This window comes from Solanum dulcamara, chromosome 9 (assembly GCF_947179165.1).
Source record: "Solanum dulcamara chromosome 9, daSolDulc1.2, whole genome shotgun sequence".
Lineage (NCBI taxonomy): Eukaryota > Viridiplantae > Streptophyta > Magnoliopsida > Solanales > Solanaceae > Solanum > Solanum dulcamara.
In genome coordinates this window covers 22,805,603-22,877,691 of record NC_077245.1, presented here as the reverse complement: position 1 = coordinate 22,877,691, position 72,089 = coordinate 22,805,603, and the positions used below count along the sequence as shown (strand labels likewise).

General features: G+C 34.9%; 2 protein-coding genes and 1 long non-coding RNA gene across 11 annotated transcripts; 2 read left to right on the top strand and 1 right to left on the bottom strand.

Moving 5' to 3' along the window:
- The first annotated feature begins 17,921 nt into the window (after positions 1-17,921).
- LOC129904087 (WAT1-related protein At4g08300-like) lies at positions 17,922-21,909 on the top strand. The gene is made up of 7 exons (XM_055979617.1): positions 17,922-18,303; positions 18,686-18,748; positions 19,930-20,046; positions 20,592-20,829; positions 20,917-21,075; positions 21,186-21,337; positions 21,504-21,909. The coding sequence occupies exons 1-7, from the start codon at positions 18,107-18,109 to the stop codon at positions 21,685-21,687; spliced, it is 1,110 nt and encodes a 369-aa protein (XP_055835592.1). The 5' UTR covers positions 17,922-18,106; the 3' UTR covers positions 21,688-21,909.
- A 23,193-nt stretch (positions 21,910-45,102) lies between these two features.
- LOC129904065 (uncharacterized) lies at positions 45,103-50,043 on the bottom strand. Of its 8 annotated transcripts, none has more exons than XR_008770363.1 (5): positions 49,583-50,035; positions 48,027-48,290; positions 47,073-47,786; positions 46,878-46,978; positions 45,103-45,355 (listed from the first exon to the last, which is right to left on the bottom strand). It is a non-coding gene; the product is annotated as an uncharacterized LOC129904065 (long non-coding RNA). The 8 variants fall into 8 exon arrangements; XR_008770359.1 differs by having other exon boundaries at positions 47,441-47,786; XR_008770362.1 differs by having other exon boundaries at positions 46,878-47,525; positions 47,611-47,786.
- A 2,431-nt stretch (positions 50,044-52,474) lies between these two features.
- On the top strand, positions 52,475-62,796 carry LOC129904039 (uncharacterized). Of its 2 annotated transcripts, XM_055979567.1 has the most exons (4): positions 52,475-52,933; positions 53,046-53,135; positions 59,049-59,133; positions 62,458-62,796. In XM_055979567.1, the coding sequence occupies exons 1-4, from the start codon at positions 52,676-52,678 to the stop codon at positions 62,469-62,471; spliced, it is 447 nt and encodes a 148-aa protein (XP_055835542.1). In that variant the 5' UTR covers positions 52,475-52,675; the 3' UTR covers positions 62,472-62,796. The 2 variants fall into 2 exon arrangements, with proteins under 2 accessions (XP_055835542.1, XP_055835543.1); XM_055979568.1 differs by lacking the exon at positions 59,049-59,133 and having other exon boundaries at positions 52,490-52,933.
- Positions 62,797-72,089: the final 9,293 nt, after the last annotated feature.

Genomic DNA, 72,089 nt, shown 5'->3' with positions numbered 1-72,089 from the left:
GTCCTCATCTAGTTTAGAACCATCGAACTTGGTTGGATTCATCCTTTGGAAATCCCGAATCCTAGAGGCTGCATTTTGCATTTGGGGAGGAGGAACACCTAGATTCCCTTGGTTAGCTACGACTTGGGCTAACAAAGTAATAACACTGCGAAACTCGGTATGGGTTACCCCGTCCTCATGATGTTGGGCATTAGGAATCGGAGGAGTTTGGTCCTCATCGTCAACCCTTGCTCTTCGAGGTGGTCTTCCACGAGTCATTATCTAGAGAACACAAAATGGGTCGTTAGTTAAAGGAAAGCTTAGGACACTCTAAGGCACGACATGAATTTGAAAGAAGTGAAAATTTTCCTAAACGTCTCATAGTCTCTTATTCATAATTGTGGCGCGCTTCACAACCATGAACAAGAACCTATTCGACGCGGTATGTTGGACTTCCAAGGATCATTCAAAACCTCGGGCTCTGATACCAAGTTTGTCACGACCCAAGCCTAGGGCCTAGACGTGACATGGCGAATGAGGAACCCGAAAGTACCTCAAACAAGCCTCTTAGCATTCTTTTAGCCTTTCATAGGTAATGATGATAAATAAACAAGCGGAAATCATAATAAATCTTCAACTTACATATGTCCAACAATACCTCTAACTATTAGATTTAACGGGGCTAAGACAAGTCCCTAGCTCACCCTCAATCATAATAGAAGAAATTCCATAGTAAAATATCTTAACATATCATAAACTAGAAAGATAAAGGAGTATTGTTCCCGAAACATGGGAACTCACCAAAAGTAGTCTTCAATGGAATATCAACTAGCCACGTGGAGGAGAATGAGGAGGAGCACTGATCCCTACATGGTGATATCATGTAGGCAAAAGAGTATGCATTAGTACTTTGAATGTACTAAGTATGTAAGGATGCATGAACATTGAGGAAACATTAAAACATTTATGTAATATGGAACATAATTTAATGTATGCATAATAAATCATATATATATCCTTTAAAACATTCACTTTGTGGGAAATTAACCATAACCGACATTTAAGACCATGCGAGCTATTACATGGAATCCAACATAACCCCCTACGTTGGCCGGGGAGACTACTTGCCGGGTAGAACTCCGTCAACTTCATTCGTTTCTTTAACTTTAACTTTAAGGGCTATTTATGGATCCATTAGCCTAAGCCTACAAGGGCTCCTATGTTGGCACATAGTTAATGAGACAAGGGGTTGCTACTAGGATTCCCTTACCGAATCCCACCTCAATGCCTCATTCGGTGCTAAGTCAATCCCACGGAATAATTTAATACTTCAAAATATTCATAGCATATAACTTGAGAATTCAAACATCATATTCGGTAGAATAGCTCATTAAAACATTTGATAATTCAAATATGCAAGAATTATCCTTATTGCATAAAGAATCCATCATTCATATCATTTCATCATTCTTTCATTTCATAAGACTCCCTTTTTGATCATAGATATTGCTTTCATAAACATTTATTTGGAGTCAAAGCTTTCAAGTCAAACTTTATTAAAAACATAATAAAACTAGGTGGGTTCAAATCACTTTAACTTGCAAATATGTATGTAAATAAATATTCATAAATACTTTGAAATCCATTCATTAAAAATCATGCTTTAAACAACCCACCATGAATTTCAAGAACCTTTAAATAGATAAATAGAGGAATTACTTGTAAACCATCAATTCATACATATAAAATTATGTTGTATCAAAATAGACCAATAATCATTAGTTTAACCATAATTCATACTATTAAGTAAAAATAAAAATTACCATAACAAAAATATTACTTGAAATCAAGAGACTTAATTGAAAGAGTTTTTGGACTATATGGATGGAAGAATTCATGGATAAACACCACATAACTTAGAGTAAAGCTTAAAGAAAATAAATATAATTTATCATATAATCAAAATAATTTAGACATGAGAGTGGAAGGAATACTCTCATTGAAACCTTACATACCTGGAAACCGAAGCTTTAGTTGGTACCGGAAGACTTAATGACCACTCTTGAGTCCTAGCTTTTCTCCTTGCCGGAACGTTTTGTGTACTACCCGGAATATATGAATTACCGGAATAGTATTTCTTCACTACTAAAACTAAAACTATATTTGAGAATGTGTAAAGAAGTGTATAGAGAGAAGATTTGCTTGAGAAAGCTTGATGAATAAAATGAGGAAATAAGGTGGGTATTTATAGGTGGGAAAGAGGACCTAACAATAAATAAAATAATTATAAATAAAAATCTGAAAATTTAGTGGAATATATTGATGTCATGGATGATGTTAAATGGAGGACAATTTATGTCATGAGTGATGTCAAATGTATCTAGATCTTTCTATGGTAGGTGAAATGAGTTATCTTTGAAGGAATACTCGTTTTGGGAGCTACGTTTGAATAAGATAAATTCCTTATTAGGATTTGGTGTCTTCATAAGAATTGTAGATATGGAAGTCTAGTTTCATATCGTTCAAGAATCAACCAATGTGGATAAACCTACAGTGAGATATGATTTTTCTTCTATAAACACTTATTTTCGTCACAGCATCCTACCTTACAAAGATTAATTTATTTGACCTACTTAACCTCCGAATATTAAAATATGGTCTTCATAAAAGTTGTAGGTAATGATCTTGTGGTTACTCAGAAATTTGAATCACTCAATTTGGATATTCCTATGAAAAGTTATGACCAAAATACAGAGGCTGTATCATGTTTAGGCAAAAATTGAAACATCGTATACAACGTTTTTAGGGGATGTTACATTATATCCCCCTTGGGAATATTCGTCCTCGAATGAGAAAAGACTTAGTTTGAGTAGAGTAGAGTGTTAACAAACAACCTATCATTAATGCAACAGTGTAATTTAAAATATTATTTAAAATATATTTCATAATTTTGCAAGCATATGACAAGAAAAGTTGAGATGTAAGGATTTCAAGTAATTGAGCAAGGACAACTTAATACCTTAGGTTTGGGTAGAGGGGAAAAGATGAGGGTATCTCTTAATCATATCCGCTTCCGCTTCCCATGTTGCACTTTCTATTTGTTGATTCCTCCAAAGGACTTTAACAGATGCAATTTCTTTGTTCCTCAATCTCTTAACTTGCCGGTCCAAAATTTCCACAGGAACTTCTTCATAGGTCAAGTTTTCTTCAATATTCACTACTCCCATAGGTACAATGGAACTAGGATCACCCACATATTTTTTCAACATAGACACGTGAAACACCGGATGAACCATGGCCATTTCCAATGGTAATTCCAACTCATATGCAACCTTACCAACACGTCTCACGATTCTATAAGGCCCTACATATCTAGGGCTCAATTTCCCTTTCTTACCAAATCGAACCACACCTTTCATGGGTGAAACCTTCAGATACACCCAATCATCCACATTAAACTCAAGATCCCTTCTCCTAGTGTCAGAATAGGACTTTTGACGACTTTGAGCCGTCTTCAACCTTTCTCTAATGATCTTCACCTTCTCTAAAGCATCAAGTACCAAATCGGGGCCCAACAAGGCCATCTCACCTACTTCGAACCAACCAACCGGTGATCTACATCGTCTCCCATACAAAGCCTCAAACGGTGCCATCTCAATACTTGAGTGGTAACTATTATTATAGGCAAACTCGATGAGAGGTAGATGATCATCCCAATTCCCTTTAAACTCCAACACACAAGCCCTTAACATATCCTCTAGTGTTTGAATCGTCCTTTCGGCTTGCCCATCCGTTTGAGGATGGAATGCTGTGCTCAACTTTACCTTAGTACCGAGGCCTTTTTGAAATGATCTCCAGAAGTGAGAAGTGAATTGGGTACCACGATCCGAAATAATGGATAATGGCACACCATGCAACCTCACCAACTCCCGAATATACAACTTGGCATAGTCTTCGGCACTATAGGAAGTTTTAACCGGTAGGAAGTGAGCTGACTTAGTCATTCTATCAACAATTACCCAAATTGAGTCATGACGCTTCCGGGTATGAGGCAAACCCACTACAAAATCCATATTCACATCTTCCCACTTCCAAGTTGGGATTTTAATGTCTTGGGCTAGGCCACCCGGCCTTTGATGTTCGGCCTTCACTTGTTGGCAATTCGTACATTCGGACACAAACCTTGCTATGTCCTTCTTCATGCCACCCCACCAATACAACTCCTTTAAGTCTCGGTACATTTTTGTTGAACCGGGATGAATGGAGTATGTAGAATTATGAGCCTCCATCATGATCAAACTCCTTAAGCCATCAACATTTGGAACACATATCCGACCTTGATAGTACAGTACCCCATCTCCCCCTTGGGAAAAGACCTCTATCTTCTTTTCCTTTACCAACTTCTTTAACTCGATAAACTTTGGGTCAAGATTTTGCTTGGATTTAACATCCACCACCAAAGAGGATTCAGACCTATTTTGAACAACCATACCCCCATCATTAGTACCACACAACTTCACCCCTAATCTAGCCAATTGGTGAACATCTTTCACCAACTCCCTCTTACTTTCATCCACATGGGCCATACTCCCCATAGACACTCTACTAAGTGCATCAGCAACCACATTAGCTTTACCCGGATGATAGTGCACACTCATGTCATAGTCCTTAAGGAGTTCTAGCCACCTCCTTTGCCTTAGGTTAAGGTCCTTTTGGGTGAACACATACTGAAAACTCTTATGATCAGTATACACATCCACATGCACCCCATAGAGGTAATGCCTCCAAATCTTTACAGCAAAAACAACGGCCGCCAATTCAAGGTCATGGGTAGGGTAGTTACGCTCATGCACCTTTAATTGCCTAGAAGCATAGGCTATGACCTTGCCGTTTTGCATTAAGACACAACCTAAACCAATCTTTGAAGCATCACAATAAACTACAAACCCCTCTAATCCTTCTGGGAGAGTTAAAATAGGAGCAGAGGTAAGTCGATCTTTTAAGGTCTGGAAACTCTTCTCACACTCATTTGTCCATATGAATTTGGATTTCTTTTGGGTCAATTTTGTCATAGGAGATGAGATGGAAGAAAAGCCTTTGACGAACCTTCTATAGTACCCGGCTAGACCTAAGAAGCTCCTAATGTCTGAAGGAGATAATGGTCTAGGCCAATTTTTGACTGCCTCTATTTTCTTAGGATCAACCTTGATTCCATCACCGGACACTACGTGACCAAGAAATGCTACCTCCTTTAACCAAAATTCACACTTACTAAATTTTGCAAATAATTGTCTATCCCTCAGTATTTGAAACACAACTCTCAAGTGAATTTTATGTTCTTCCTCACCCCGAGAGTAAATTAAAATATCATCAATGAAGACTACTACAAAGGTATCAAGGTAAGGTTTGAACACCCTATTCATCAAGTCCATAAACACCGCTGGTGCATTCGTCAACCCAAAACTCATCACCACAAACTCATAGTGACCATACCTTGTTCAGAAGGCTGTTTTGGGAATGTCACACTCCCTTACCCGTAGTTGGTGATAGCCGGACCGAAGGTCGATCTTGGAGAAATGACTTGCCCCTTGCAATTGATCAAACAAGTCATCTATTCTAGGGAGTGGGTACTTGTTCTTAATGGTCATCTTATTTAATTGCCGGTAGTCTATGCACATTCGAAGTGACCCATCCTTCTTTCTTACAAATAGAACGGGAGCACCCCATGGAGAAATACTTGGTCTTATGAACCCCTTCTCTAACAAGTCCTTTAACTGTTCCTTCAGCTCTTTTAATTCTGTCAGGGCCATACGGTAAGGAGGAATAGAGATAGGTTGGGTATCAGGGAGGAGATCGATACCAAAATCAACTTCCCTTTCGGGAGGGACACCAGGAAGGTCATCGGGAAATACATCGGGGAATTCATTGACTATAGGAACTGACTCAAGAGAAGGACTTTTGGAGTTGACATCCCTAACCCTCACAATGTGGTAAATACATCCCTTAGAAATCATTTTTCGGGCCTTAAGATAAGAAATAAACTGACCCTTCACCACCGAATCATAACCCTGCCATTCAATATCAGGCTCATTTGGAAATTGGAATTTGACTCGACGATTCCTACAATCTATGGAAGCATAAGATGCATGTAACCAATCCATCCCAAGAATGACATCGAAATCTATCATGTCAAGCTCAATGAGATCACAAGAAATAACTTTATGCAAGACAGACACAAGGCAACCCCTATAGACCTTTCTAGCAATAACTGACTCACCAACGGGGGTAGACACCAAATAGGGCTCTAATAACATTTCAGGTAAAACATCAAATCTATTAGCAAGGAATGGAGTAACAAAAGATAAATTTGCACCCGGATCTAATAGTGCATACACATCAAAAGAAAAGACCTTTAACATACCGGTAATCACATTAGGTGCATCCTCAACCTCTTGTCTCCCATGCAAGGCGTAAAAGCGGTTGGTGCGTTGGACACCTCCTTGGACTTGTTGACCATGAGCAATTTGTCCTTGAGTCCTACCACCACCATCTCTACAATCCTTAGCATGGTGGCCCAGCTTGCCACACATAAAGCATGCATTGGAGCCGGCTAAGCATTCCCCTTTGTGAGTCCTTCCACACTTCTTGCAAGTGGGGAAAGTTTGAGTAGCAACATTCTCTCTTGGAATCATTGGTTTACCACTCTTGTCCTTGTTGAACTTTGGAGGAGGAGTATTGGTGGAACCTTGTCCCACAAATCTTTGCCCACCTTGGCTTTTGCCATTGTTACCATGATCGGACCTTTGAGGGTTAAACCCTCCACCATCCACTCTAGCCTTTTTGAACCCCCTTGATCTCTCTCTAAGCTTCTCTTCTTCGATTTGTTCTGCATAAGTCATTAACCGAGAGATGTCCATCTCCTTGACCAACATGGCTATTTTGCACTCCTTGGACACCAAGCTTGAGACACCGGAAATAAACTTGCTCATTCTAGCTCTTGGGTCGGAGACCATGAAGGGAGCATACTTTGACAACTTAGTGAATTTGAGAGCATACTCCCTCACGCTCATACTTCCTTGACGGAGGTTGATAAACTCTTGGATTTTGGCCTCCCTTAGCTCCAATGGGAAGAAGCGATCTAAGAAGGCACCTTTAAACTCTTCCCATCCTATCGGCCCTATTTCTTCATCCCTCTCAACAACACATTGTTCATACCACACTCGAGCCACACCTTTGAGTTGATAGGCCACTAGCTCGGCCTTCTCATTTGGTGGCACACCCATGATGGCCACAATCCGGTACACCTCATTAATGAACTCCATATGGTCCTCATCTAGTTTAGAACCATCGAACTCGATTGGATTCATCCTTTGGAAATCCCGAATCCTAGAGGCTGCATTTTGCATTTGGGGAGGAGGAACACCTAGATTCTCTTGGTTAGCTACGACTTGGGCTAACAAAGTAATAACACTGCGAAACTCGGTATGGGTTACCCCGTCCTCACTATGTTGGGCATTAGGAATCGGAGGAGTTTGGTCCTCATCGTCAACCCTTGCTCTTCGAGGTGGTCTTCCACGAGTCATTATCTAGAGAACACAAAATGGGTCGTTAGTTAAAGGAAAGCTTAGGACACTCTAAGGCACGACATGAATTTGAAAGAAGTGAAAATTTTCCTAAACGTCTCATAGTCTCTTATTCATAATTGTGGCGCGCTTCACAACCATGAACAAGAACCTATTCGACGCGGTATGTTGGACTTCCAAGGATCATTCAAAACCTCGGGCTCTGATACCAAGTTTGTCACGACCCAAGCCTAGGGCCTAGACGTGACATGGCGAATGAGGAATCCGAAAGTACCTCAAACAAGCCTCTTAGCATTCTTTTAGCCTTTCATAGGTAATGATGATAAATAAACAAGCGGAAATCATAATAAATCTTCAACTTACATATGTCCAACAATACCTCTAACTATTAGATTTAACGGGGCTAAGACAAGTCCCTAGCTCACCCTCAATCATAATAGAAGAAATTCCATAGTAAAATATCTTAACATATCATAAACTAGAAAGATAAAGGAGTATTATTCCCGAAACATGGGAACTCACCAAAAGTAGTCTTCAATGGAATATCAACTAGCCACGTGGAGGAGAATGAGGAGGAGCACTGATCCCTACATGGTGATATCATGTAGGCAAAAGAGTATGCATTAGTACTTTGAATGTACTAAGTATGTAAGGATGCATGAACATTGAGGAAACATTAAAACATTTATGTAATATGGAACATAATTTAATGTATGCATAATAAATCATATATATATCCTTTAAAACATTCACTTTGTGGGAAATTAACCATAACCGACATTTAAGACCATGCGAGCTATTACATGGAATCCAACATAACCCCCTACGTTGGCCGGGGAGACTACTTGCCGGGTAGAACTCCGTCAACTTCATTCGTTTCTTTAACTTTAACTTTAAGGGCTAATTATGGATCCATTAGCCTAAGCCTACAAGGGCTCCTATGTTGGCACATAGTTAATGAGACAAGGGGTTGCTACTAGGATTCCCTTACCGAATCCCACCTCAATGCCTCATTCGGTGCTAAGTCAATCCCACGGAATAATTTAATACTTCAAAATATTCATAGCATATAACTTGAGAATTCAAACATCATATTCGGTAGAATAGCTCATTAAAACATTTGATAATTCAAATATGCAAGAATTATCCTTATTGCATAAAGAATCCATCATTCATATCATTTCATCATTCTTTCATTTCATAAGACTCCCTTTTTGATCATAGATATTGCTTTCATAAACATTTATTTGGAGTCAAAGCTTTCAAGTCAAACTTTATTAAAAACATAATAAAACTAGGTGGGTTCAAATCACTTTAACTTGCAAATATGTATGTAAATAAATATTCATAAATACTTTGAAATCCATTCATTAAAAATCATGCTTTAAACAACCCACCATGAATTTCAAGAACCTTTAAATAGATAAATAGAGGAATTACTTGTAAACCATCAATTCATACATATAAAATTATGTTGTATCAAAATAGACCAATAATCATTAGTTTAACCATAATTCATACTATTAAGTAAAAATAAAAATTACCATAACAAAAATATTACTTGAAATCAAGAGACTTAATTGAAAGAGTTTTTGGACTATATGGATGGAAGAATTCATGGATAAACACCACATAACTTAGAGTAAAGCTTAAAGAAAATAAATATAATTTATCATATAATCAAAATAATTTAGACATGAGAGTGGAAGGAATACTCTCATTGAAACCTTACATACCTGGAAACCGAAGCTTTAGTTGGTACCGGAAGACTTAATGACCACTCTTGAGTCCTAGCTTTTCTCCTTGCCGGAACGTTTTGTGTACTACCCGGAATATATGAATTACCGGAATAGTATTTCTTCACTACTAAGAACTAAAACTATATTTGAGAATGTGTAAAGAAGTGTATAGAGAGAAGATTTGCTTGAGAAAGCTTGATGAATAAAATGAGGAAATAAGGTGGGTATTTATAGGTGGGAAAGAGGACCTAACAATAAATAAAATAATTATAAATAAAAATCTGAAAATTTAGTGGAATATATTGATGTCATGGATGATGTTAAATGGAGGACAATTTATGTCATGAGTGATGTCAAATGTATCTAGATCTTTCTATGGTAGGTGAAATGAGTTATCTTTGACAGAATACTCATTTTGGGAGCTACGTTTGAATAAGATAAATTCCTTATTAGGATTTGGTGTCTTCATAAGAATTGTAGATATGGAAGTCTAGTTTCATATCGTTCAAGAATCAACCAATGTGGATAAACCTACAGTGAGATATGATTTTTCTTCTATAAACACTTATTTCCGTCACAGCATCCTACCTTACAAAGATTAATTTATTTGACCTACTTAATCTCCGAATCTTAAAATATGGTCTTCATAAAAGTTGTAGGTAATGATCTTGTGGTTACTTAGAAATTTAAATCACTCAATTTGGATATTCCTATGAAAAGTTATGACCAAAATACAGAGGTTGTATCATGTTTAGGCAAAAATTGAAACATCGTATACAACGTTTTTAGGGGATGTTACAACATACTTAGTGCATTTCATGTAATAACACATACTTTTTGCATACATTATATCATAATGTAGGGCTGAATGATCATCGAGTATTTCCCACTCATGGCTAGATTCAGCTTTACTCTTTTATAGTTGGTCCTCATTCTTCGAGGACAAGACTTTTATATGTTGTCATTGGTGATCTAGTAGCTTGTCTTATGCTCTCATCTAGACTAGTAGAGGCATGTTAGATATTCATGGAGTCTATGTTGTCACATCCTTGATGTTGTTATCTCCTTTCTTGAGATATTCCTACTGAGACTTTATTTACACATCACTACCGTAGCTTTATTACTTTACTTACCTTATGTATACTCATAAATAATATGCTAAGAGGTTTTCTTAGGGTTCCTTGGTATTCTAATCGCCGTGTCACACTTGGGGCCTAGCTTGGGTCGTGACAAACTTGATATCAAAGCACAAAGTTTTAAAGTGTTCGTAGGAGTCTAACATGCCGCATCAAGTAGAGCCTTGTTCACCGGTGTGAAGTGAGATACATCCATGAATAGGAGGATATGAGGTATTTTAGGAAAACATTTCACTTCTTTTATCATTCTTAAAGTCGTGTGATAGAGCTGAAATCTATAGGGATTTCTTCTAACTTATGTCCTACGTGTTTTAGAATATGTCTCATCAAGAAGAGAGTAGTCAGAATATTGATCAAGATGGTAACCTTTCTACTTCGGTTAATCCACCTTAAAGTGCTGATATCTCTAATGCAAAATTTTGTGATGCCATCTTGTGATTTGCTCGGGTGGTGACTGCTCGATTGAATCAAAAAAATAGTAACTCTAATGAGCACAAATGTTAAGAAAAGGAAATGGGTGACCAAAAGGAATGTTAGGAGAGGAAATGACTTTAACGGTCAGAGAATGTCAAAGGGGGAAACATCTGTCTTGTATTTGAGGGAGAGTGAAGAAAAAGGAAAATCTATCACAACTCGAACTAGGGCCTAGAAGTGAATCAGTGATTAGAATCTCGAGGGACCCCAATTGAGACTCTTAGCATATTATTTATGAGCATTCATAAGGTAAATGAAGTAAATAAGCAAATCATAAAAAGTGGAAGCAAACTCTCAATATAGAACATAAGGCTCAAATTGCGGAATAAGAGACAACATAGACTCCATGAACATCTAACATGCCTCTACTAGTGTAGATGGAGGCATAAGACAATCTCCTAGCTAACCCAATATTAAACACAAAATAAAGTGATAGACTCGAAAGCAAGTAAAATGTCTCATCCTTAGAACATGAGAACTCACCAACACTAATACAATAACAAGCACTAGCCATGAGCGGGAGGAGGATGAACATAATCATTGGGCCCTACATTATGATATAATGTAGGCAAAAAATATGTGTTAGTACATGAAATTCACTAAGTATGTGAGAAGATGTATGAACAATAAACATAGGGCATAATCAATATGAATCATAGAATGCAAGACAAATATCTTAAAATATGAATAAAGTCATGAAAACATTAAAACATTTATCTCATTGGTCAATGCATCAAAACCTCTTTATCATCATAAAAAATCATAATTTTACTTTAACTAGTGTGGGATAGGACCTTTAAATGACATATAAGACCATGCGAGCTAATACATGGAATTTGATGACTCTCACACCGATACAGGAAAGGTTACCTTGCCAGGGCTTACTCCATTAAGTAACTCTTTAACTTTGCTAAGTGGATCCACTAGCTTCTCCAAATTGGAATCTTTGTACCTACACAGGCAATGTAGTTTGGGACTAAAGATTGCTACTAGGATTTCCTTGGGTAGCTACAATGGAATACCGAACTGAACCCCACCTTAAAGTCCTTTTGGTGCTTATTCATTATCCCAATGGAATTTTCATGAAAACATAGTCAATAACATCATAAGAAACGATAATAATAATATCAATCCATCTTTATAAAGATAACATACGAATAGCTCATCTATCATCATCATAGTAAAATCATAAGAACAACTCACCTATCATCTGATTCATGTAATGTGGGTGTAGACCTTCAATCATTACGAATTCTTGTTCATAAAGCATCTTTAGGGTCTTAGGTCACTCTATCATTAACTTGCTTGAAACATCATATAATCATCATTCAAAAGTCTTTCATAAATCATTCATAAACCTTGAAGATCATTCAATAAATCTTTCATTGAATATAACTTGAAAATCACGATCATAACTCATAAATCATAATTAAAACTACTATATATCATGACTCATTGAAATTCCTCTTAAAATCATGCAATATGATGTGAATTATGCATATGTATGCTAATAGCACTGAAATATATCATAATTAAGAAGACCCAATATAAATTATGAAATTAGGACTTTTTGATTAAAGAAATCATAAAAAAATTAGAGAGAAAACTTGGGATTTCATGGGTGGAAGGTACCCATGAATGAAGTCCCCAAACCTTGATCCGTAGAAGCTCTACATTGAAGAGAATTGAAACTTAATCATGAATAAATCCTTAGAAATTGCTTGATGACAAAGAAGACTCTTGGGAGGAACCTTGGGAGAGAAGATTTTGTGAATTTGGGAGTTACTGAGAGAATGAAAGGGTTAGGGGATTTTGGGTAGTTAATAGGTGAGAATCTAGTCTCAAAAACCATCCATATTCATTAATAAAATATGGGGAATGACCAAAATAACCTTCATTAAAATTGAATTCATCACATGGATGGGACCTCACCATGGACCGTGATGGGCAATACAATTCATGGTCACCATCACGGAGAGGGACTTAACTTTTGAAAAAGGGTCTCTAAAAAGGAGTGCCCACCACGACACACACCACGGTCCGTTAAGGGCACTACGACCCATGGTGGTCATCCATGGTGGTAGGCTTGAACTTGAAAAATTTGGGAGAAAAGGTTGGGTTTCAGTACTTCCTCTACGGAGACTTTTATGTTCCATTAACATGAGGTGTAGTAAGGAACCAGACAGGGCCTGTAAGTAGTGTTACCATGGGGACCGACCACGGCTCATAGTGTACACTACAGCTCATGGTGACCTTAGTAGTCATTACCTCAAAAACCAAATAGGAAGGGCATGGACCACGGTGGACCTTCATGGCCTGTTAAGGGCCTTATGAAGACCATATGGTGCTAAAAAGTTGAGTTTTCAGGGAATTCTTCATTTGAACCTCGTTTTAGGACTTCTCAACTTTCGAGCCTTGGCAAATCCTACCCCTTGTGCTACTGGTGTGGTAAGAATCATTTAGGGGAGTGCTTCATCGAATTCTGGGGAGTGTTTCACCAGTACAAAAAGTTGTTATGACTGTGGGGTGGGTGGATAAGAGGAGGGACTTTCCAGTGGCTTCTAGGAAGGGAAAGGAGATTCATCAATAGTTTGAGCCTAGTGATTCTTTAGATCACCCGACCCAGTAGGGTATTACATTCGGTATATTGAAAGTCTTTGACTTTTATATTTATGCATTGTTAGATCTGGGTGTTATTTTGTCATTTGCTACTCCTTATCTTGCTATGAAATTCATTATTAGTCCTGAGATCTAATTAGAGCCTTTTTCGATCTATACTCATTGTGATTTAGTTTTGTTAAAAATGTCTATCGAAATTGCCAATTTTAGTTTTCTATAAAATCACATCAATCGATCTTGTAGAGCTTGATATGACCAATTTTTACATTATCCTTGGTATAGATTGGCTTCATGCATATTATGCTTCTATATGTTGTAGAACCCATGTGGTCAAGTTTCAATTTCCTCATGAGCCGGTCCTAGAATGGTAAGGTAGTAATTTTGTGTTTAAAGGCCAATTCATTTCAAGTTGCAGGTTTTTTAGGCCTGCAAGATGAGTCATTTTGACCACTCGTAAAGGAAATGAAGAGTGGTAAACACGACTCGTCACAAAGGATTAGAAGTGCCCGATTGGAATTTTAATGAAAGGTAGTTTGGAATTTTTCCTACATTCTAATAATGTATGTGGACTTTTTTAAGGACTATATTCATTACGAATTTTATCCTAAATACTCCAAAAACCCTTTTATTCCCTCATTATTCCCAAAACAAATTCTAGACTTCTCTCCCAAGGTTCCTCGAGAGTTCATCAAGCTTTGATTAGGGTTTCTTCAAGATTAAGCCTTCTTTCTCAAACTCAAGTCTAATTTCAATCAAGGTATGTGTGGATTATTTCATGAGTCCCTTCCACTCATGGAGTCCAAGGTTTATTTCAAAAATCTCATGAAATCTCATTACTTTTAAACTTCAAATTTGATGAATTATGTTGGGTTGATTTAATTTTGTTTTCAATCATTACTAATGATCATTATAAGTATGTTTCTATGTAAATTACATGATTTCAAGTTGAATTATGAATGCTCATGCATGAAGCTATTTTCTATGATGAATTATATAAATTATGATTATGGAGTTCAATGTTTTCAAGGTATTCTCATGATTTTCAATTAAATTGATTATGTAAAATGAGTTTTACTCCAAATTCAAGTATGAATTATGATCATCAATTATAAGTATGTTTAAGATATGAATTTCATGCAAGTATGAAGAAAAAGTGACTTAGGGCCCTACGTGGTGACCTAGGACCTTATGATATGGATTATGCAAGTATGGTTTGTAATGATAAAAGTCAATTCTCACATTGCAACTATGTTATGAAATGAGATATTCTATGAATTATGAAATTTATGAACAAGATATGATATATGCTAAGTATGTTTGCTATGTTATGTATTTCGTGGAATTTAACTTAGCACCGAGTGGACTTGAGGTGGGGGGACCTACCAAAAGCCTTAGTAGCAGCCTCATGTCTCTTAAACTACGTGCCACTGTAGGTTATCTTATGACTTAGCTAGTGGATCCACATATAGCGTATGTACATGACCCGCCTAGCGGGGTAGAGTCTACCTTGGCAAATAGATTCTCTTTTTATTCGTGGTATGGGTAGACAATGGAATTCCATGTTATAGTTCGCATGATCTTATTGTCGGTTATGGTTCCTATCCCGCATATATATATGAGTATTATCTTATTTTACGATCTTCAACTACGTCTCTTAAATGCTTTGATCATTATGACTTTCCTCATAGTTTTACTTATCCACTTTATCATGTATATTCTTGATCATTGCATCTTATGATTCATGTTGCATGTCATGCCATATACTTGGCACATTAAAATGTACTTACGTATATTGTTGCCTACATTGTCTCATAATGTAGTAGTTGGGGTTGAGGATCATATCCATCTACGTGGCTAGTTGAGCTTTCTTACCAAAGGAGTTGTGGTGAGTCCTCATCTATCGAGGACTAGTTATGAGATGTCATTTTCTTACTTCCAAAGACATTTATTTCTTTTATATTAAGGGTGAGCTAGGGACATGTCTTAGCCCCCGCCCATGTTCATGGTTAGAGTCATTAGTTGGATAAAACGTTGAGTCTATGTTGTCAAGTTACATTCTTTGTTTATGCTTCAAGGTTTAGACTCTCTTATATTGATTTCGCATTTTACTTTACCTTATGTATGCTTTATGACATGTCAAGAGGCTTGGTTAGAGCCCTTCAGGGTTTCGATCGCGGTGTTATGACTAGGCCCTAGGTCAGGTCGTGACAGCTAATCAAGCCTAATGAGTTGCAATCCCCTGTGATATTACATTGACTAAGGATTAATGTTCTGAGTTCCTGTAAATTCGGCCATCCATATTAAATTTTCTCAATCACCGCGTATTGGAGATTTTTAATTACATTCATTCTATCAACTTCCTCCTACGTTCATAAGATTCTTGGGATCCCATTATTGTACAACACTTTCTTCACTGGAATAGGCTCAACTCCAGATGTTTGTACCTAGGTAAGATTATGTGCATTGAGCACATTGGCACATTTATCAATAAGGGGACGATTTTCATTCGACAAAGTATTAGGGGCGGTAGGCAATGTAGGATTGTTTGGACTCGTATTTTCAGCTGTTTTACTGGGAATTAATGGAGAAAAAACTAGATTCTTGTAGAAAATTTGACTGACCAACCCAAGAGTAGGCTAGCCAGTGGTCGAAGTGGCCATAAAATAGTAGATTAGGTCAGAAAACAAAGCGGCATTAGAGAGTAAATTTCTTGAAACACCACCCTAAGTTAGAATCACCTACCCAATATATTGTGATGAAAATTCCCTTTTCGATTGTCCAAATTAAGGTCTCAAAATCCTAAAATGTATTTAAATGAGTTGAAAATTATGTCTGTTAACTTTATACTATAGGGTTCTTCACAAAAGTAATCCCTGCCTAGCAATTGCTATGGACACAAATGCGGCGCCATCTTCACAAAAGGAACTCCATTTCTTAACTAGATCTTTGCAAAAGCAAAGCTTCCCAAATTGCATATCCCTCCCAAAAACACATAGCTTGCAAATACAACTTCGGGGTCGCAATTGCAACTGCACCAACAAAAATAAAATTACAATAGATAGATTTGATTTATGACTTCGAAACTCACCCAAACCCCTCATGTCTCAACCAGAACCATTTGTCCTAAATCATCTTTAAAACCTATAGGAATCTTCAAATCACAAATTCGAATTTGTTAACCCAAAAAATATTGACTTTTCGAATTTGTTAACCCAAAATATTGACTTTTCGAATTTGTTAACCCAAAATATTGACTTTAATTAACTCTTATTTTCACAGTTCTAGTTTAGATTCAAGCGTTCTCAAATGCATCTAAGCACCTCAGAACCCGTATCACCCATACTCGCAAGAAATATACATCAAACAAACCTACGAAAAGTCTCACATAGAAGAAAGGGGTTCTAAATCTCAAAACGATTGAACAAAACATTACAACTACTAGCTTTCTGAGTCAAGAAGAGAATATCAAATGCTCTCGTATTCGAGCCACTCTTACATTGTATAAGATCAGGCTATTCCCCCCTTCTTCAAAGTGTACCTTCAAGAAAGTGTTAATAAATTTGTGACTTAGAATTTGAAAAGAAGAAAAAAACAACTTGATGTTTGGTTTTTCTTTTTCTTTTTCTTTTTCTTTTTCTTAGAATTTGAAAAGAAGAAAAAAACAAATTGATGTTTGGTTTTTCTTTTTCCTAGTTTTTTTTGTAGTATAATTTGGACATATTTAATATAAATACGTCGCAACTTTGAAAGAAAGAAACTTGTATTGTCCTTTCTTGTACTTTATGATACAAAGTAAGATGAATAAGCTATCATAAATCTAAAGCAAAGAACCACTTAAACATCAATAAACTTGCTTTGGTAAAATAATATATACATGGAATTAATACAAGTGTACAATCATTCATTAAAAAAATATGTCACTAGTACTAGTTGTAGTCTTCTATAGTAGCTAGTTTTTGATGATCTCCTCCTTTAAGTTAGATATTGAAGATGGGGGAGGCAATATTAATCAACTACAACATAATCAGCCGAAACATTTTCAAGAAAAGTGTCCACTCATTACCCACTTCTCCAAAGACCACATATCTTTTATACCTACATCATCTCCCACTAAACCCTAGCAGTATTTGGTGGTCAATGGTTCAAACTCCACCTTCACAAAATACAAGGACAAAAGGGGAAAATAAAAGTAGTATTTTTTTTCTTTTTCCAAGAAAAGAATTTACGTAAAGAAAAAGAAAACCCTCTTTCATCTCTCTCTAATTATTAATTTGACAGCAAAGATTCTTGTTGCTTGAAGAATGGATACTACATTGCATGTACATAACATAATTTGTTTTAAATGGATAAGGGGAATCTACTAGGGTGAAACATGAGTTAGTGCAACAATGAATAAGCTAGACTATTTTTTGGTTTTCCATTTCTAATTTAAAACTCTTATAATAATAATAATTATTATTATTATTAGTATTATTGGTTAAGCTTTTTCCCTTTTGCTTCGTGTATATAAAGGGGCACACTTCCTATACTTGCATACCCCATCCTAAAACCCCTTGTTTGAGTGTAGAAAGAAGAGATGGCTGGTGAATTGAGCTCCTTCCTCAACAAGGTGAAGCCTTATTTGGCTATGGTATCCTTGCAGTTTGGGTATGCAGGGATGTATATTGTGACCATGATGTGCTTCAAAAGGGGAATGAGTCATTGGATTCTTGTTGTTTATAGACATGCATTTGCCACCATTGCTGTTGCACCCTTTGCCATCGTTCTTGAAAGGTCTCCCTATCTATCTATCTATGTATCTATTTATCTTTTTTTCCATTTGTCCGTTACATCCATAGTATGTACGTAGAATTATATATATATATAGATAGATAGATAGTTGCAATCAAGAAAAGGTCTGTGTTTCTTGTACTTGCTTGAATCACGGCCATATTTCTCATTTACATTCGGTGTTAGAACTATGTGATCATTTCATTTAAAGTTTTAAGCTATGTACTCAGGGCATTTGCATGTTCTCATACCATATTGAATGTTTCTGATGAAAATTTTTAACATGTCAAATTAAAGAGAGTGCATTTTAATCTCTAACGTCCCAAATTTGAGAACTTGTCGTAAATTTTGACACAAAACTTCTTACTTTGTTTTTTGTCTGCAGGAAAATAAGGCCAAAGATGACACTCAGAGTCTTTATTAAGATATTGGCTCTTGGTTTTCTAGAGTATGTGCTTATTCTAAATATTTTTTAGTGATTTACTTTCATGAAATTTAATTGTGTATTCAGTCATGCAAATGCATGAGATTCTGATGTCTCTTTTTCTTCATTTACTTCCTCCGTCCCATTTTAATTGTCATGTTGCATTTTCTGAAAGTCAGTTTGACTAATTTTTAAAGTTAAATTATATTACTTTAACTCAATATTATAAAGTAAAAAATTATATATTCAAAAACTATACGAAGAGTACTATAAGTTACAATTTTTTTAAATCAATATGATAAAAAATATATCTTAAAATGTTAGTAAAAGTTCATATAATTTGATTTGAAAAAAAAAATCATGACAACTAAAATGGGACGGAGTGAGTAATAGTTTTTTATCCTTTCTCTTTTAGCCTTCATTTAATGATCATGCAGAAACTTGAGTGTAGAAACATAGTATAAAATATTAAAATTGTCCAACTTTTCTTGCAAGATTGTTTATTCTGAAAACCTTAAAACGTTTTACCAATATTAAAGAACGTTTGTTAAAGGATAATACTATAAATTCTACAACTTTTATAGCTTTACATCACCCTAAACCGTAGCTTATATCCCTATCCTACCCTACCCCCCCCCCCTCTATAATATACATATAGTTGTTTCCCTTGTTTTCTAGTTAAATCTTTACGCCAATAGAAAAGATGCACTGAAATTTATTATCACACTGAACGGAATAAATTAAAAGTCGGTTGTTTTTATGGTACGCTTTTTTTTTTGTTAAATTTAGCACGTAAAACATATTTTGGTGATAGAGTAATCACTAATCATATTATTCTTTAAGGTTAAACAAGACAAATAACTTCATTAAAGAACGTCGAATAATTCCTAATCATTCTGAATTAGCTAAGAATCAAATTAATTCATTAGGCCTATATGTTTAATTTATCTGGAAAGTTTAAGTACTAGAGACAAAAATAACAACAATATAGGCTAGTACAGTGTTATATATTCTATTTGAGGAATCGAGACATTGATCAAGAATATATGTATATGGCATCTATACTATTATTAAAGCATAAATAAAATGATTCCAGAGAGATATTGTTTCACGGAATAATTTTTGAACTTTTTTTTTAATTATGTTGATTACATATAGTACTAATTATACTTGTAAATAAAAATTTAAAATAAATGGAATTTCAGGCCAGTGATTGATCAGAACTTGTACTATTTGGGACTTAAGAACACAACTGCAACCTATGCATCTGCCTTTGTGAATCTTCTCCCAGCAGTAACCTTTATTCTGGCTGTAATTTTCAGGTATTCTTTATTTCTTTATCCTAATTAATGTAAATATGTATCAATAATATTAAATTAATCTCTTAATTATTGAGAATCTCCATTAGAATCAAGAATACCATAAAAAAAGAAGAAATAAAATAATATGGTAGTTCATTGTACAAGTAATAAGTTATAAAAAGCACGACCTCACATAATCAAAGTTGTTGCTTCCCACTTGGAAAGCAATGATCTCAAAAAAGTTAGTGGTTGCTTATGTAGTTATGTTGTATGATTATTGGCACATTATACCTATTACTATTTGAGATTGTGCTACTATAGAACAAAATAATGTCAAAAAGGAAAAGAACTATAGCATTAGTACTATAGAAAATAAAATACAAACAAAACCACTGATTAAAAATCAGGAATTTATCAGCTAAACAATAAAATATTTCGATGATCATTTATAGCAATTAATTATTGAAATATTCGCAATTTAGCGACGAAATTCATAGTTAATTCAAATTTTTGTTAGTGAATAGGGAAGTCATGAAATTTATTAATTTTTTTTTTCTTATGAGTAGAATTGAGAAAGTAAACCTGAAGAAGAAATCAAGTATGGCAAAGGTGATAGGAACAACAATAACAGTGGCTGGAGCAATGGTGATGACTCTTTACAAAGGGCCAATGTTCAACCTGGTCCCACACGGTCACGGTGGTGCCCACCACGAAGCCACAGCCGCGAACCCTGTGAACTGGGTCTCCGGAACCATTCAGCTCATCTCTTGCATTGTTGGATGGTCCGGTTTCTTTATTGTTCAAGTAAGTCTATTATTCAGAATATTTAAGTAAATTAATTAAAAAGAATTTATTTTACTCATTTAAATATATTTTTTTATGTATATATAGTCGATGACACTGAAGGAGTACCCAGCAGAGCTATCTCTAGCAGCATGGGTATGTGTAATGGGAGTAGTAGAAGGTGGAATTGTTGCACTTATAATGGAACGTGATTGGAATGCTTGGGTTATTGGCTTTGACTCTAGGCTCCTTGCTGCTGCTTATTCTGTATGTTTTTCTTTATTTACTATTAATTAATTAATATAACAAGTGTGATTTAATTAATTTGTGGTACAATTTAAGATTCTAATATTATATAATTTGTGTGTTTGGTTTAGGGTATTGTATGCTCAGGAATTGCATATTATGTGCAAAGTGTGGTTAATAAAGTAAAAGGGCCAGTATTTGTGACAGCCTTTAGCCCATTGAGTATGGTCATCACTTCAGTTCTTGCTGCTATTATCTTGGCTGAGTCAGTCCACCTTGGAAGGTATAATAATCTTTCTTTCTCATTATTAATTAATGACTATATATAAAGTTAGATATCATTTAGTATCTTTTTATCAACATGCTTAAAGGCTCTTGTCACTAGTGATTTTGACATAATTTGTCATTCATTTTGATTAATCTAATAATTCTTTTGACAACAATTTCAGTTTAATTGGAGCAATTATCATAGTCATGGGACTATACGCAGTGGTGTGGGGCAAGAGTAAGGAGGGAAAAAGCAATGAAATCACTAGCAAAGACCAAGAATTACCAGTTGTGGACATCAAAGAAAGATCAACTATTGTTGATGATAACATTGAGAAGAAGGCACCAATATTCCAAGGGCATTAACACCCAAAACAACGAAGCTGTATCTTTAAATTTGTAATTTTAATTTTTGACTTGTTGCAATGTTAAAATTTCTAAGTGTCGGTTGCTGTAAAACAATGCACTAATGTTGTCAATTGTTGCCTGATGGAAAAATTTGTGTAATCTACTTTTTTGTGTAAAATCTAAGGAGTGGTCTCTCCATTTGGGAATGAAAAATGAAAATGTTCTATTTTACCCCACAAACACTTTAGATTCAACGTTCTGATTTCTCAAGCATGTTGTCGTGCTTCAATGCTAGAGCAAGCACGTCATCAATATCCAAAATTTTAAACGTGCACCAAAGATAGATAGATCTCTCCATCCATCATAATATGTAACATAATTGTTTGAAGAATACATTCACAACTATAAAACATGCACATATAACTCACATAACATAATCATGAACTATAAGTTATAGGTATGGTTACATGCCCAAAAACTTTAGTCTGAAGACGTAACAGTCATAAATTAAACATGAGTAGACAAAGGATGTCGAATCCCTTTGTATAAAGCTAGACATATATTATGAGCGTCTAAAAAAATACTTAAGGATATAAAGACACGGGACAGACATTTACTCAACAAAAAAGATAAATGTCTAACAACCATTGATTGATAACAGAAATGGGACTCATCAAAATATATGATTCTTGAAAAAAAGAAGGTGTTTAGTTTGTGTTGTCAACTCTATGAACTCCTAAATTTGAAAACATAACAATAATGGTGCCCAAAGGATTGAATACAACTTCCTTGTACTGGTGTTGACTCATTTAGTAAGGTTGGGGCGACACTTCAAAAACACAAGTATTCATAATAAAATTAAATACTATCCTACATCAGGATGTGTAGTTTCTAGATAAATTTCACCACCTTTTTGAAAAGTGAATATCCTCTCGATTTTTAAATTTCACCCAAAACATATAACTTGTAAAATGTGGCCACAATTAGGTCCTTTACACACAAACTTGGCATATACTCTTCGGTAATGACCTCGAACACGTTTGGTAATGACCCATGCATCATCACAGTATAATTTCCCTGTATGTTTCTTTTGGGTTCCCATCACTTTGTTATGATCATCGTATGATATCTGTAATCTACGAAAAATGAATGTATGTGCAAGATCATGATAATAAAGGGAGTTGAAATGCCACAGGAATATGTGGATCTCTTTAAATAAGCAGATTGTTTTCACTACAATGCACTTAGGCCACTAAATTATTAAGGTTTAGTGTATATAACGCATGATACAGAGTGATGCAACAACAAATAATCAATTCAAGTCATATATAGTATATCCGCTAGGTACCAATCTAGATTACACATATAGTCATTCTTCTCAATATCGGAATCACCATACACCCAACTGATAACATACTTCATATAAGAAATCATCTCTCAAGCATAGTCTAAGAGAATAAGTTATAATCCACCTCGAAAGCTAAACAAACGTGACATGAACCTTCACACAGTCACCTTTCCCTTTTGAATCACCTCGAAAATCTCTCTACCTATCAAAATCATACTCTACATGAATATACGAGTCAATCAACACCTTTTTGATATATGAAATTTTAGTTCGAAAATCAAGTTAAAAAATCAACTTCGAGCCCCCGAGGTCAAAACTAGAATCATACTTCAGAAGAAATTTATTCATAACACAAGGATCTTAAATATGAAATTTTATTGAAAAATGTGCAAGTTCAAATTGACCCCCAAATTATCAAAATACTATTTCACAACTATAGGTATAAAAATCTCAATTTCAACACTCAAATATGGATTAAATCACGAAATGAATGATAATACCAAATATAGACTGAGATTCTTACCCCCACGATGAACTCTCGTAATCTCTTAAAAATCTTCTGAAATTGAGGTCTTAAACTCTCAAAATCAAAATAAGAAGTTTAACTCTGAATTAAAAATTTTAATATATCCATGTATCATTCATTCATCCCGAATGCGATGGACTCTCGTGAACGCAACTGATAAACCTGACCAGAACCATCACGAGCATAATGCCCCTCCCCGCAAATGTGATGAACGCCCTGACCCCGAATCCGATTGGAAATTCTTCTTCGCAAACATGAAGAAGGATGTTTGCCACCATATATCATAAACATTTCCAAATTTGGATTCGAACATCGAAATTCACTCGAAATCTTCTGAAGATTAATCAATAGTGTAAATCGATCATAAAACACATTTCAAGCATATTGGAATTATTAATCTAATGATTCGAGGTCATTTCGATCAAAGGTTGACCATGATCAATCCTGAACTTTTCAAAAGCTAAAATTAACTCAATGATCCAAACTCCTGAACGCCTTGGGGTCCATGCAAATCTTCCAATTAAGTCAAAAACCATTCTTTCATCCTAGTAGAATCATCAAGACTCAAATCCAGCTTCATCAATCCAAAATATTGACTTTGGACAAATTTTCAAGTTCCAAATTTTTCAAATTAAATATCGTCTCTAAAGCGCGTTCGATCACATTGGGTATTGTGTCAGTCATCCCCGTAAGTTATAAATAGCTAAAAAAAATATATGAGGAGGTTCAAACAGGTAAAAAGAAACAAAAATCACAAATGATCATAAGGATTGTTACAAAAGTAATTTGGCGAAATATACTCAATTTTTTTACAATAATGATAATGAAATCCCCGAGAACAGAAAAGTTGTTACGCGAGCTTGAATGTTTTAAACTCACGTTGTTTGCCATAGTGTTTGTGTATGGAAGTAACATGGATCAAATTCTGAAAGAATAAAGGGCGACTGCATTTTGCTCATATCCTTAGGAAAGACAATGCACTGGCATATGTTTTAGCTAACTTGACTTTTAATCTTTCAAGCACGATCCAATTCTATTCCTTTAGGAATTACCAACACAAGAAAGAAGATAACTCAATATGAACAAACAAGCGATGCCACAAATAAGCTAAGACATACTACATGCAAATACGGAGATCCAGATTGAGGCTACAAGTTGACTACAACTAAGGGGCAGAGGTACAACATAACATTATTACAGGTCATTCAAATATCAGTTAAGTAAACACATGCGACAGTTCAATAATTACAAGGAATAACAATACAATTGATAAATATTGATAGCTTTTCTAATAAATTTCTATCTAAATGTGTGATACTAGTCTCTTCGGAGGTTCATTCTATTAGAAGATGCACATTAGGAGAATATCCAAATTTACAAAGTGCGAAGTTTATTTCTAGAATTAATTACAGATAAACGATACAGGAAACATCAACAAATGATGTCCAAGAGCCAAATAGAATGAATTTATTTGAAAACTAATTCTAAAGTGCATGGTTAGTTCAAAAAAATAAAAAATAAAAATATGTCTATAGTATGAATATAGTAAGATCGAGAGGAAATAGATATACAAGTTTTGAGATGAGATATGAAGGTACAAATTGGTGTTTAAGTTTGCCGATTCGAGCTTTGAACTCCATGAAAGAACTTCTCTAGCTATGTCATTAAAGGGAGGTCGAAGCTTGAACTGAAGTCGTTGATTAGAGATCCCGATGGTGCCCACTCCGACAGAGGAGATGAGGACTGAGCTTTCTAGAAATGGCATTCTACTTTTTCTTTTTCAGCTTTTGATTTGTTATTTTCTACATTGGGCCATGTCAAAATTGTTGACGTAAATTGTAAGGACCCGTCCGTTTGTGAGTAGAAATTTTGTGATGTAGTCAGAAAAAATTAAAAACTCTAGGTGCAAGTTCCATTTTGATCCTACTTAAATCCGCAATTGATGTGGATTGGTCTACAGAGTCCATTGTAGCGCATGATATACCATCACAATGGATTCACTACAGCAAGGGCACGCAAGGCAAAATTTGAAATTAAATTGTCTTTTTTAGTTTTACCCCTAATGTAAAGAGGGTTGTCTTCTAAAAAAGGCTCTAAGTCAAATGTTAAAAAAAGAGCTCAAGAAAGGTGGAGAGAAAAAACTCGCCAAGAAACAACTCCGATCCTTTTTCTAGACTTTCCGTCAGAAATCTAGTTCGTGGGCAAAATCAGAGTTGCATGGGTGCTAGGGTAGCAGCTTGGCGTCGAGGTAGGATATGATTTACTGTAAGATTCAAAAGTCGAAAAGTTGGATCAAAAAGGAAAACTCAAGAAAAGTTGACTATCCTCAAGACTACGACCCACTCTACGATTCGTAATCCTTCCTAGAACTCGTGGGAACGAGTCATAAAGTCGACCTCTGAGTCTGAAATGAGGAAGTCCCAGAAGTGACCCAACAACTCAGCAGGATGAGTCGTAATGTGAAGTCATAACAAAACTTCAGGGACCAATATTTTGCAGGTTTTCAAGACTTGCAGGACGAATGGATCCACGACCTGTAGAGACTTTGAGGAGTCGTAATCACGACTTGTAGGAAAAGATCAGAGACCCTGAAATCAAGATCTTCTCATACCTACAGGATGATTTGTAATGACGAGTTGTAGGACTCATTACGAGTCGTAGAACCTAACTTGTAGGTCCAAATTTAATTTTTAATGAAGGGTAATGTTGTCTTTTCTCAAGTTTGATTCAATGAACCTAGACACTACTATGGCCAAGTTCAAGCCTATAAACACCCATCCCTTCAAATTCTCCTCCTATTCTAAATCATTCTTCAAAATTTTCCTAAGGCAAGACTAAGCCAATCCTCTCAAGGTTCTCCTACAATTTCATGCTAGGGTTTCAAGTTCATTGAAGTTCCTCTTTAATTCTAAGTTGATTTCATCAAGGTATGTGGGGATTGATCTATGGATTTCTTTTACCCATAAATTCCCAAGGTTTCCTCAAGATCTCTTGAATTTCAATTACTTTCATACCCTAATTTTGATGAATTGCATTGGACTGTTTCAACTACGATTTAGTTGCTATCAATGATCGTTATGAGCATGATTCTACATTAATTGTATGGTTTTAAATTGAATTATGAATGTCCATGAATTAAGCTATTTCAATCATGATTATGAAGTTCAAAGATGAGTTACATGAATTTTGATTATGATGTTCTATGATTTTCAAAGAAAAGCTTTTATGAATGAAGTTGAGATTCATGATTTAATGAGGAAAGCTATAATGATGGTCAGTGATGATCCAAGAAAGTTATTATGGTGTGATAAGGACCAATCACACAAATGATAATTTAAGATGGTGATAGGGATAATTCTCACCGAAATTTATGGATTCCTATGAATCACTAAAGTTAATGAGCTTCTCTAATGATTATTTTCATGATGAAGTTAATGATGATGTTCCTATGTTTTTAATGAATTCCGTTGGGATATTAACTAAGCACCCAGAGGACTTGTAGGTGGGGTTCGGTCCGGTAATATAGTTAGTTACCCAAGGAAATCCTAGTAACAACCTAAAATTCCAAACTACGTTGTCCCCGTAGGTTGCCTTTATGGTTTAGCTAGTGGATCCACATATAGTTCACAAAGTTAAAGTTGTTCTCACTGAGTCTACCTTGGCAAGTAGCTTCTCTCTTCTCGATGTGGAAGTTACATCAGATTTCATGTTATAGCTTACATGGTCTTAAGATGTCGGTTAAAGGTATTATCCCACACAAGTTGTACGCAAAGATATGAGATTTACTATGAAGTTTTATGATGCATTGACCATAAGTTTCATATGCTTTCAAATGCTTTAAGCTTTATACATGTTCATTATGATTGGTTATGCATCTTATGCCATATTGCTCATGTCCTATTACTTGTTCATGCATAACTCCCATTCTTAGTACCTTCTATGTACTAACACATATTTTGCCTACATTGTCTCATAATGTAGGGGCCGATGACAACGTTCGTCCTACTCATGGCTACAGTTGACTTAGCACTCTCAAGTTGTCATTGGTGAGTCCTCATTTATTGAGGACGGGACCTTCTTTTATGTTGATTACTTTGACTTTCTATTATGATTCGGGTGAACTAGGAGCTTGTCCTATGCCTCCATCAAGTATAGACTTAGAGGCATGTTTAGACGATTAAAGGGGTATAGTCCATTTCGGACATTGAGTTGAGTTTACTTTCTCCTTTGACTTCTTGTTGTTTTGATTCTTCCGCTTATCTTATCATGTTCCTTTACCTTATCTATGCAATGTATGCTAAGATGGCTTGATTGGGATCCTTCGAGTTTCCAATCGTCTTGTTACGTCTAGGCCCTAGGCTTGATCGTGACATTTACTTATAATATAAACTTGATTAGTGAAGCATTGTACATTATAGAATTGATGAAAACAACATGATTAGCCTTCGGACATGGTGGTCGGATGGTTGATGATTAGAATAACGCAGTACGAACACTGTGGGTGTATAGAGTCATGCATATGATGTTAAATATGAAGAAACCTCTAATTATTTAATGTAAACTAAGTGATTAAGATAGCGTGATAGCGTGATAATTGTTCATAAATAATCGGAAAAAAATTATAGCAAGGGTGAAAGGGACCGTGTGAACGGATAGAGTTGATATTGTGCGTATATGGTATGTTCGTAATGTGTTAATTTTATTACTTGTTATTTATTACGAGTGCAAAGAGTTGTCTAGTAGCCACGATCTGTTGATTTGGGGTGGACCCTTGGAGAGCTACATAGATAGTGAATCATAATGTGCTAGGTGAACAAGAGGAATGGACTAATAATGAGTGTTAGAATATAATATCGATAAGTGGTTTGAAAATTGGTTGAGAAGGTAATGGATCCTGAAAATGATAATGATAAATTTGATCAAAGTATTACCTTTAATTGATCAATGGGTTTGAATGTGATAACACAGACGTAATAACTATGATAACTACAGATGTTACACGGAATTAGACTTTAATTAATTCCTTGTATGTATTGTGAGTATATAAAGTATGTCGATTAGTCTTTCGACACAGTTAGTCACTACTAAAAAAATGACGAAAAAACGACGGAAAGAAAAGCGACGGACTGCGTCGATGGTAAAAAGCGACGGACAAAGGGACATCGTCCGTCGATTATATTTTTATTTTTTTATTTTTTATTTTTTGTTTTAAAAAGTGAGGGATGGTGACTCTAAGTCTGTCGCTTTTTTTGGCGGATTTTTGCGTCAAAAATATTTTTCATTAATAATTAATTATTTAATATAAACGGCGACGTCGTCCGTCGCTTTCAATAAAAAAAATTATTTTTAATTTAAAATAAGCGGAGTCCTTCGCTTATTTTTAATTTCAATTTATAATATTTTTTTTATAAAATTTTATTTTATTATTTATAATTTTTAAATTTTTTTTTAAAATAGCGAAGGACGGCGTCGCTTATTCCGTCGCTTTTCTGGTCAATTTTTTTTAAATGGAGCGACGGACTTTGCGACGCTGTCCGTCGCCCCGTACTAAATATCAACCACAGGTTCTCTCATTTTTTTATTTTTTATACTCTCTTAACTCTCTCTCTCTCTCTCTCTCTCTTCGATCCCCTCCCCTAAACCCCGACCCCAACGCTCATTCCACCTCCGCCGCCGGTGTCCCTCCCTCTCTCTCAGGTACTCCGTCCGACCCTCTCTCTCTTCTCTTTTTCTCTCCTTGTTAAACTTAGTTAGGGTTTTGTTTTTTGTAAATTGAGAAAATTTTGAATTGTTAGTTAGTTTATTTCATTTATGTTGTTGAATATATGTTGTTAACATAGTTAATTTGTAACATTGATTGTGAATTAGTGAATAAAAAGCTATAGCTTTGATTTAAGGGTTTTACTTTGAATTGGGTATTTTGAATTAGTTTGTGATTTGATTTTTTTTGAATTGGAGTTGAAGTGTTTTTGAAGTCATAAAGTTACTAACATTGTTAGTTTGTATATTTAATTGTGAATTAGTGAATGAAGATTTTTGGGTTTTAGTTGAATTGGGTTTTTTTGAATTAGATTGTAAATTTGGGTATTTTTTTAGTTTGAATTGAAGTATTGTTGAAGTTAAACATTAGATTTAAGAAGTAATTATAGAAGTTAATTAGAAGTTAGAAATTTAGAACTTATTTAGAGCTTCTAATTACAACTTAGAACTTAATCATAACTTGTATTTGTTATGTCGGAAAAAACAGTTTAAAATTAATTTCAACTTTGTAAAGAAAAAATCAATTTTAGAATAGAGGTGTCGCCACTTAATTTTTTAAAGAAATTAAGAAAACTTAATTTAAAAGACCCTAACAGATTTAAGTCTTAAAAATTTAGAGAAAAGGGTACGAGGTTCTTATTTCCACTTCGAGAAGATGTTAAGCATTCAACGTGGCCGCTAACGCGCGGTTATCCAACGATTTGAAAAAAAATTTGACTAACTTCTGAAAATATTAATTTAAAAGAAAACGAAGATTTTAAAATTATTTGTTTTTCGAAAAAATGATCCAACTTAAAAATTGAATATAACATGCATGTATTTTAAAAAAAAAAAAGTTTACCAAATGCCTAAGTAAAGGTAGAAAATCATCTAAAGAGTAAATTAACATGAATTGATTTATTTTTAGGATAATCTAATTAAGTTAAAATAAATTAAAATTAATATCTAAACAAGCATAAATAATACAACAATAACAACCTAGTGAAATCCCACAACGTGGGGTCTGGCTAAACAAGCATAAATAACATAAGTAAATAAATTATTACAACCCAAATTAATATAAATAAATAATAAATAACACATGAAAATATTGTCCGACACTTAGTTTCTGTACGCCTGTATTAAGTTGTTGGGTCATCTGTGTTTTGGGTCTTAAACACAATTCCACTGTATATATCGCAGCTGTATACACATTGTACATCGTAATATATATACTTTATACAGTGTACACAATTTTATTTCTGTATATCAAACTATATACACACACTATACCACATGTTTGTTCCCTGTATCTGTTGTATATTATTGTATATATACTGTATATCAGTGTATAAAACACTGTTTTTCACTTGTATTCCGTGTATACAGCCCAATATCAATATATAAATCATGAATATTACCTTCTTTTCTATTTATAAACTTTCCAGTAATTCAAAACAGATGATGAGAGACTCAAAACTCAATGATATGCAACGATGGGGTCCAAAGATGGACTCAAATTTATATCACATGCACCAAAATAAAATTACAGAGCATTTAATTATTTTAAGCTAAACAAAGGAACATATCACGATATTTTAAGTTATCAAATTGATGAGCATCCTAAAAGTGACTAACAACATGCATATATGTGGACAAAGGAAAGAAAAGAAGAAATATATTCAAGTAACTAAAAAACACGGATTTAATGTATACGTTATACTAGCTCAAATTTTAAAGAAAGAATTAAATCAATTAGGCCATGAAAATTCTAATTGAATAATAACTTTAAGCATATTTTTTGTTATCTAAATCATGTTAAAAGAAGAAATTAAAAACATAAAAATCTATATTGTCAGAGAAAACTATTTGGAAAAATGATGAACAAAACTAAGATCTTTCATGAAATAATCCTAACACATGATAGCTAATTAATTCTAATACATGCTAACTATAAAAAATTTCTATCATTAATCTAATTATTCTTAATACATGCTAACTAGAAAAAAATAAGACTACGAATCAACTAAATATAAAACATCAAAATAATTAAATAAAATAAAGCTGAGAAAGATTTTACCTCTTTTTGGGCAACAAGATGAAGATGATGAGCGGAAGACAATTTCACCACCACCCAAGAGCTTGATGGAACTCTAATCTATAAAAAATAAAATAAAAGATTAAAAATTTAGACTCGAACCTTCGTGAGTTCGACGTTATAAGAACACTGTTTGTAGCCTAAATTTTGACTTCAATCTCCTATTTTCCTTGAAGAAAAATATAGATTGAAAGCTAGAAATTTTCACATTTTTTAGGCTGGGGACAAGAATCCAAAAATCTCAGTCAAGTTAAGAAAATTTCTAACTTTGGGGTGGCTAAAGAACCTCCCACTTTTTTCCTCTTCTTAATAAGAATATGAGCCTTTATATAGGCTCCAAAAACTTCAATTTTTTTTTTTAGAAAAAACTAAAATTTTCACAAATGCAAACTATAATTAAACTAACCTAACTAACATTGTATTTATTTAAAAATAAAATCTTTTTGAGATGATTTTTGAATAACTACATAAATAGTAATCAAAGATATAGTTTATAAAAATATTTATATTATACTAAAATTTATATATAAAAAAAATAAAAATAGTTAAGAATAACATGAAAATATCTTTGTTTTTATAAAAGTTAATTATTTCAAAAAATATTTGAAATTCAAAGAAACTCGATAGCTAATTTGCTTTGTGGAGGGTCAAAATTGGGTGTCAACAGTTGTCCCTTTCTTTGGATAGGATCGATAAAAGAGATTCTCGACAAAGAAAATTGACAAATCCCATTTTGACCGACTCCATCTTTATTTTTCTGAAAAGGGGTTGGTACGGATTTTGAAATTATGGCTGGACCCTGAAACAACCACACACCTTTCGATGGGAATGTGGTTTACTGTGGTGGAAGTCGTTCCTCAGCTCGCGTCCTATGAGTTTGATATTCCTCTTCGGACTGTGTCCCAGTTCGCTGCTAAGAAAAGATTCCACATTATGTTGCATCCTCTTTGATGTCGTTCTCACTTTCTTTCATCTTCTTTGCATGTCAAAAATCTTCATTGATCCATGGGTAGGATAATGTTGCTCTATTGGTAGAATGGTGATCCATTGATAGGATATTTGGCAAAATAAATGCATGTTCATCTGTAGGACGAATAAAGATCCATTGATAGGATATAAATATGTGTCCATCGATAGGATAATGTTGCTCCATCGGTAGGATGATAATCCATTGATAGGATATATGCATGTCCATTGGTAAGACGAATAAAGGTGATCTATCGGTAGGATATTTTGGCAAAATAACTATCTGTCCATCGGTAGGACGAATGAAGATCCATTGGTAGGATATGGTCCATCAATAGGACAAATGATGATCCATTGATAGGATATGGTTGTCCATCGATAGGACGAATGGTGATCCATTGGTAGGATGATGTTGCATGTCCAGGACGAATGAAGGTGATCCATCGGTAGGATGATGTATGTCCATTGGTAGGACGAATAAAGGTGATCCTTCGGTAGGATGATGTATGTCCATTGGTAAGACGAATAAAGGTGATCCTTCAGTAGGATGATGTTGCATGTCCATCGATAGAAAGAATGAAGGTGATCCATCGGTAGGATGATGTATGTCCATTGGTAGGACGAATAAAGGTAATCATTCGGTAGGATATTTTGGCAAAATAGTTGTCTGTCCATCGGTAGGACGAATGAAGATCCATTGGTAGGATATAAATGTGTGTCCATCGATAAGACGATTGCATCATACCATCGTATACGGCATGATATCATCATATACGGCATCATATCATTGTATACGGCATCATATGCAATGGCCCTCTTGGCAATGTAATGAAAATAAAATGACCCTCTTGACAAATGAAAATGCAATGGCCCTCTTGGCAAATGAAAATGCAATGGCCCTCTTGGCAAATGAAAATGCAATGGCCCTTTAGACAAATGAAAATGCAATGGCCCTCTTGGCATATTAAAATGCAATAGCCCTCTTGGCAAATAAATATGCAATGACCCTCTTGACAAATGAATATGCAATAGCCCTCTTGGCAAATGAAAATGCAATGGCCTTCTTGACAAATAAAAATGAAATGGCCCTCTTGGAAAATAAATATGTAATGGCCCTCTTGGCAAATAAATATGCAATGGCCCTCTTGGCAAATAAATATGCAATGGACCTCTTGGCAAATAAAAATGCAATGGCCCTCTTGGCAAATAAATATGCAATGGCCCTCTTGGCAAATGAATATGCAATGGTCCTCTTGGCAAATGAATATGCAATGGCCCTCTTGGCAAATTAAAATGCAATGGCCCTCTTGGCAAATAAATATGCAATGGTCTTCTTGGCAAATGAAAATGCAATGGCCCTCTTGGCAAATAAAAATGCAATGGCCCTCTTGGAAAATAAATATGCAATGGTCCTCTTGGCAAATGAATATGCAATGGCCCTCTTGGCAAATAAAAATGCAATGACCCTCTTAGAAAATAAAAATGCAATGGCCCTCTTGGCAAATAAAAATGCAATGGCCCTCTTAGCAAATAAAAATGCAATGGCCCTCTTGGCAAATAAAAATGCAATGGCCCTCTTGGCAAATTAAAATGCAATGGCCCTCTTGACAAATAAATATGCAATGGCCCTCTTGGAAAATAAATATGCAATGGCCCTCTTGGCAAATGAAAATGCAATGGTCCTCTTGGCAAATTAAACTGCAATGGCCCTCTTGGAAAATGAATATGTAATGGCCCTCTTGGCAAAGAAAAATGCAATGGCCCTCTTGGCAAATAAATATGCAATGGCCCTCTTGGCAAATAAATATGCAATGGCCCTCTTGGCAAATGAATATGCAATGGCCCTCTTGGCAAATTAAAATGCAATAGCCCTCTTGGCAAATTAAAATGCAATAGCCCTCTTGGCAAATAAATATGCAATGGCCCTCTTGACAAATGAAAATGCAATGGCCCTCTTGGCAAATGAAAATGTAATGGCCCTCTTTGGCAAATGAAAATGCAATGGCCCTCTTGGCAAATAAATATGCAATGACCCTCTTGGAAAATAAAAATGCAATGGCCCTCTTGGCAAATAAATATGCAATGGCCTCTTGGCAAATGAAAATGCAATGGTCACTTGGCAAATAAATATGCAGTGGCCCTCTTGGCAAATTAAAATGCAATAGCCCTCTTGGCAAATTAAAATGCAATGGCCTCTTGGCAAATAAATATGCAATGGCCCTCTTGGCAAATAAATATGTAATGACCCTCTTGGCAAATGAAAATGCAATGGCCCTCTTTGGCAAATGAAAATGCAATGTCCCTCTTGGCAAATAAATATGCAATGGCCCTCTTTGGAAAATGAAAATGCAATGGCCCTCTTGGCAAATAAATATGTAATGGCCCTCTTGGCAAATGAATATGCAATGGCCCTCTTGGCAAATGAAAATGCAATGGCCCTCTTGGCAAATGAAAATGCAATGGCGCTCTTGGCAAATAAATATGCAATGGCCCTTTTGGCAAATTAAAATGCAATGGCCTCTTGGCAAATAAATATGCAATGGCCCTCTTGGCAAATAAATATGTAATGACCCTCTTGGCAAATAAAAATGCAATGGCCCTCTTTGGCAAATGAAAATGCAATGTCCCTCTTGGCAAATAAATATGCAATGGCCCTCTTTGGAAAATGAAAATGCAATGGCCCTCTTGGCAAATGAAAATGCAATGGCCCTCTTGGCAAATAAATATGCAATGGCTCTCTTGGCAAATAAATATGTAATGACCCTCTTGGCAAATAAATATGCAATGGTCATCTTGGCAAATGAAAATGCAATGGCACTCTTGGCAAATAAATATGTAATGGCCCTCTTGGCAAATAAATATGTAATGGCCCTTTTGGCAAATGAAAATGCAATGGCCCTCTTGGCAAATGAAAATGCAATGGCCCTCTTGGCAAATAAATATGCAATGGCCCTCTTGGCAAATGAAAATGCAAATGTCATCCTCTTGGATGATTTGACATGTTATCTTTTTTTTTGAACAATTTGTTTTCGTTGGGACTCATGTCTTTGATAGAAGTTTATACGAGGCCTCGGTGGCTCGTATCTTGAATTTGTGTTCTCTCCATTCTAGCAATGTTGGAGATCACTTGAAGTTGACTTCGAATTTCTGATAATTCTTGACGGAATTTTTGAGATCTTAACAGAAAATGGCAATCTGTTGATCAAATACACTGCAATAGTGAATGCTTCAAAAATTTTATCCTAGTTAGATCTCTTAACAAATGTCGGGCTACTGAAAAAGGATTTTGACATTCTTGTAAAAATTTTGAGATCTTCTCAAAAATTCTATCCCAGTTGCATATATTTACATGATCTCCAATCTTGACTTGCTGGAGATAGTATCTTCTTGTGAATTTTTGAGATCTTCTCAAAAATTCTGTCCGAGTTTTTATTGTAAGGGAGAAATAAAAATCTTACGGGGAACACAACCGAGCCATTGTGGCGCCTACATATCCTATTGGTGCAAGAATCAAGTCAAATATAGTTCCAATCCTGTGGATGATGAATACTGTAAAATCTAAGACAAGATAATCAGTAGACACATGTGCAATATGAGCATAATGATATGAAAAACTGTATTACTTGTAATATTTACAGCTTAAAAGCACGAGATATACCACCCGTTTGATATGGACGATTCAATGAAGTAAAATAGGCATCTCACCCCGATGGTATTAGCCTAATGTCACATTATTTAGAGCAAACCATCCAATTTCAAAGGACAAATGCAATTATTTTTAGAGAATGTAAAGAAATAGTCAAATTTTGACTACAATTGGTACCAACAGTTAGGATTGCATAGAAATATTTCTCATTTCCTTTCTTATAACTGAGATTAACTTCGAGGTAATTCTTATAGCTTCAAGTAGTACCTCAAACATACTTAAGTGTCGACAAGATTTTTTCATCCTACTTCAAACAAAAGTTTAGGTTTATACCAATTCTCATGTTTCAAGTGCCCTCACAATAAAGAAAGTCTTATTTCGCATATATCTAAAATGTTTGATTTGAGAACTTTTTGCAAAGTGCACTCACACTCTCAAGAAAGTTCAAGCATGCAACTGTGATACCATATGCTTGGCCTGCATGTAAGTCTCCACTAATGTGAGAATATTTTGAATGAGATCATGTAGGGCTTATTTATTGGCTTGTAATGTAGGCTTAGGGACGGGTGAGATATTTATTTGGGATAAAAGTGACTTAATCTCTCCTTGAGCGTCATACTGAATTTGTGCTTTTGATGATTGATACACCTTTTGGCGCCCGATCCTCTTTGTTATCTCCTTCTTAGATTTTGACTTCTTTTTGAGTCTTTATTTTAGAGCTTTTTCTCTTTTCACCCCTTTCTTTTTGTCTTGACTTCTTTGAGTCCTTATTTGTTAGAGTTTTTCTCTTTTCACCCCTTGCTTTTGAGGTTTCTGCTCTTTTGTTGGAGTAGTTTCCTTTTTGTCTTACATCGACCTTGTAGGAGTTGTTTTTTTTTCTTTCTTTTTTTTGAAAGTCGTCTTTGCTTTCTTGACTTTGGAGACTTTACGTCTTTTGTCTTTGGCAATTTCAAAGTTGAATCTTCTTGTATAATTTTCACATTTTCAGTGTGCTCAAGGAGGTTGGCCCAAGAGAGAGATAGTGCATGCAAGCACTCAAAAGGGAAAGGACTAAGATGTGGTTGTCCAAAGAAAAGACTTTAGGCTCAAAGTGGGAAAACTAGGGATTAATGCTATTTGGTATGCTTTGAAAGGCACAATCGGGTCAAAAAAAGCCTACAATCATTTCTCAAACCAAACATAACTCAGGATTTCGCTTCAACAAATATTTAGGCCAAGTTCTAGATCAACAGTGCGATGCAATTGAATTTTAGTCTAAAGCTCACCACACAATGCACATGAAGCCATGATGTTGATTTTATTCTTACCTTGAATGCCTGCAAGAGAATTTTCAAGCATCACAAAAGTACAAATGAAAGATACCAACAGAAACTATGGTTTACCACAAAGTCAATATTTTTCATCATACCGAATATTTCGCATGCTCCTAACTGTATTCGTCCCAATCAAGAAGATATGACTCTTAAAATATGTACACAATTTTTTTATTATTATTATTATTATTATTTTGAAAAAGAAATACCAAACCCAAGAAGGGCTGCCTACGTATCTCATTGAGATGAGAATCAGGTGTGCGTAGTTCTTGTGGATATGGTATATAAAATAATTTAAAGATTTAGACAAACTTAAAGTGACGTCTCATAAGTCTAGTGCTCGTTGACATCTTCAGTTGGAGAGTGTCTTTTGCCTATTTACACCAACACGTTTTGTGTACTCTAAACCATCGGTGAGGACACCTATTGTTGTATTGTTTTTCAGATATTCCTCAGAGATTATACATTGGTGTGTTCTTCCAATTTTCTGCAGAAATCACTTGTTGTGTTCTTTTTGGTGATTGTCTCTTATGACTTGAATTCTTCCAACTATTCACGAGAATCATACATTATTTTAACCATCCCCGACTATTGTCAGGAATAGTTTTTCTGCAAAGATATGAGAAAAGTGTGAAAGTGGTTCATTATAAAAAAATAAGTAACAAGATATAGGAGTAAGACTTCATAGTCAAAGACTCTCCCGATTTATCTTTCAGGCTGTGTATTGGTGTCTTGTGAAATTTAAGATCATCGTTATTTTCCATGAACTCTTTGTCCCTCTCAAAATTGAGATCCAATCATTTATCGCATGATGTCCTTTGATAACAGCCTCTCTTTAGAAAAAAAAGAATCAACTTTGTGAACCCTCGATCTTTGAGAAGTAAGCAAGTTTGATTTCCAACACAAATCAGTCTCTCCCTAAAAAAGAAGAATAACTCAAAAGCCAAAGTATTAGTCTGTGTTTGTAATAATTAATGCAAAATATCACACAAAGAATTAAACATATAAATGTTGCTTTGTTTGAAGATAAACTAATTCATGGGTGAAGAAAGACTAAATGGACAGAAATTGACCCATTTTAATTTTACGATTAATGTGTGAGAAAGGTTGACTTGTGTTGAATCACGGATTTCTTGCGTTTCAACTTTTGTACCCTCATTCTTCTTAGATACAGAAGAAGTTCTCAATTTCTTTGAAAGTATGAGGAAAAACTAAAAACTTCAAAGGCATGACCGAACTTTGAATTATTATTATTATTATTATTATTATTATTATTATTATTATTATTATTATTATTATTATTATTATTATTATTATTATTATTTTGAGATGAGTGAGCAAGGTTTATGATTTGAGAGTAAAGTTTGAATTTTGTTGGAAAACTAAAGATTCGTGGAGTATTTGGACGCACTTTTGATAGTGACTCGATTTTTATGCCTATGAGGCTCTAAATTTTTTTGAAAAGAGTGGACTAACATGTCTCCAAATAAAGCAACATATTCACAAAAACAGATATAGCATATAGCACATAAACAATTATTGCGTGTCTGAAATAGATATGTGACCCTTTTGTGTCAGCGGTAGGCCTAACGCTTTGAAGGATGTATAACATCATTTGAAACGTTTCATTGCCCCAAAACTTATGTTTATACAAATATTATGAATAAACTGAATGGGGATACATAATGGAGAAAAAGGGATACAAATAATCAGTCTCACGTCGGGGTACAATCCTAACTAAGCCTTCGTTAAAAATCTTTCGTTCTTGACTTCTTGACATCTCCAAACATCAACCCTTTTTGAATAGAATAGCAACTTGTGAAGATCCTTTTTTGACTAAGCTAATAAAATAAACTTCCAACCTCGAGGGACAATGTTTGTCAAATGGTGTATACAACCTTCAAATTTAAACACATAAGTATGATCGTCCATTTAGGCCGAGGGCCATTTTGGACTCAAGGTGGTCTTTCTAATGGGTCAAACACGCCTTCGGTGTTAGGTCGTCTTAGGCCAATACACTAAATTAGGATTTTGGTTTCATTCTACACTAGGTTGACTAAGAGTGGACTATATTTTGAAGTGTACCGGTGACCCAAGTGGACAACTCAGGCTGGGGGAAGTTAGCGACCGTTGACCATCCAGTGACCAACTCATTGCGCCAGGGTACCCCCTAGGAATATTTTGGATTCAACGGCTGCAACCCGCATAACCATCATTTAAGTAAGAAAATAAAATGCCAAGTGGCAGAAAATATATTATGCATGCAATGACAATTTAATATTCGGAATTTAAACACATAAAATGCAAATAAAGAAAAAGAAATTACTAATTATTACAATCTCAAATAGTTAGTCAAATAAATCAAACAAATCTAATGGTTAGAACCTAATTAATTCCCCAGCAGAGTCGTCATTTCGGTTATGTCAAAAAAAGAAGATTTAAAATTAATTTTAACTTTGTAAAGAAAAAATCAATTTTAAAATAGAGGAGTCGCCACTTAATTTTTTAAAGAAATTAAGAAAACTTAATTTAAAAGACCCTAACAGATTTAAGTTTTAAAAATTCAGAGAAAAAGGTACGAGGTTCTTATTTCAACTTTGAGAAGATGTTAAGCAATCAAAGTGGCCGCTAACGCGCGGTTATCCGATGATTTGAAAAATTATTTGACTAACATTTGAAAATATTAATTTAAAAGGAAACGAAGATTTTAAAATTATTTGTTTTTCGAAAAAATGATCCAACTTAAAAATTGAATATAACATGCATGTATTTAAAAAAAAAAGTTTACCAAATGCCTAAGTAAAGGTAGAAAATCATCTAAAGAGTAAATTAACATGAATTGGTTTATTTTTAGGAGAATCTAATTAAGTTAAAATAAATTAAAATTAATATCTAAACAAGCATAAATAATACAACAATAACAACTTAGTGAAATCCCACAACGTGGGGTCTGGCTAAACAAGCATAAATAACATAAGTAAATAAATTATTACAACCCAAATTAATATAAATAAATAATAAATAACACATGAAAATATTGTCCGACACTTAGTTTCTGTACGCCTGGACTAAGTTGTTGGGTCATCTGTGTTTTGGGTCTTAAACACAATTCCATTGTATATATCGCAGTTGTATACACATTGTACATCGTAATATATATACTTTATACAGTGTACACAATTTTATTTCTGTATATCAAACTATATACACACACTATACCACATGTTTGTTCCCTGTATCTGTTGTATATTACTGTATATATACTGTATATCAGTGTATAAAACACTGTTTTTCACTTGTATTCCGTGTATACAGCCCAATATCAATATATAAATCATGAATATTACCTTCTTTTCTATTTATAAACTTTCCAGCAATTTAAAACAGATGATGAGAGACTCAAAACTCAATGATATGCAACGATGGGGTCCAAAGATGGACTCAAATTTATATCACATGCACCAAAATAAAATTACAGAGCATTTACTTATTTTAAGCTAAACAAAGGAACATATCACGATATTTTAAGTTATCAAATTGATGAGCATCCTAAAAGTGACTAACAACATGCATATATGTGGACAAAGGAAAGAAAAGAAGAAATATATTCAAGTAACTAAAAAACACGGATTTAATGTATACGTTATACTAGCTCAAATTTTAAAGAAAGAATTAAATCAATTAGGCCATGAAAATTCTAATTGAATAATAACTTTAAGCATATTTTTTGTTATCTAAATCATGTTAAAAGAAGAAATTAAAAACATAAAAATCTATATTGTCAGAGAAAACTATTTGGAAAAATGATGAACAAAACTAAGATCTTTCATGAAATAATCCTAACACATGATAGCTAATTAATTCTAATACATGCTAACTATAAAAAATTTCTATCATTAATCTAATTATTCTTAATACATGCTAACTAGAAAAAAATAAGACTACGAATCAACTAAATATAAAACATCAAAATAATTAAATAAAATAAAGCTGAGAAAGATTTTACCTCTTTTTGGGCAACAAGATGAAGATGATGAGCGGAAGACAATTTCACCACCACCCAAGAGCTTGATGGAACTCCAATCTATAAAAAAATAAAATAACAGATTAAAAATTTAGACTGGAACCATCGTGGGTTCGACGTTATAAGAACACTGTTCTTAGCCTAAATTTTGACTTCAATCTACTATTTTCCTTGAAGAAAAATATAGATTGAAAGCTAGAAATTTTCACAACTTTTAGGCTGGGGACAAGAATCCAAAAATCTCAGTCAAGTTAAGAAAATTTTTAACTTTGGGGTGGCTAAAGAGCCTCCCACTTTTTTCCTCTTCTTAATAAGAATATGAGCCTTTATATAGGCTCCAAAAACTTCAATTTTTTTTTTTAGAAAAAACTAAAATTTTCACAAATGCAAACTATAATTAAACTAACCTAACTAACATGTATTTAGTTAAAAATAAAATCTTTTTGAGATGATTTTTGAATAACTACATAAATAGTAATCAAAGATATAGTTTATAGAAATATTTATATTATACTAAAATTTATATATAAAAAAAATAAAAATAATTAAGAATAACATGAAAATATCTTTGTTTTTATAAAAGTTAATTATTTCAAAAAATATTTGAAATTCAAAGAAACTCGATAGCTAATTTGCGTTGTGGAGGGTCAAAATTGGGTGTTAACAGTATTGAATTTAGAACTTTGAACTTGAATTTTAGGCCGGATTTTTTAAGTAGAACTTAGAATTTTTTTTGGTGTAGCATTTACTTATTTAAACTTAGGTTGTGAACTTTAGAAATTGTGAATTATTTATATTTTTCATGAAGTTATTAACTTTGGTTTCTTGAATTGTATTTTTTAAGAATTAATTAAGCTCAAACTTTAGAAATGTTGAATTATTGTAGGATATATGAACTTTAAATTGTGAACTTTCAACTTAAATTTTGAACTTGAAATTTATGATTTTTTAACTTGAACTTAGATTTTAGAACTTAAATTTTAGGATTTTTGAAGTGCTTAGGAACTTGTTTGGTTTGTATAAATTCTCAAATTTAGATACTTGAACTTTAATTATACTTGAAATTTGAAAGTTTGTACTTTAACTTAGAAAAAAATCAACTTGAACTTTAGAAATGTTGAACTTGAGAATTCTTGAATTTTTCAAGTATATGCATGTAAACTTTAAGTTGTGAATTTTGAACTTGAATTTAAAACTTGAACTTTAGGATTTTTAAGTTGAACTTTAGGATTTTTTTACTTGAACTTAGATTTTAGAACTTGAACTTTAGAATTTTTTAATTAAGTAGTTAGAAATTATTTTGGTTTGAATAAATTCTCAACTTTCGATACTTGAACTTAGGATGCGTGAAATAATTAATTAAGGTTGAATATTTTTGTACAAAGTTTTAAATGCAGGGGTACAATCTAATTAAATATTTCAATATTCGCCGCCGCCAAGCCCACTGCCGCCAACCCCTCCATCGTAGACCTAATTGAAAAAAGTCGAGGTATTTTTTCCTCTTAAATTTTAATTATTGTATATATTCATTTTTTTTATTCAATGTACAACACTTGCATTTTACTTAGGATTTGTTTGATTTCTTAGGATATGTTTGAATTTTTAGAGTGTGTTGTAGTGATAAAGTGTTAGTTTAGCATAAGTGACAACATTAGTTGATCCTATTGATGACAAAATTGATTTTCTTGCAAGATCAATTTGTGTCCATCTAGTGTTGACACTTAGATTTGATTTGGTTTACTTGTTGGAATTAGTTTGTACTTTAATTGTCTAATAAAATCCAACTTGCACTTTAGAAATGTTGAATTATTGTAGGATAATATATGATCTTTAAGTTGTTAAATTTGAAAGACTTTAAAATATTATGATTTCATTCGTTTTGAGTGTTTAATTATGTTCGTTATGATGTATATTGTGTATTTTGTTGGTTGGTTAGTTGTGTTGGATTGGATTGTATTGATTATTATTGAATTACATTTTAATTTCAGGTGGGCAGCAGAAACTTTTGGTTCTGCTGTCAAAAATATTACAGTAAAAGCGACGGATAGGGTTCTTTAGTCCGTCACTTTTCTGAATTTTTTTTTAATTTTTTTTAGAAAAGTGACGGACAAGGACTCTATGTCCGTCGCTTTTTTGGAAATTTTCAAGAATACCAAGAACAAAAGCGACGGATAGGGACCCTTTGTCCCTCGTTTTTCTGGAAAAAAAAATAAAAATTTAAAAATAAAACGACGCAGTCTGTCGTTTTTTATTTATATATATTTTTTAAAAAAATAAATTTAGGGGTGACGTAGTCCGTCGCTTTTTGCGATGCAGTCCGTCGCTTTATTAAAAGCATCGAGCAAAAAAGCGACGGAAGTGACTGCGTCGCTTTTTCGTCGAATTTGACCAAAAAAGCGTCGTAGTCCGTCGCTTTTTTGCGTCATTTTTTGAGAGTTTTTTAGTAGTGAGTGATTGATATATGTTGTTGTGGTAATACTTGTATGAATAAGTTGTGAATTGTTAAAACTGTCTTTAATGATGTGATTATGATGTATACTTGTGATGTTCATATGTATTTGTTGTGTTGTTTTGAGAGGTAATTGGAAAAAAACATCCTGAGATGTGTTGAGACAATAAAAGTACATGTACTAATTTAATGATGAGTGGCTAGTGTGATGTGATCCTACGAACTAGTGGTCGTGTGTATTGAATGAGGTAGCATATCGATACGAATAATAGATCAAATACCATATCGATATGGTACATGGACACCTAGAATCCCGTGTAGGTCATGACTAGATGAGTACATATGAGTGAATGACAGATGAGACTGATGGGATGTATAAACTATACAACTGTGACATTAGTGGGGATATGATTTCCCTGATTTTGTGACTGTTTATTAATTGTAGAGCTGGTAAGGAATGTTATAAATATTATACATAAACATATATGTGATTAGTTATTTCTATGTGTACTGATTATAAAACACCAGTATGACGAATGGGGTTAGTTATCTATAGAATTCAACCACTTGTATGTCGGAGGCTTGGGTTACAAGTTGTGGCTCCTGTCTAATTACTGCGACTTATTTGCATATTTGTGTTTTCTGCTATGTTTGAGATAATGGTTAACTATGGTATTGTTGAGCTGGATTGATTTAGGTCGTAGAAAACGTTTGGCGATAAGTGATAAGTGTTATGGGTATAATATCCCTGATAATTAAACTACTAGTTAGTCGAGAAGTGGAGGATATGTATTGATAACGTTACTTGATTATGGGATATGTGTTGATTATCCTTATTATATGAGAAATGATGTTAATAACATACTACTAGAAAAAAGGCCTATGGCAACACACGTAAAATCGTTGCCATGGATACGATAACCGTTGCTATAGCTCTACGTGCGCTACATCAGCTCGTGTGGCCATAGATCTATAGCGACGGTTTTTGCAAACGGTTCTACTATAGCGTCGCCATAGATATACCTATAGCAACAGTTATTCTTTCTTCTATTGCAACGAAAATATGCAATAATTGCAACGGTCTATAAGCGTTGCCATAGACATTTATTGCAACAACCTATTTTTATATTGCAATGGTTGTTTTTGGATAATAAACTATTAGTAGCACACTATTGCAACGGTTTGGAGTACATATAACAACGGTTGATATGAGCTTTTGCAACAGTTCCAATGACCAATCACAACAGTTTAGATAAAATAGCAGCCCTAGTTTGAAATATACATATATCAAAAATTATAATACGCAACAAATTATATAAATTACAAAACAAATATTTTTCATATTCATTGATAATTCAAAATACCCAACAATCTGTGATATGTATCTGTATATGAAAAGTGGTCAAACCCAAATCATGATTAGTTCAGTTTTACATGATTTCAAGAATTACGATAAGTTACATAACATTTGATAGCAAAATGAATATTATAACATATCTATCAACAACCTAGAAATCTTCTCAAGTAACTAGGTAAGGTCGTCTTCACTACTTCTTCCCTTTCTTCATTTTTGACACCTACAAAAGAAGATATACAATGTCATTGCCCTTCGTCATACGAAAACCTCGTGCTCTTCAAAAGAAGATAAACAATCTCATCATTTCAAGAATTACAATAAGTTGCATGAACCACATTCTTAATTGGAGTCCTCAGGAAACACAACATAAATATTGGAATATGGTGATTGTTAATGGCCATAGTTACTTCAAGCTCAAAAAAGCATCTTTAATCATTCAGATAAGCCATGTTTCTAAGTACTCAATTACTTCAAGCTCAAAAAATAACATCTTTAATCATAACACCGCTGCACTACTCACCAACCCCAACACAAGACCTGCAAACTCTCATTTTCTTCTTATCTATATATAGCAAATCATTGCTTTCGGGTTAAGGTATCTGGAATTCATGTGCTCTTCTTATCCCTCTCTCTCTTTTTGTAATAAAGATCTATTTTTTAATAGGAGAGCATGTGAATGAGCCTAATTTGAAGTGTCTTACAGAAAAAAAGGTTAAAATTTGAATTTTTTTCCTCCTGAGGAGGATTTAGTGAAGGCATTGCCTGGACAACCTAAGGTTGGTTTTAGGCAAAATGCAGGGTGTGTCAATGTGGATGTGAATGCTTGGAGCAGTTTGTTTTACTACTTTGTTGAAGCTAAGGTGAACCCTGATGATAAGCCTCTCTTTGCCTCAATGGAGGTTTGTTTTTTCTTTTTAACTTTTCTTGATCCATTTTAAACAAAATGCGACTAGGAATTTATGTGTACTTTCATGTAGTTTTTTGGTACTATTTTCTTGGCGTTTGAGCTTTTCTTTTTTGTTTGTTGTGTGTCATGTCTTTTCAGGCTTTCTGTATTCTTTGATGTTTGAAAAAAAAAAACAGCTTGCTTGGAGTTGGTCTGTAGCTTCCAAGTGTCACAAGCTTATACGAGATTAAATTTTACTGTGAGATGGAACTTAAAACAGTAGTAGAACTGAACCAATCTAGAACCTTAGAAATAACAGGGAACTTATAATTGAGTGAAAGTTTACATCTTTAATGAGTAAGGCTGATTAAACTAGACAACAACATACCAGTGTAATCTTGCAAGTGAGGTCTAGGGAGGGTAATGTGTACACAACCGTATCCCAATATTGTGACGGTAGAGAGGTAGTTCCGATAGACCCTTGGCTCAAGTGAATCAATAGCAAATAATGGAAAAATAACAATAAGCCTAATTAAACTGGTTATAAATAAAATAAATTGCAAAATTGTACTTCTTTTTCCTTGATAAGATTTCATAAATTAAAATGCTATGAATTTGGTGAATTACGTGAAGGCAGAGTCGAGAACAATAAAAGGTCTCATCTTTATGTTTCAGGCTCAGGTTGCTCATCAATTGAAGGAGGTGCTTTTACAGAGTTGGGACCATTTTTTCCCATAGGAGACAGTAGAGGTCTTCGAAGAAATTCAAAATCATGGAATAAAGATATGCTAAGTAGGGTAGAGAGGAGCTGATTACAACATGCTTAGACCAATATGATTAAAGAGAAAGAACTTACCACTTCATGTCTTTTGTCCATTGTTGCATCAAAGCCCCTCTTTATTGAACCTCCAGCTGGCGTAGGCTGGTTATACTCAAATACAAGTTCAGACTACAACTCTGGTGATGCAAAAATTGGTTAAAAAAAGAAACAATGATGTTGTGATCAAGAATTAACTATATTTGAATATCAGATTCAAGAATTTCATCCTACCTAATAGCTGATGTTTTTCCTTTTTGTTACTCTGGCAGCAATGCATATGCATATATTCATGATGGAATGGGTGAAGAAATTTCCAGTATTCAAATCAAGGAAATTGTATCTCACAAGAGAGAGTTATGCATGTCAGAGACATTTTAAGATGTGTAGTTACATTATGAGAATGTTCAAAACAATTCAAGAAAAAATGCTTGAACAATGGATTTCTTCAAATAGAAAATTTTGGTGACTTAGAACTTTGAGCTTCTTGTTGTATTGACATGTAAACCACAAAAAAGGGCAGCCCGGTGCACTTAAGCTCCCACTATGCGCAGGGTCCGGGGAAGGGCCCAACCACAAGGGTCTATTGTACGCAGTCTTACCTTGCATTTCTGCCAGAGGCTGTTTCCAAGGCTTGAACCCGTGACCTCCTATGGCAGCAACTTTACCGGTTACTCCAAGACTTCCCTTCATTGACATGTAAACCACAATTACCAAAAAAAGAAGAACGAAAGTAATATTCTAAAAGCTATACTTGATCAAGAGAAAGAACCTGACATGTAAAGTTTTGTTATTTGTTTTGTCATCCTTCGACTAAATAATAGCAAAGCAGCAAGCATTATCAAACTGCAATGACAGAATATCCGTCTTCTATTTTTTTCGACACTAGAGTAATAGTCTTCTATCTCAAAGGTGATGCTTTGAAAGAAAATTTTTTTAAACACAACCCTGGAAAATAGAGAATACACACCAACTATAAGAATTATGTGACTATTACTACTATTATGTAATTAGTTTGGGAACTGAGGCGTGATTGTTGTTGTACTACTATATAATCACACGTAAAAAGCTACATATATCCGTCTTTCTTTCAAACAGACTGGTTATAAGGAACCACCAAAATCGAAAACCAATGTTAATAATCTGGTCATTCATGTACAATGGAGAATCTATGTGGAGAACTCATACCTCTTTTTCCTTTTTATCAAAAGCCTCTTCATCAGTCAAAACGTTATCAATCATTCAATATAATTGATCATTTGTATTAGTTTGATCGTCTGATAAAGCAGCAAGAACAAGTGTTTTTATTGTCCCCTGACTGTTTGCTGTTACAATCATTGGGTTATCACGTTTCCAACAAACAACACTGATGAAAAATGATGACATGTCCCCATCTGGATTATTCTGATCATCAGAAACAAATTTGTGCCGAGCTGCTGGTTTAGAAATTGCCTGAACATATAGTTCAATAACAAATTAGGCACTGGAAAACGATGTTAAATCGCTCATTATATCTGGATAATGAGCCTTTTTGTCAACTAGTTTCAGGAATACACCTTGTGATAGACAAACACTTCATTTATCTCACTGCCACATGCAAGGTATTATTCATTGTTTACTGTTAGACCTACAAAGTTCTTCTCATTTGTATGTCCTCTAAAAGTATGTAGGTAAAATTAAAAAAAGAACAAGGAAAATGCTGGCCAGTATTGAATTGGTTCACATATTAAGTCCCAAATCGAACTTAATGTAGGTTTAATAAGAAAACGTAATTTTGACTAGTGATATTGGCATATTGCATTCACGAGTGTGTCCTAGTGGCCAATAAAGTGGGAGGATTATGGAAAACCATGAAGTCTCGTATAATTGATATCGCATATAATGGATGTTTTATTTCCCATTTGTTCTAGTCTTAGTTAAATTCCTGTTGATAAATGTTAGAGAGAACTTTAAATAAGTTACCTCAAAACAGATGAAGAGAAAATAAATGCAAGCTAATCTAGATTTCCAGTTCCAAAGATTTTAGTAACTGATAAATGTAGAGTACAGTCCTACACTCACAATAATGAATACAACCTACTGTAGCATGTTACAGAGCACAAGTAACTCAAGTTTTGGGAATAATAATACTAGTTTAAGTTCAAGATTTCAGATTTTGTAGTGTACTATAGGAATGACAAGCATATACATGCTAAAAAGACAGGAAAACATATCAGTGGACTGGACATTGTGTTAGATGTGCCCCAACTTTAAATGATATATTCATATGCAGGTCAATTTTATTGCAGTTGCAAACATACTACAATAATATACCACAAAAGCTTTCTAGGCATCCTTTGACATTATAAGAGGCATTTCAGAATTGACTTTGTATAAACATAGATATACCCAAATTATATACCAGAAGATAATGTAACATATGGTCCTACTTTCAGAATCGACTTTGTACAATGAGAAATGACTCACGGCGGCTCAACAAAAAAGAAAAATAAATAGAAGCTAAAGCTTATGCACATCAATTACCCAGCCTACCTAAAGAAGAACAAATCTGGCTGAGAAAAAGCTAAATATGCGTAAAACCAGTAGTAAAATTGTCTTCTAGCTCTAAAATCCTTTTTCACGGAGCCACAGACCAATAAATTTTGTGAATAGAGATTAATACCGAAAGATTATGAGAAGAATTTGTGCAACTCATACGATTGGATTTTGTAAAAAAAAATTTAGGGCAAATGTAGATAACTTACAAACGATTATGAAATCTAAGAAATTATTGAAGAACCCAACAATTTCGTCAAGCAATTTTTGACTCCCCAGCGAGAGATCTTGGAATAAGCAAGTTTGAACTCTCTAGTGAGTAATTCCATTGATGGTTTTTGGATAAAATCCATAAAATTTCTAGATAAACTCCACACATAAGTTGCAAAGTTAAAACCCTATCTGAGAGACAACAGAATTGTAGACATCATTGTTAGACTCTGCAGGAGCAATACTCTCACAACTATAACCATCCTAACTTGAAAAAATAAACTATCTTAACATTAATCAAAGAAAATCAACTAGGCCAACATTTGAATGCTTCGCTGAAAGAAGAAGAAAAACACTCTATTTGAGACGACTCCATGGGAACATATGTACCATTTTCTTTCCAAAGAGTGTTGGACCTGTAAACCGTTGTTCTCCGTAATAAAGAATAAGGAGGAAATACAACAACAACAATTAAGTGACACAACGTGGGTTTAGGAGCATAAACTATAAGCATACCTTACTCGTTTGTCAAGGTAGGACGCCTGTTTTCGAGAGATTCTCGACTCAAAAAAGCATAAATAAGGCTAAGAAACTCAAAGCGATATGAGAAAACAAATAACGAATAACGCAAATAACGAAAGCGACACAAATAAACTAGAGTAATCAAAGTACAGAAAGTAATAGAAAGATAATAACAGAATCCAGAACACAAGAAATTATAGTGTGCTAATGCGCCTACTAATACGGAGGAATAACGAGACTATGTACTAGCCTTCTACTCTAATATGGGTCTTTCACATCCTCCTATCTAAGGTCATGTCCTCGGTAAGCTGTAACTGCGTCATGTCCTGTCTAATCACCCTTCCCCAATATTTCTTCGGCCTATCCCTACCTCTTCTGAAACCATCCATGACCAACCTGTCACACCTCCGCACTAGGGCATTTGTGTCTCTCCTCTTCACATGCCCAAACCATCTCAGTCGTATTTCCTGCATCTTGTCTTCCACCGAGGCCACTCCTACCTTGTCCTGAATAGCCTCATTTCTAATCTTATCGCTCCTAGTATGCCCACACATCCATCTCAACATTCTCATCTCGGCTACTTTCATCTTTTGAACGTGAGAGACTTTAACTGGCCAATACTCCGCTCCATATAACATAGCTGGTCTAATCACCACTTTGTAGAATTTGCTCTTAAATTGTGGTGGCACCTTCTTGTCACATAGCACACCGGAAGCGAACCTCCATTTCATCCACCCTGCCCCAATACGATGTGTGACATCATCGCCAATCTCTCCGCTGCCTTGCATGATAGACCCAAGGTACTTTAAACTACTTTTCTTTTGGATAGCCCGGTCACCAAGCCTAACTTCCGCGCCAACCTCGTGAGGTGTCTCACTAAACTTGCACTCTAAATACTCTGTCTTGGTCCTACTCAGCTTAAACCCTTTAGACTCTAAGGTATGTCTCCAATCCTCCAGCTTAGCATTAACTCCGCTACGAGTCTCATCGATCAGGACTATGTCGTCCGCAAAAAGTATACACCATGAAACCTCACCTTTAATTTTTCGCGTCAATCCATCCATCTCCAAGGCAAATAAAAACGGACTAAGGGCTGATCCTTGATGCAACCCCATCACAATTGGAAAGTGCTCTAAGTCCCCTCCTACTGTCCTTACCCTGGTTTTGGCACCCTCATACATGTCCTTGATCATTCTAATGTACGCCACAGGTACACCTTTAGCCTCCAAAAATCTCCATAGTATCTCTCGTAAGCCTTTTCTAGATTGATGAATATCATATGCAAGTCCCTCTTATTCTCCCTACACTGCTTCACCAGTCTCCTCATAAGATGGATGACTTCTGTAGTTGAGAGTCCCGGCATAAATCCAAACTGGTTCTCTGAAATAGACACGCCTCTCCTAACCCTCATCTCCACCACTCTTTCCCACACTTTTATGTTTTGGCGGTACTGTAAAAATAGAAGGAAAATTAAGGGGGAAATTGTTTAACCGTAGCAATAGAAATGAACCCGTTGCCAAAACTAATCTATTGCAACGGGTGTGTAAGATCGTTGCATTATGTTTTCTATGGCAACAGTTTTTACACAACTACAACGGTTATTTAATAATATATCTTGATAACACTATATATCATATGCAACAGGTTTAATCGTTGCCATAGATCATCTACAGCTACAGTTTTCGAACCGTTGTCATAGATGTTGTTGCCATAGGTCCAATTTCTAATGGTGACATGGCTAATAATTGAACTAAGAACGTAAGAATATAATTCTAATCTTATGTAAAAGACTAAGACAAAAGGGTAATATGTAATTGGATAATATGAGTTACGGTTGTATGATATATGTTATTTGCTGTTTTTATGATATTTTGCATGGAATTAATCCTAGTCGATTCATAATGCCTATTAGTACTTGTCGTGTACTGATACTACACGAACGACATATATTCATTATCAACTTCTATATAATTCTTCATCATGTAAAAGTAGTGTCTTTTACTTTCTTGTCAGTTATTCTGTATAATAGCTTTTGTATATATCTTAACTAGATCCTTGGGATGTTGAAAGTGTTTTGAAAGTAAAGATGATTTAAAATTATTTGCGTGATTATTAATTGCAAATAATTATTTGCGAGATTTTTCTAATAAAAAGAAAATAGATGTTAAGGGCTTGTTTATCGAATTAGAATTGAATAGTTATCCACACGATCTGATAAATTAGACCGTGACATAAATAATTTGAGATTTTAATAAAATCTGTACCCTTTTGAGCATTTTCATTTAAAAAAATACAAGTACTTTTAAAAAATAAATAGATGGAGCATTTTCAAAACTAAGTTTTTAAAATAATTCAAAGACTATAATTGCTAAGTGTACATTTAAGGGGTCATTTTAGACCAAGATTTACATCATTTTCTGTCATAAACTGTGTCAAATTGCCAAAATTGGAGACGATATGGTGTTGATTGCAAAGAATGTCAAAATTTAGGGTGCAAAAGGCAAAGAGTCCGTGAAATTCACAACCTTTTTCCGTTTGGGTAAGGAGGACTGAGGAGAAGCAAAGCAGCAATGGCAGCTGGACTTGCAATCGGATTTACTGCTGTGAGACCACCATTAAAGCAAGCACTAGGAGTAAATATCCTCAATTACCAAAAAAGCAAATGGGTCTTTAGCCCTTTGGCTTTTTCATCATCATCTTCTTCAACATCAAGAAAGCTAATACTCTATTCGAAGCCTGGTTGCTGTTTGTGTGATGGCCTCAAAGAAAAACTCAATGCTGCTTTCTCTTTTTCCAGTCTCCAGTCTTTACACGACATTCAATTACAGGTTCTGCCTCTCAAACCATTAAGAGAAAACCATAGGACTTCCAAAACAAAATGGGACGGAGGGGTGTATATGGACTTTATGCAATAGTTTTTTGAAGTTTGATTTTATGCAGGTTAGAGATATAACTAGCAATCCTGATTGGGAGAAGGCTTACCAATATGAAATACCTGTGTTGGCTAGAGTGCGTCCTGATGGCACTGAGGTTAGATTAGCAGTTCATTGTTGTATGCTGCTTGTGCTACTGTTTTGACGTTTATGATAACCTTTGGACATAACAGTTGTGGTAATTTTTATCAGCTTTTGAGTGCAACACATTGTACTATTTTTAATGTTGTTTCCCAAGAAAACTTGGGAGTCTATTAGTAGGGCGGTAGGAGAAGGTGAAGGAAAAGGATTGGAAAACACCCTTTTTCTTCCTCTTCTTTCAATCTCTTAAAACCAATCAACCCTCCACGGAAAATACTATTTCCGTTATGTACTGGCGAACTACCACACAAATAAGTGTGGTGCTGGATCATATCCCTTATGAAATGATTCAGTATTTTTCAAATAGTAGGTTTGATTAACGTCACGTTGTTACTTGAAGTATTCATGGTCTGATATGAAAATTAGAAAAGAAAGAGGGGAACTTTTCTGCAGAGATTCAGAATGTAAGAACTTTTGGAAGAGCTCTGCCCATGGAAAGTGATGGCTTGGACAATGGAAGCACCAAAATCTTTCCAATAGCTTTCATGTGTTCTCTAAAATTACAGTCGTTCGACTTATTCCATCTAACCAGTAAAACTAAACCCATTATTTGACTTAACCAACAATAAACAATCAAGATAATATAGAAATTTTTAATAGATGGTTATCTAGCAAACAACAACTACTTAAATTATTTGAGTCGTCATTCACATGTTATTCCAACGGAGTTGCATTGGTTCTCAAGAGCGTTAACTTCACAAGGGATGCCTATGACTTTTTCGACAAACAAAAGAATGTTGTGATTTGGTGAGTAAACGTTGAGTCTTGCTTGAACAAGGATGATAAGACTGCAGAGAGATACAAGAGATAGGTGTGTATGGGAGTCAGTGAAGGCCATTGGATGGCGGTTTCCGACAATTTGGTGGTGGAGGTGGATGAAGGTAGCTGGTTGGCTGTTAGGATTTAGACTAATAATATTTCTCTTCTACTTCCCATAAAAGACAAATGCATCCAGACCATGAATATAAGTAGTCTACGTGGCGTTAATCCAACAGACTATTGAAGAACACTGAAGCATTTAGTACTGGAGGGGATTCAATCCCAAATGCGTGTAATGTACTACAGTTCTGTTTATCTATAAATCCCCAAGTACATTTACTGCTGGGAAAATGAAATAATTTAGCAGTTACAGTTTTTTTTAATAATAGGTTGCTTTGAAATTCAAAATCTGACAAATTTAAGAAAACAAGACTTGTTGTGGCACTCCAAGAAGGTTGCTTCAAATACAAGGATTTCACCCTTAGGTTGATTTTTCTGCTGTCTATGAAGGAAACAGTGCAAGGCCAAAACCTTTATGAGTTATTCCTTTTATAGTAGATGAGATGATTGAGTACTTGCTTGGTACCAGCTCATATCATTTCTGGATGAACACTTGGTGCTGATTGTTAATTGTACTGAAGGAGCTAGCATTCTTAGATGTTGAGAAGTACAATGATCAATGAACCTGAACTTTATCCAGTACCCAGGGGTCTGGGCTATCGTGGCATATCTCTATGACACTCAGCCCCGTATTTCAAAATCCCAAGAGTAAATATCATCATAACCCCCAAAATAGAAAATTAGATCCAAAAAGTCCTTGCCCTCATTCATCTTCACACATCAGACAGGTTCTGATAATTGTTAATCTTTTCCCGAATCCTAGGTTACCATCTCCTTAACTAATATAAATTACTGAAGCTTGCTTGGTGAGTTGGCCAAAACGGCAGACTATTCCCCTCAGCATAAAGCTGATACTTAAAAGCCAGCTGGAAAATATTTTAAAGATGGCATTGGAAGTCTCAAAACTGCTTGATTTAATTCATGTTTCAGTCGATCTTCAAAAAGATATAACCTGACTCAAGCCTAGTGCGAGCAACAGCTGGTTTTACAAAACTCCAGTTCCAAGATCCCTCCAAAGGGTTTGCTTCCTTTGACATTATAGGCAGAAGAATGTAAACTCTGTAGCAGATATAACCTGACTCAGATTCAACTACTATAAAATCAATCAATTAACCATTATCCCCACCTAGTTTCAAACCGTGCGCCACTAGCCCTCAAGGTTTTCGTGATTATAAAAAGAATCAATTGGTCAACCATGCCTCAGTTCTAAAATAATAGAGGTCAGTAATAGGATTCCGCTATATTCTTTTCTCTATGTTCAAGCCCACTTCATTCCAATATTAAATGATTTTCGTTGTTAGAAAAATTGAATTATTTGTCTTTGGAGACAAAATAGGGGTTTCTAGAACTAGAGATTTCCTTTAGTCTCTACTCTCTAGTGAGACTAAACTCAAATGTAAGTGTAACAAGGAAAAAGAAACCTGTTAACTAAGTGGTATCGCCAATAAGGATTTTGCTCCAATGTGTTTTATTTCTTAGCTAAGTCCACATTAAGTTCCAAGTGATTGTAGGTCATTTGAGACAATTCCTGCATATGATGTTAAGTCTACCTTGTCTTCTCTTAGCACCTTCAATCATCATAGAGAATAGGGTTACACCAATGGATAAGAGCATTTGGGAATCTGCATAAAATATGGTAAATAAACCATCTTCAGCGACAACACTCATCTTGTGGATATGTTAGGTCTTTGAGGTCCAACATCTACTCCCATGTAACATTGGTCTTACAACCATTTTCTAGAACTTGCCTTTCATGTTGTTCGGTCTCTTCCTATTGCATAGCATCCGTAACATCTGTATTCAAATCTCAGCCTGTTTGCTATTAATCCAGTAATGTCACACCAGTGCTAACTCTCGTGCTTTTGTTGCAACTTGTATGGAGTTGTGAACTTCAGCTGCTACAGAGGCTACATGGTAAGATCTGGTTGCTATTTAATTGATTCTCCTCTGTGGTCACATATAGAATTAGAAATTCCAAATCCTACTTTTATAAGGGAAGAGAATAATGGAGTGGTGTCATGATGGAAGAACATGAGATGCCATTAAATTGGATCTTCCTATCATTGATAGAGATCTGAAATAGAAGAAGCAAGTATAGCTTTACAGTCATTGAATATTACAGGCGATTGAAACCAATTGGGTAAAGCATCTCTCATAAATCTTGTAGCTTGTATTTTGATTAATATCTAAAATTTTCATGTGGTTTTAAAGAATAAAGAAAAATACATCTGCATTTAAGCATGCTAGTTTGTATCATTCATTGCAGAGACTCCCCAAGTATCTTTATACTACATTTTCTTCATCTCTTTATAAGCTGTGATATAAGCTATATCTGTGTACTGAGAGTTTGTGTGCCTGTGCAATCAGTAATTTTATATTTTAACTTTTGATTAAATATTGTTACTCATGGACTAAAGTTCCCTCGAAATCAGAAAGTGAAGAGAAGTTTTGATACTATTAGTCGGGCACCTTTTCTTTTCCAAGAGAGGACTAGGCAAGATCCATGAACTTGGAGTTATTCAGCTGCCCCATCTTGAGAAAGATTTAATGCCCAGTCCGCCTTGCTTTTTGCTAGTGATTAAGGCTTTCCACTTAAGCAAGTGATAACTCTCTTTTCTTGTTATACAATATTTGGTCTCTCCTTTTAGTATTTCTAATAAATAAGGCATAATACATAAACGTGCCCACTTGGCCTCAACTGGCATTTATGCCCTCCAACTTTTGGTGTGCACAAGTAGATACTTAAACTTATATAAAGTTGAATAAGTAGACACATGTATCCTACATGACGTCCTACATGAAAATTCTCGTCCTAGGTGTATTAGCCATGTTGGCGTATGTCTACCTGTTCAACTTTATACAAGTTTCAGTGCCTATTTGTGCACACCCAAAGTTGGAAGGCATAGATGCTAGTTGAAGCCAAATTTAAAAGCACATGTATGTATTATGCCTTTAAGTAATACATGTATAAGTATTATTTGTGCGGGATAGGATGTGGAATGAGAATGCGAGTATTAGTAATACTTTAATTCAAAATACTAAAATGACAACACTCTCATAATAGTAAAGATAATTTTAATGTTGTTTAAAATATATTCAAATATTTTAAATTGTACATGTTATGCTAAATTGTACTATGTCAAACTAAGCATTCAACAATTATTATGGGAATGGAGATGTTAAGAGTAGCACATGTAGAGGATAAAACATGATAAGGTTGCCTGAGATGGTTCAATCATATGTTCTTTTGCAAATGCACCTGTCAATAGATTTGGCGTTGTGATGATTTAAGGATCTAGAAGAGGACAAGGTAAATTTAAATCACATGGAAGAAAGTTGTTCACGGATGTCTAATAATGCCAACTAGTGGACATTAACGCTTAGTTTTGTTGTTACACTACATGAAATTTGGTGCTTGTCAGAGTCTATTTAGTATTATAGATAATTGTAACACCATCTCCAACCCACCTCTATTTTCTCTCTATTCTCTATATTTGGAGAGTAAAATAGAGAATGGGCACTCCAAAACACCTCTATTTCACTTTTTAAATACTTTTTCATTATTATATTACCTTTCTATTTTCTATTATACAATATTTGTAATTAAGATATTATAAATCATATAATGACATTAATTAAATCTCTAATATTCGTAATTCTTTTTTAATGTGATACATCATTTAAAAAAATATACTATTTAATATGTATTACTATCATTCTGGATTAATAATATTTTTAATTTTTTAAATTTTCGTCAAATATTTCAAATATATTAGGCTTGGTGCCCAGGCCATCCAAAAGAAAAGTAGTTTCAAGTATCTTGAGTCTATTATACAAGGCAGCGGGGAGATTGACGATGATGTCATACATCGTATTGGGGCAGGGTGGATGAAATGGAGGCTTGCTTCCGGAGTGCTATGTGACAAGAAGGTGTCACCACAACTTAAGGGAATATTCTACAAAGTGGTGGTTAGACCGGCTATGTTGTATGGGGCGGAGTGTTGGCCAGTTAAGATCTCACACATTCAAAAGATGAAAGTTACCGAGATAAGAATGTTGAGATGGATGTGTGGGCACACAAGGAGCGATAAGATTAGAAATGAAGCTATTCGGGATAAGGTGGGAGTGGCCTCGGTGGAAGACAAGATGCGGAAAACGCGACTGAGATAGTTTGGGCATGTGAAGAGGAGAGACACAGATGCCCGAGTAGGGAGGTGTGAGAGGTTGGCCATGGATGGTTTCAGAAGAGGTAGGGGTAGGCCGAAGAAATATTGGAGGGAGGTGATTAGACAGGACATGACGCAGTTACAGCTTACCGAGGACATGACCTTAGATAGGAGAGTGTGGAGGACCCACATTAGGGTAGAAGGCTAGTACATAACCTTATTATTCTTCCTTATTAATAGGTGCTCTAGCACATTATGATTTCTTCTGCTCTGATTTCTGTTATTATCTATTACTTTCGGTACTTCTATACTCAGATTATTCTATTTTATCCGTAAAGCTTTCGTTATTTGCTTTTCAAATCACTTCGAATTTGTTAGCCTTATCTGACTTCTTTTTATGCTTTTTTGAGTCGAGGGTCTCTCGGAAACAACCGTCCTACCTCGGTTGGAGTAAGGTCTGCGTACACTTTACCCTCCCCAGACCCCACGGTGTGGGACTCCACTGGGTTGTTGTTGTTGTCGTCAAATATTTCAAATATATTATTCGATATGATTGGATATGCCGACCATGATATAACATTGTGAAAAATTAAACATCAAAATTACTAACTTGATGTTTTCAAAATTGTACCATTTTGTATCGTGAAAAACTTAGAAATATCATTGGACAAAAAGTGTTTCTTGCAAATGAAACACATATACCAGTATTCCTTCTTCTGGCAAATCAAACACAAATATCTCAAATACAAATATTTCAAATATATTATTTTTAATTTTCGTCAAATATTGAAGTGATATAATCTGGAATTTTTATTAATTTTCAGAAACATCCTCTCTATTTTCATAAGACAGTGGTAAGGTCTGCATACATCCTACCTTCGCCAGACCCCACTTGTGGAATTTCGCTAGGTATGTTGTTGTTGTATGAAGAATGCACAAAATTTAAATGAAAAGATGCAAATTCTAATTTATAAATAAAATACATAACATAATAATTTAAATGCAACATAACAATACAATACATAACATAATTATTTGAAAAATCACAACAATAATTTAGTAATCCGGTAGGTTGTTTCCATAATTATCAATATTCGGAAAAAAATTAATGTATGATCTAGAGAATTGTTGTGGTTGTGATTCCGGTTGTGTTTGTTGATTTCTTTTTTTCTATTATTCGTAGTTGTTCTTGGTGCATGTATTCACGAACATTTGGATCACTAATAGCTTCTAAATCTGTCCTTAAAATTTTATTTTCTTCTCTAAATTCCTTGAGTTTGATATATCTATCTAGCCTTTCGTTGTCTTGTTGTTTGGATGTAGCTGACTCTGACAACATCTCACCAAGTCGTTTATTTCCTGCTTCGAAAAGTTTCATAGCTGATGAAAGACCTTCATCTTTTTTTCTCTTCATTTTTGATTTCTTCACGCCAGTAGGCCGTTCTGATGAAGTGTAATCACTTGCAAAATCCTCATTTAAATCAAATGAAAATGATGATAAGTTAGGATATGATACTATAAATGATTCAGGAGTAGGAGCCTCAGACTCCGATGATTGCAAAGAAGAGCCTTGTCCTCGAACTCTTTTCTTTCCAATATCAATATCCTTAAACTTTTCAAAATCTTTCATCAAATTCCATACATGATCAAACTTAAAACCCTTTTTAAAAGTTGGTTCTTGCATAAGTAGCGTTTTTGCTTGATTAATTTGCAAAAATATGAACCAAAATTGTATAATAAGTAAGTATATATAAATATATTATAAGTAGTTACAAAATAATCACTCACAATATCTATATCCGAATCTGGGATGCATATTTTCAATTTGTCTAATACATCCACTTAATTTTCTTACCTCCCTCTCAATTAGGGCTATTCGACACAGCAACAATTTTTTGTTGCGATATGTTCATGATTCTTCCTTTGAATTATTATAGTTTTCTTCAATTCGACCCCAAAATTGATCATAGGATTGGAAGATACCAGTGACTGGGTCTTGAGAGATGTCTACATAAATTTGACATAATAGTCTATCCTCATTGACAGAGTAACCACAAGAGCGAGACATTTTTTCAATTAATTTGATGAAATGTGAATATACTATTTTGTCTGTGACAAGAATAGAAGTCAAAATATATTATATCGAGATATTTATAGGATAGAATGCAATTTTATTTTTTACCATTGGATGAATTTCACCATATTTTTCACTGTAGGATGAGATTCTCATCTTTATCTAAAGTTATTTTTAGATAAAAAAAATTACATATAGATATTAATAGAATAGGATCTAAAAATAACTTTGAGATAAAGATGAGAATCTCATCCTACAGTGAAAAATATGGTGAAATCCATCCAATGGTAAAAATTAAAATTGCATTCTATCCTATAAATATCTCTATATAATATATTTTGACTTCTATTCTTGTCACAGAGACAAAATAATATATTCACATTTCATCAAATTAATTGATATAATGTCTCGGTCTTGTGGTTACTCTGTCAATAAGGATAGACTATTATGTCAAATTTATGCAGACATCTCGCAAGACCCAGTCACTGGTGTCTTCAATCGTATGATCAATTTTGGGGTTGAATTGAAGAAAACTACGATAATTCAAAGGAAGAAGAATCATGAACATATCGCAACAAAAAATCGTTGCAGTGTCGGATAGCCCTAATTGAGAGGGCGGTAAGAAAATTAAGTGGATGTATTAGACAAATTGAAAATATGCATCCCAGGGGTGCTTCAGATATAGATATTGTGAGTGATTATTTTGTAACTACTTATAATATATTTACTTATTATACAATTTTGGTTCATATTTTTGCAGAATAATCAAGCAAAAACGCTACTTATGCAAGAACCAACTTTTAAAAAGGGTTTTAAGTTTGATCATGTATGGAATTTGATGAAAGATTTTGAAAAGCTTAAGAATATCGATATCGGAAAGAAAAGAGTTCGAGGACAAGGTTCTTCTTTGCAATCATCGGAGTCTGAGGCTCCTACTCCTGAATCACCTATCGTATCATCATTTTCACTTGATTTGAATGAGGATTTTGCAGGTGATTACACTTCATCAGAACGACCTATTGGCGTGAAGAAATCAAAAATGAAGAGAAAAAAAGATGAAGGTCGTTCATCAGCTATGAAACTTTTCGAAGCAGGAAATAAAAGACTTGGTGAGATGTTGTCAGAGTCAGCTACATCCAAACAACAAGACGGCGAAAAGCTAGATAGATATATCAAACTCAAGGAATTTAGAGAAGAAAATAAAATTCCTTGAGTTGGAGATGGTCTTAAGTCCATATACAGAATGCTGGTTTCTCTTTTGATCATGGTGGTCTTCTCTGTTGATTAAACAGATATGTAGTGGTCTAAAACTTCTGGTGCATTATACCTTAAAGGATAAGGAAAAAACTATCCTTTTCAGTGCTATGAGATATTTAGAGTGGCTGTGATTACAAAATTGTGCTAGGTGAATGCTCTCTTTCCTCTACCAAAAATCTCAAGCAGTTGAATATTTTCAGAAGTTTACTTATCAGAGTGCCTTAGGTGACAATTAACTTGTCATTAACAACTTTAACTTATCACTACGTACTTAATAAAACTTAAAGTGGATGTAGAGAACTAAGTATTAATGATATTCTGGAAATTTTACTTTACAATTGTTAGGGTTGATGAATGTTTACTATTACAAGTTGCTTTTGAGGAAGTTACAACTGAAAAATTAAGCTCAACACCAGGGATTTGTTTCTTATGAGAATTATTGTAATTTGTTCAGAAGTTTTTAACCTGAGATATTTGTTGAACGGTTAATGCATTGTTTGCAATATATATATCTCCAATTTTTAAGCATGTGTTGAGTTATTTTAGAATTTCATCAAACTGGTAATTTGTCTTTCAATTATTTGGTTCCAGCGGTCAAGACTAGTTGTGTCTTGTAAAACTAGAGAACAGGAAAAAAGAACAAAAAAACTATGGAAAATCTTGAATAGGGGTAGTTGTGGTAAGCCTTGTACGAACTGTATGTTCTCCATAAAGAGTTGAAGCTGCCATAGGCTATATATAATATATCCTCTACCCTGTGAACCTTTGGTTTATTTCATGCAGTTAATCTTTTATTTGTATAACAATGTTTATGGCAAATTACAAAATATTGAGATAAATAGACTAGTTTGGCCATTAAAATTATTCACTTTATTTGAATCATCATTGAATGTATTGCGCAGGAGGTACTTCCTAGATTATCTCCTCGTCTTGGTGTTGAGGCCATCCACAAGAAGATTGCAACCGCATTGAATGAATGAGCTTTCTCTCAACTACAATTTTGATGCCAGTCTTTGCTCATATCGTAAGAGTGATAATAGGAGAACTGTCTTCTTCTTCCTTTCCCTTTTACCTGACAACCTATGTATCTTGCAATCATACCACCACCAAACCTTGAGATTATGGTGGACATACACAGTTTTACTGTGTAATACACCATAGGATAACGACTATTAAAATACCAATGAGTAAAACTAGATATTTATACATTTTACCGCTAATGAAGCTTGTCGTTTTAGCTCTATTCTTGGCACAATGCTGAATTGATCTTACAACTGTTAATCATGCATCCGTGAGAAATTTTAATTTGAAAGGAAGGTGATAGACAAAGACTTGTTAAATTCAATTTGGCAGAGGCAATATTGTACTAGATAGGATCCATATTTTGTCCTACAAGTGCAGGCAAACAGGTGGACTGGTTTGGTAGATATCCAAATCTTACTAAAATCTTGGAGCATGAGTTATAAAGGGAGGACGTTTACAAATCTTCCTACAAATTTGGGAAACTTACCCTTTGCTGGTGTTTGCACATAAATGACTTGCAAGATTTGGTTTACAATTTCTGCATGCATTTGTGGGGATATAGGATAGGGAAGATGTTTCATTGTCCAATTGAGCCTAGTCATATGTTGAAGTCGAAGTGTACTTGTTTTGGGTGCAATATCTTAGGCTGTATTTGTTTGCACTTGAAGTTTGCATCGTTAAGATTTCAACCTATAATGCATTTTTTTTTTGGGATCTATCACTTATTGGGTCTTAATAATAAAGTTCAGATCTATGATGAAGTCTTAAAAGCATTGATACCTCAACACACCTCTTTTTTAAATTATTAAACTCTCTAGTAAACGCCTTGAAGAAAAACTAATGCTCTCTTCCACAAACCTTTAAAGTTAGATTTCTTCTACAACCCTTGTATTACTAGCGTTGATTTCGACATTTTTTTTATGAGAGTTGACTCGAGGGGCATACCTACACCTTATCAAGGGTGGTCAGATGAACAATCTTCGTCAGAAAAGTTTTGCGAATATATATTATATATATCGATATTTTTGAATATATCATAATTGTTGAATATATTTGACATAGTAAAAAAAGATAGATCAATAGTTAAGGTTGTTCAAAGTTGCCTAAATGGCCTGGATTTGAGCCTAAACTCAAGTGTTTTATTTAATTTTTTTTAGTTCTGTTTTTTAACTTTAAAAAGAGAACAAAACTTTTTTTTATTTTTTTATTTGTCCTAAAGTATGAATATTCTTGACGAAAATCCTGGCTCTGCCAATGATTGACACTTCATTGAAAATAAATAATTCCATGAATAAGTGCTTACCATGTATGAAAATCATGACAAATATATAGTGATTCTTTCACTTCAATGATTTTGATTCTTTTATTTTTACTATTTATTCTCTTATTTCATGCCAAATTGTGATCAAAGCATCTTTCCACCAGCCCATAACAAGTTAACATTAATCAATTCGTGTCTTTCATGGGAGGATGTTGACATCGTTGGTACATTGCCTTATGTATCGCAACTATGAGTGGGTGTGGGAACATGCATTTAGACTAATTTCACAAAATACATAACTCTGTCTATCAATGTTAGAACAGATGGAAAGAAATCACCTCGTGTTTTTGTTTATGCTAGGATTTGATGCTTCTTGATTTTTTTTTTATAACCGTAAGCGCGCACCTCGATTGATGCTTCTCGGTTTAGTTCAACACATTAGATGAATCTGAATTATAACTCTTTCAATTTCGTTCCTAAGTTTGCACATTCACTAACTACTATGTGAAATTCCTTCTGAAAAAACACTTCCAAACCCCACACAGTTATAAAAGATGGTTGATAAAAACAACTTAATGTAAACATGATTTAAAAAATAACTATATTAAAATCCTTTAATTAATGCTACTAGTCTCTCTACAAAATAATAACACAACATGCCTAGTGAAATTCCATAAGTGGGGTCTGGGGAGGGTAAGATATACGCAGACCTTATCACTATCTCGTGGAGATAGAGAGGCTATTTCCGAAAGACCCTCGGCTCAAAAGTCACAGTCTCAAGTAAGAGAGAAAAACAATATATATAGCATAATGGCAAAAAAGATGATGCAAATTTTACAAGACAAGAACAATAACTATAGCAAAGTAATGTGATAATCAAAGGCAATAACAACATAACAATAAAGACACGCCTAGACCTACAATCACCCTAAACCGACACACGGCAAGACACCATTCTATCCCTACTAGCCTTCTACCCTAATCCGCGACCTTCACTCATTTCTATCTAAGGTCATGTCCTCACTGATATGGAGTAATGCCATATCTTGTCTAATCACCTCTCTCCAATATTTTTTCGGTCTATCCCTACTCCTCCGCATAGCCCCCAACTCCACCCGCTCGCACCTCCTAATTGGGGCGTCGACACCCCCCTCTTCACATGTCCAAATGATCTTAGTCTCATTTCTCTCATCTTGTCTTCCACTAATGCCACTCCCACCTTCTCCCAAATAACTTTATTCTTAATCTTATCACTCCTAGTGTGTCCACACATCCATGTCAGCATCCTCATCTTCGCAGCATGCATCTTCTGAACATGAGAGTTCTTTACTGCCAACACTCCACCCTATACAACGCTGGTCTAACCACCATTCTGTAGAACTTACCTTTAAGTTTAGGTGTACTTTCTTATCACACAAGACTCCAGAGGCAAGCCTCTATTTCATCCACGCTTCCCCAATGTGGTTCATCGATGTCCCCACTATGCTGGATAATGGAACCAAGATATTTAAAGCTTTCTGTCTTGGGGATAGGTTGAGTGGCAAGCCTCACTTACGTGCCCTTTTCATCCATCGCAACACTAAGTTTGCACTCCAAGTATTCTATTTTGGTCCTGCTCAATTTGAATCCTTTGAACTCTAGCATTTGTCTCCAAACCTCCAACCTATCATTAACTCTGTCCTGAGTCTCATCAATCAAAACTATGTCATCCGCAAATAGCATACATCACGGAACCTCCTCCTGAAAAGACCATTTTCAGCTCATCCATCACCAAGGCAAAGAAAAAAGGACTCAACGTAGATCCCTGATGTAGTTCCATCTCAACAGAAAAATGCTCCGAGTCACCTCCCACCGTCCTAACTCGAGTCTTGGCTCCAGTATACATGTCCTTTATCATCCTAATAGACATCATCGGAACACCTCTAGAGAACATCTCTCGGAACTTTGTCATAAGCCTTTTCAAGGACAATGAACACCATATGAAGATCCTTTTTTTCTATAAATTTCTCCACCAGTCTCCGCATAAGATGGATTGCTTCAGTAGTTGACCGCTACGGTATGAATCCGAACTGGTTCTCTGAGATTGACACTCCTTTTCTCACTCTCATCTCCACCACTCTCTCCCAAATCTTCATAGTGTGGCTTAGCAATTTGATACCCCTATAATTATTATAGTTTTGGATATCACCCTTGTTCTTGTACAATAGAACCATAGTACTCTACCTCTATTCATCGGTCATTTTAGCAGTCTTTAAAATAACATTAAATAACTTAGTGAACCACTCTAAACCCGCCTTGTCACTACACTTCCAAAAGTCCACCAAAATCTCATCAGGTCTGGTCGCTCTCCCCTTCCTCATCCTGCTAATAGCATGTCTAACCTTCTCAACCCTAAAAAACCTGCAATACCCAAAGTCTCAAAGATTATGAGAGTACACAAAATCACCTAGTAAAATGCCTCTGTCTCCTTTTTCATTTAAGATTCTGTGAAAGTAAGCTTGCCGCCTTTGCTTGATAGAGGTCTCATCCACTAACACTTCACCTTCCTCGTCCTTGATGCACTTTATTAGATCCAAGTCACGAGCTTTTTTCTCTCTCTCTTTGGAGATCCTATGCAATCTCTTATACCCATCTTTTTCCCTAACTCGACATATAGGCGTTTAAAAGCTGCAGTCTTAGCACTGGTGACCACCGACTTTGTTTTCGTCTTCACCTTCTTATAGATATCTTTAAGCCTACTCTTCTCCTACTTGTCCACACACTCCAACCAATCCGTATAGGAAACCTTTTTGGCTTTCACTTTTCCTTGTACTTCTCTATTCCACCACCAATCTCTTTGACGACCATCAAAGGTTCCTCTCGATACCCTTAAAACCTCGGTAACTGCTTTTCTTATGCAACCAGCTGTCATGTCCCATATGTTGTTCACATCCTCACTACTACTCCATGCCCCTAAATCATTCAACTTCTCCCCATCTCCCGAGAAAGGGTGGGAGTTGGCCCCACCCCCATCTAATCCTCGTTCGGTCATAAAGGGACTTCTTTCTCCTATCCCTTTTAATCTGTAAGTCCATCACCAAAAGCTTATGTTGGATAGTAATATTTCACTCGGAATAACCTTGCAATCCTTACAAAGGCCTCTATCACCCTTCTGGAGAAGTAAGTAGTCAATCTGGCCCTAGATACCGTGCTACTAAAGGTGACCAATTGATTATTCCTCTTCAGAAAACACGAGTTAGCAATGACCAACTCAAAAGCTTTAGCAAAATCCAGGAGAGATATCCCACCGCCATTCCTTTCCCCAAAACCAAAGCCTCAATGGACATCATCAAAACCATTAGAAGTTGTACCGATATGACCATTGAAATCTCCTCCAATGAAAATATTTTTTATACTCGGTATACCTCTCACTACCTCATCCAAATCCTCCCAAAAGAGCCTTTTGACTTATTCCTTTAGGGTCACATGGGGTGCATATGCACTAACAACGTTCACAATAAACCTGCCTATAATTAGCTTAATAAATATCATTCCATCACTGATCCTCTTCACCTCCACCACACACTCCCTAAGATCCATATCAAGTAGAATACCTACTTCATTCCTATCTCTTGAGCCTTATGAGTACCATAATTTAAATCCGTCCACATCCCGAGCTTTGGAAACTACCCATTTAGTCTCCTGAACACAGGCTATATTAATCTTTATCCTCTTAAGACTCTTCACTAACTCTATGGACTTTTCTGTAAGTGACCCTATGTTCCACGATCCTACTCTCAACTTATGAAAAGTCATCTCCCTTTTACCACTATTTCCTCTCGCCTTCAACCCCAATTGGGGACATGACCATAGTCCACCATCAGTAACCAAAGCCACTAAAATGATATGAACTACAAAGTGAGAAATTGATAACAAATAAATCCAAAAATACAAGTAACGAGATAACAATTGACAATGAAGGATGTATAATAGAGGGTGTCACGACCCAAACTGGGGCCTAGATGTGACACGACGATTAGGATTCCTGAAGATACCCAACCAATCCTCTTAGCATATCATAAGCATACATAAGGTAAACAATAAGCGAAAATTCATAAAAGTCCAAGGAGACAAAACATAGCTAGAGAGAATCAACACAACATATACTTCTTACACAATATGCCCACATGCCTCTACATGACAACCTAGGCGGGGACTAGGACATGTTCCTAGATCACCCTCAAAGAAAGTAATGACACCATATAGAATAGTATTTAAACAGTACCATAGTCTAAAACAACAACAACAAAAAGAATAACTCGAATTGCCCTCGAAGCATGAGGACTCACCACACTAATCTTCAATGGAACACCAATTAGCCACGGGAAGAGGATGAAGCATCGGACTCCACATTGTGATATAATGTAGGCAAAAAGTATGCATTAGTACGTTTGAATGTACTAAGTATATAGGCAATCCAATGCATAGAAAATCATATTTGTGCAAATGACCATTTTAAGTAGCATGATAAGAGAAGTAGTAATAATTATAAGTAGTCACAAGAAGGATCAATGCATAATAAACCATACGAGTATCATATAAAGTAAAGGATAGGATTAGTCATTTAAAACATAAAAAGGACCATACATATGTGGGATAGGAACCATAATTGACAATAAGACCATGCGAGCTATAACATGGAATTTCGATGTTGCCCCTACACTGGAAAAACGAGAATCTACTTGCCAATGTAGACTCTACCCAGCTAGGCGGGTCATAACTATGCTATATTTAGATCCACTAGCTAGGTTAAAAAGGGCAATCCTACGGCGGCACGTAGTTATGGGACAAGAGACTTTATATAAGGACCCCATATTTTGAGCCCCCATCTCAAGTCCACATTCGCTGCTAAGTCAAATCCCACAGAATACATTCATAGCATAAGAGTCGTAATGGACATATATCATAGTCATGATCATAGGTTTGAAATCATAGAATAACTCATTTTCATATCATAAGTGCAATGCGAGTATTGTCCTTCCACATTACAAATCATACATATATAATCATACTTCATACTTGGAAATTTAGGGTAAAACATGAATGCATGATCAATTGACTTGGAAATCATAAAATTTACTTGAAAAATGCATGATAATATACTTTCTATCAGCCCATACGTAATTCATAAAGATAATATCATTTGGAAGTATAATTGAAATACCCATAATTCACATTATGAACCCTAGAGATCAATAAAGGAGAATTTATTGAAAAACTATTCAATTCAATGCAATAACCATCAATTTATATCAAAATAGACTTATAATCATAATTTGAATCATAATTCATGCAATTGGACTAGAGGTCATAAAATCCATAAAATCCCATACTTGAATTTAATAGAAAACTTAAGAAATTGATTGGGCTTTATGGATGAAAGAATTCATGAATCAATACCCACATACCTTGAGTGAGAAGACCAAGGAATTTGGAAGAATTTGAGAGTTTTGATGGAGAGCTTGAGTGATTTTTTTTGAAGTCTTCAATGGATTCCATGAGAGCTCTTGTAGAGAGAGAAATATTTGAGTAGGTAAATTGTAGAAGAATGAATGAAATTAAGGGTTTAGGGTAGTTTATAGAGTAGAATTAGACCCTAAAAACGTCCAGGTTCATTAACTTTGCTAGGAAAAAGTCTAAACTGCACTTACTTAAATACTGAATTCGGATAATTTTTTTTTCCTAGGTCCGCTTGCGGAGTTGCTCCCAGGATAGGCCAATTTTTAGCGAATGAGATTTTGGCCAGATTTTGACTCGGGAAAAAATTACACTAAATGGGAACAAGTAAGTGATGTAGAGCTGCTGTGCACCTTATTGTTTTGTGCAATTTTTGACAAAATTCATCTTTCGGTACACGAGTACTAAAAATCCACCAAGACCATTTTTCCTTAGGTTTTGACCCTCTGATCGACATTCTAGACTCAAATTTGCCAAAAGGAATAAGGATAATGTGTTACACGAGCGGCCTATTCCCAAGGCATTCTTAAGGCACTTATGAGCACTTTAGGGGATGTTACAATATCTCCAACTTGGAAACATTCGTCCTCTAATGAGATTCAACTAATATAGGACAGACATGGAAATAGGACTAGCAACTCAACATGTACATGAGGATACTTTAAAAATGCATAGAACATGTAAACTTCATACTTCCCATAAAATATGGCCTTTTTTTTTAAACAATCATTTTCATGAATTATGCATGCATATGAATGACATATGAAACAGAAACGTAGGAGTTTAATCAATTTGATAATGAACAACTTAGTACCTTTAAGCTTGAGTGGAAGGAAAGAGATACGGATAATGTTTCATCATGTCCGCTTCCGCTTCCCACATAGCGCTCTCTACTTGTTGGTTCCTCCATAACACTTTGACGGATGAAACGTCTTTATTTCTTAACCTCTTCACTTGCCAGTCTAAACTTTCCACCGAGACTTCCTCATAAGTCAAGTTCTCTTCAATGTTCACAATTTCCAATGGTACAATAGTGTTTGGATCACCCATAAATTTCCTCAATATTGACACATGAAATATCAGATGAATCATAGCCAACTCAAATGGAAAGTCTAACTCATATGACACTTTGCCAATACGCTTCAATATACTATAGGGTCTTACATATCTAGGACTCAACTTTCCTTTAAGATCAATCACACATGCTCTTAACATATCCTCCAAAGTTTGAATCATTCTTTCGGCTTGTCCCTCGGTTTGAGGATGGAAAGCGGTACTTAGCTTGACTCTAGTATCAAGACCTTTTTGAAATGACTTTCAAAAATGTGAAGTGAATTGAGTACTTCTATCCGATATAATCGACAAAAGAACACCATAAAGTTTCACAAGTTCACGAATGTACAACTTAGCATAGTCTTCGGCACCATAAGATGTCTTGACTAGTAGAAAATGTGCCGATTTGGTCATTCGGTCCATAACGACCCAAATAGAATCATGTTATCTCGTAGTACGAGGCAAACACGTTACAAAGTCTATATTCACATCTTTCCACTTCCAAGTAGGAATCCCAATTTCTTGAACTAAACCTCTCAGTTTTTTATGCTCAACTTTAACTTGTTGACAATTAGGACACTTAGCCACAAACTCCGCTATGGACTTCTTCATGCTATTCCACCAATACACTTCCCTCAAATCATGATAATCTTTGTAGATCCCGGGTGAATTGAATACCGAAAACTATGGGCCTCATTCAATACCAACTCTCTTAATCCATCAACATTAGAAAAACACAAACGACCTTGGTAACGTAATACCCCATCTCCCTCTTGGGAGAAAGCCTCAATGACTTTTTCGGCAACCGACTTTTTCGATTCAACCAACACAGGATCATTGTCTTGTTTGGCCTTAACATCCACCACAAGAGACGATTCTGAGCCATTATGTACAAGAATACCTCCACCATCGGAGTCAACCAAATGCACACCTAAATGTTCTAATCTATGGAGATCTTTAACCAATTGCCTCTTACCTTCCTCAACACATGCAACACTATTCATAGACAACCGACGAAGAGCATCGGCTATAATATTTTCCTTACTCGGATGGTACAATACACTCATGTCATAGTCTTTGAGAAGTTCAAGCCACCTCCTTTGCCTAAGGTTCAAGTCCCTTTGGCTAAACACATATTGTAAGCTTTTGTGATCGGTAAACACATCAACATGTTCCCTATAAAGATGATGGCGCCAAATTTTCAAAGCAAACACAACCATCGCAAGTTCAAGATCATGGGTTGGATAGTTCCTTTCATGCACTCTAAGTTGCTAGGAGGCATAGGCTATAACCTTACCATGTTACATCAATACGCAACCTAAACCAACACGTGAGGTATCACAATAAACAACAAACCCATTTGAACCTTCGGGCAATGTCAAAATAGGAGCTGACGTAAGATGATCCTTAAATATTTGGAAACTCTTCTCACATTCATCCAACCATTGAAATTTCAACTTCTTTTGTGTCAAATAGTTAAAGGCGAGGCAATGGACGAAAACCCTTCAACAAACCTTATATAGTATCCGGCTAAGCCCTAAAAGCTTTTAATGTCTGAAGGAGATAATGGTTTAGGACAGTTCTTAACCGCCTCCATTTTCTTAGGATCTACTTTAATCCCATCATCGGACACCACATGAATAAGAAATGCAACTTTCCTTAGCCAAAACTCACACTTACTAAATTTGGAAAATTATTGCT

Coding starts and splice junctions, on each gene's coding strand:
- LOC129904087 (XM_055979617.1), top strand. CDS start 18,107: ATGGCTGGTGAATTGAGCTCCTTCCTCAACAAGGTGAAGCCTTATTTG. Junction 20,047..20,591: donor ATTCTGGCTGTAATTTTCAG/GTATTCTTTATT, acceptor TCTTATGAGTAG/AATTGAGAAAGTAAACCTGA. Junction 21,338..21,503: donor GAGTCAGTCCACCTTGGAAG/GTATAATAATCT, acceptor CAACAATTTCAG/TTTAATTGGAGCAATTATCA.
- LOC129904039 (XM_055979567.1), top strand. CDS start 52,676: ATGGCAGCTGGACTTGCAATCGGATTTACTGCTGTGAGACCACCATTA. Junction 52,934..53,045: donor TACACGACATTCAATTACAG/GTTCTGCCTCTC, acceptor GATTTTATGCAG/GTTAGAGATATAACTAGCAA. Junction 53,136..59,048: donor TGCGTCCTGATGGCACTGAG/GTTAGATTAGCA, acceptor ATTAATTTTCAG/AAACATCCTCTCTATTTTCA.